We start from the raw sequence: 72,089 nt of genomic DNA on the forward strand, positions 1-72,089 counted from the left end.
TCAAATACTGCCTGCGAATATAGATAAATAATATAATGATAATACATAATAATATGTGAGTAATATAACTTCCATACACGCATCTGTATGTTGGGTGGATTTATAAAACTTATACAGCGAAAAGTTAAATAACTATTATATATAAAAATATAAAAGTTTATAATAGTACAAAAAGATGTTTGCTGTTTTTGATCCTTCAAACAATATTTTATGCAATTCGGGATGTTGGACTAGAGTCCTTTAATCCCTATAATCCATTAATCTTTGCTAATCTGTTTCCAGCTTTTCAAAGCGTTCCCCTTTTAAATATTTAACGGCGCTTTTTGAAAATTCACATCTTACATTATGATGAATATTATTGTTTCATTATACAATTTGGATGTGCACATGCGACTAATCAGCTCATATGAACCACAGCATAGAGTTCAACTTGTTTACTTGACCCAATTCGGCTGTTGATGACGAAGTTGGTATCCTGATTCAATGTCTGTTAACATTGCATTGGCGTGTTTCGTTTCGATTACACGATTTTTGTGCTGGAACGCGTCATGGGGAGTGTCATCGTTTTGTGTGGCGGTGATTGTTGTGAGGATGATAATGATGGTTATATTGATGATGATGATGACGATCGTTATATTAATAATGATGATTATGATGACGATGGTGATGACGATGATGACGATGACGATGATGATGATGATGACGATGACGATGATGATGATGATGATGATGATGGTTCGCTAAAATGGCGATGTCTAAATATAATAACAACGATACGCTGCTAGTAAAGAGGAAAAAGAAAATTATATAGGATGATGACGATGACGATGATGATAAAGGTGATGATGGTGGTGGTGATGAAAATGGTGATGACAATGTTTATGGGGGGAGGAGTACGAGTAATGATGGTTAAACGACAAAATTATTTAGTACCAATGTAGTGATAATGTTAACACTGATGTTTCTGACGACAATTGTGATGTTGACGATATTCGGTTAATCTGACTTAGCAGTTAAGTGTTAAAATTAAAAAAAAATTTGGAATAAGCGATTAAAAAATAATTAACATGTAACAATTATAGATCATTATGGTTGCGTTGTTAGGTAATCATTCATTGAGGGTAATTTTAAAATACATTCAGTGATCGACTGCTTGGAAAGATGTTCTATTAAAATAAAAAATATTCTGAGATAAACAAAAGAAATGTTTTTCAAGATCGCTAAAATCGTAAATCGTTTGAAAGAAATTGAAGGAGCATGTCTGTTGTGGGCTGCACATGAATCAGGCTACAAGGGCTTTCGATGATCACAGGACAATGCAATGAGACTGAAGCTGTTTTGAAGTTATTCACAGCCATGCACTAGATTTTATTCATTTATTATTTTTTATTTGTCTGTTTATTCTTTAAAATTAAATTTTAAAAATGATAAAAATTAATAACTAACAGAGTTAGAAGGGAAATAAAATGAAAAATAAAATTGTGTTCGTTCGTTTCTTTCTTTCAAATTCACCGACAATTGTCATGGTCGTTTTAGATCCCATGGAATGGATGGATGTGTGAGTATCTCTGATGGGCTAACTACTTCCATTTCAGGCTGATTATCGAATGAGGACGCGTTAGTTTAAAAATTTTAAAGTTGACGTAAAATCTTCTGTTTCTCTATGCTAGAATTATGAATTCAAGTAGTTGCACTTTCTGTACAATGTACTCCATACAGTGGCTCAGCTAAAAATGAACTCTGGGGCTGGTTCTCCTGAAAAAAATATTTTTTGAACTACTTGCATGATGACTCAAGCTCCTATTTAAACAACTTGTTTAAAAATGGTTAAGATTTGCAACTGTAATTTTCATATTTGAATGGTTTGTGATCATTGCGTAGCAGCAAAAAGTCACATCACAAATAGCTACCTACCTACTACTAATATGCTGAACGGTGCGCGCAGAGTTATGTTTAGGTCTATAAACAGATTATTGAGATTTCGTAATTGAATTTTTCCTAAGTTGTGTCCAGTAGAGATAACTCTTCTTCTGGTGTTGTTAGACGCTTTTGTTTGTTGCTAGTAAAACTTTTAAACTCTTGTTCGATATCTGTGTCAGCATCTCTTTAGCGAAATTTATTTGGCAATGTATCTTGTATAAAAATTATTTGTTATAATTGAAAATTTTTTACTTTGCAGTTCCATTAATGTAAATAAGACCAGACCGTTCAGCAGACTAACATTTGCATACGTGTGTGTGTGCAGCATGTTTGTTAGTTTATGTGTGCAATGCATATGTAATTGCAGGCACGTAAAACTGAAATTGTCTTTTTTTTAGATCGCCATAAACACAGTTGGCAAGGAAACGTCGACGAACATTCCTTATTTTAAAACTAGTTTCTAGAAATTTTTGAAAAAGACTAATAATGAGATAATTGGTTGCGAGCTTTCGAACACACAGACTCCGAAAAAAATCTTGAGTGCTCCAACGCAGAAGTTAATAAGTTAATTTTAATTTACATTCCTTCATGCACCTACGTATTCATTCTGAATATCTTATCTATGGGGATGTCATTCAGATAGTGAATTTGGGAAGGTTTTTGCGATTTTAGAAACTAAAGTCTTTGTAAGTTTGTTGGTATTTTATATTTTGGAATCTATTTATCAAATTCTTCTGAATTTATTTATTTTATATCATTTTTTTTCCTCCACAGCATAAATGACAAACAGAGAGCAGCGTTTACTTGATTCATACAAAAAAAATTGTCACGGCTAATGATCATAATTTCCAATAACTCATAATTTCATTTTCCCCCAATTATTTTAACGACCACTCCACAAATATCTCTTCATTCTTTTTTTTGCCTTTGAAACGATTCATTCCTAATTTTTCCTTGGAAACGATTAGCAAATTCTGAATAATGAATAAGTATCATTATTAAATTTGCTGCTTTCAACTGAAAATTTAACTGAAATTTAAAACTTTTATGTTGGACATCTGACAACAAAAAGTTTAAACAAGTTACACGTTAGATGCTTAACCACTTACAGTTACAAAGCAATCCCAGTACCTACATTGTATGTTGATCAGGACCACAAATTGAGAAAACAAATGATATCAAGTGATGCGGTTCAATACGCTCTATGCAATTGACACAAATCTTCTTAATGTCTGTGCATTTCAGAATGCGTCTACTGTGACCAAATGCGAAAAAGTTTGAAATATTTCAGTTTAATATCTGGGTTATCGTGATAAAATGATGCAATAGTTTTAAAAGCAATATTTTATTTTGTCTTTGTTCCACGGCTAAAGGTACGCCCATGAAAAGTTTAAACTTTACTCTTGATGACTTTGGAGATAACGGAAGAACATTCTTTAAAGAATATCCCAATAAATTATGAATCCCGACAACGAAACAGGTGCAAACAAAAGAAAAATCTTGATCTGACATTGTATTTATGAAGGAGTACGAAGTGTTTTATGACGTGTGTGTGGTGTGTACGTAGAATACAGATTTTTTTATTTGCAGTAGAGTTAGGTTAATCCATCCATCCAGTTATTCGTTTATTTAATGATTTCTCATACGTTCGCTAAAAAAATTTAATTTGTTAATTCTTCATTATAAGATGTTTTTGTTGTTAAGCAAGAAATGAAGAAATGTAGTTTGTTGAGGGGTGTTCAAAATTAAAAAGATTTTTTTTTTAAATTTTTCAAATTTTCATCACACGACATAACATCCATCTTGTTTGAAGACAGTTAGCTCATAAGCAGCCACTGAATGCAGCTGAAAATTTAAAGACACTAACTTCCCTGGAACTTTTAAGAATTACTAATTATTAATAAATGAATAAAAATAATAAAGAACTATGCAACCAGATAATTCTACTGCATTCTATTCTACAAAACAAACACAAAATTAACTGAAATGTATCACGCATACGTGAATTCATGCATGCCTGAATTAATGCGCTGTTAATTATCTTTTCTTTTATCATCGGGAAGGTGCTAAAATAATGTGATGATGATGGCGATGATGAGGAAGATGATGATTATACGGCTGGAGATATTGTTGAGAATGTTTGCTGATATTAATCATGAGAAAATCATTTTGTTTTTTGTCGAGATGATGATGACGAAGGCGTGAGGTCGTCCTTGAAAAAGTCTTGAATGGCAGTTACATAGGCCACGGTGAAGATGACGATGAAGATGATGAAGATGACGAAGGTAATAAAGATGATGAAGATGACGAAGGTAATAAAGATGATGAAGATGACGAAGGTAATAAAGATGATGAAGATGATGAAGATGATGAAGGTAATGAAGATGACAAAGGTGATGAAGATGATGAAGATGATGAAGTAAATAACGATGCAAGTTGAAAAATGATGAGAAAATGTTGTGACGATGACGACAGTGATGAATAAATTACTATATTGTTGGTGATGATGTTGACGAACATAACTTTTCATTTTGTCTCTCTCTGTGTGTGTGTGTGTGTGTTTGTGTGTGTTTGTGTGTGTTTGTGTGTGTTTGTGTGTGTAATCGATCGAGAGTAAATAAATTGTCAGACAAACGAAACATAAAGCATTCATCATAGAAGGAAATAACAAATAGTGGGAGAGTAATTAATTACGGTAATTTTCATGAGAGTGATGACGATGATGATGACGTAGATGATGACGTTGATGATGATGAAGATGAAATATGATGGAGAGAGTAATGTTTACGTTTGTGACGATGACAATGATGATTAATTGATTAATTGCCTCTATCGTACTAACATAACTCACTCAATCATTCGGATTACCTTCCCCCGCCATGCCTTATCGCCAAAAAAAGTTTATACTTACTCATGTGACTTATGTAGACAGTGACGTATTTTAAAAACGTGCTGAAATATTCGAAGACACACACGCCTTTGATGTTATTCTTTAATTTAAATATTTCATCAAACTAACTTTTATAATTAGTTTAATTTTTTTTTCAATAAATTTTCTATAAAAATTTTCATGTTTTTTGGTACTCCACGTTCATTGTTTTGATGTTTTTGTTTCAAAATTATTCTTGGCAGCGTGCCAGCGACGATAAGAGTCACTGCCACATTCCCTGTTTGACGAACTGCGCTCCATAGGAGCAACAAATTCTAAATATGGAAAAACAAAAAAAAAGAAAAAATTTGTTGGTGGTGATGATAATGATGACGGCAATAAAGGTGCTGTTGATGATGATTGGGATGACGATGATGGAGATGATGATGAAATGATGATAATGATGAATAAGAAGATGATGGTACGACGAAGAATTTAATGTTGGCAATGATGCTAACTACGAATGATAATGTAAATGTTAATGAAATTAATAATGAGAAGAAGATGATGTTAACGGTGCAGGTCTGATGATAATAATGAGTTACTACAAGCGATGTAACGACATGAAGTGATGTACTTGTCATGTTTGCCATTTAAAATTATCAGTACAGCATGTTTGAACTTCTGAAACAGCCTCTATGTAGTTGGGTTTCAGTTCCAAAACCGGAGTATTGTGGTTCCGAAACGCTTCCAAGCTTTATTTTTAATTTTCGTTCTTTTTTTTATGATTTTATGTTTTAATTTTTATTTATTCACAGTCTTTGATAGCATTGCCCAACTGGAAATCCCAAACCTTGTGTAAAAATTCAGTCGTATTTGTTCCTTTTTTTGCTTATTCACTTTTCTGCTTACCTGTTGGCCTCTTCCTTTACGAAGTTTGTTTATTTGCACCAAAGACAGTTCTACGCTTACGTCAAGCTATGTTGAAATTTTACAAGCATTTTTTTTTATAATTTTCCAAAATTTTCCAACAACAATCATCAGAATAAATTGATATTTAGTAGAGTTATTAAAATTTAAAAAATAATGAAAATATATATTGCGTGGATGACGATGGTTGCATCATATCGAATGGGAAGGAGCATGAAGTTTGTTGTGCTTCAGCGTGAAGTGTCTGTCGGTGCGTGGTTGATACGTGTGTGGTTTTTTTTGATTGATAGATGTTTGTTTGTTTGTTTGTGTGTTAGTTTGTTTGTTTGTTCGTTCGTTCATTTGTTAGTTCGTTTGTTTGTTTGTTTGTGATGATGAATAATAAAGATGGAATGATAAATATAATGAAAATTTACAGACTAGTGTTAGGACCCAATGATAATCTTGATGTATATAATCATAATATATTGCAGTGCAAAATATTTTTAATTGTTTCATCCGAATTTCTTTCATCGATATTTGCCGTAAAATTTATCGCTATAAAGCCAATTTCTATCAAATTGGTAATAATAACGAGGCGAAAAATTGTAAATAGCAATTTTAACCTTTTTTACCTTCATCATTATTTTTCCAAGTCACATTCCGATGTGAATAATAATCTTATAGATTCAATCACTGACAGGTCCATTAGGAACACACTGACGGCTGATGTGATAGAAACGATGCTGATCACAGGCAACATCTTCAACTTCCTGGTCATTATCAACTGCTCCATCAACTTCATCCTCTACTCACTCATGAGCACAAAGTTCAGGACGACCTTCAAAAAGATGGTGTCCTGCGAAAAAAAACCTAACTTCAATGAGAAACGAAAATCTGTCCTGACATCCGTTTCCTGATTGGTTGAGTGGTGAAAACTTGAAAGTAGTTGATTGGTTATCATAAAACTCGAATGTGAATCTGATTGGTTAGAAAATTGAATGGTTGGATTGATATGGGGATGGTTGATTGATAGCATAAACTGACTCATTTACATATTGACAAAATGTTTTGTAAGATCAATTTTCAGACTCCAACTGAATGGCATAAATTATATTCTGTCCAACAGTTTATCTACGGTTGATTGATTGGGCAAAGAAACAAATCAATCAAACATGGCGTATAAATCAAACAACGTACATGTATTTGCAACTGAACATACATTACGCAAAATTTTCAAAGAAATGAATGCACACAAACTCTGTTTCCTATTGCAACAATTTTAATCCTTTTGGCGTATGTTTCTTGTAGAGACGCAACGAGTGTCCAACCATAATTTGACGTTTTGCCATTTTAAAAGACTAAAAAGCCGAATAGTGCGATTTCCGTTGTAGTCATCACTTTTTGGGATTCCGTAACGATTCTTGTTGAATATTCACAGCGGGAAATTTATTTTGGCCATCCTGACTGTTAAAACATCTGAATTTAAACAAGAAATGGAATATTATTTCGATGAAAAATTGTTAGATAAACATGAATCGAATCGCTCACCGTTTTCTCAAGAACTTGTTTTTCACCCTAAATTTAATTTTTTTGGTATTCGTCCGAATAATGGTAATCGGCCTTCAGTCAAATTCACTATTCGGTGCGTCTTAATTTTTTGACACTCATGTTTAATGGGTTGAAGTTTACTTAATTAAATATTTTCAATAATAAAAGCTTCATCGAATAAGGTTGTTACATACGCGTACAAAAACTTAATTTTTTGTAACAAGATGAAAAAACAAACACACATACAAATTCGTATACAAACACACATACAACCGCACATACAAACCAACATGTATACAAACAAGCACACTTATAAACAGAAACACACATAAATAATTAATTGAAATCATTACATACAGATCCTTGAACAATAAGATCCTACATTCACACTGCACTGTACTCAATAAATTTCCATCTTATCATCTTTTTAATCATTCTAAGTCATTTCTTAACTCTGATTTTTTTTTGTTTTCGTGTGGTTAATCTTCATAAATATTGTTGCATTCAACAAAAATAATTTCAATATTAATTATTTTTGCAATAAATTGTAAAATTACACACACACTGTCAAATCCCACACCCACACACACACTCACGCACGCACGCACACACAAACACACACACAATCGTACCAGCATTAAATATAAACATTATTGATTATTTGTAAGATCATCAACCGGATGGATGTGCTTCATTAATTAAATCCTTCCTACGATGAAGTTCAATAATGATTATGATGCAGACCAACGCCAATAACCATCCTTATGGTCATGTTGGTGTTGGATTTCATTTGCGATGGTTATGGACTTCGTATGAGATGATGATCTTGTTTAACTAAGACGATAACCTAATTCATGTGCTGTTATTATTGTATGAAACGCCAACATACTGTTAATAACATGACTCCATTAGCTGACTTTGGCTAATTAATTTGCATGCGTTTCAAAGCAAGTCCGGCATTCCTCTTCATGCCTACAAATGTATACAATACAAAAACATGTTTTTTTCATTTTGATACAGGTATTGTATGCGCACACACAAATTATTTGCCGAAGGTACTAAATAGTTTATTGTTGATATATAGTTTGCCAAATAAAATCTTGAATCACTATTGTTTGGGATTGAACTTTATGAAACTTGAATGAAATGGACTGCATTATTTAACACAAACATTGACGTGTAACCGTGAAAACGATCTAATTCTGAGAATAAAAACGTTGAATGAAAATGCTGAAACAAAAAACTATTGTCAGTTGAATGAAAGTTATAATTTCATTTTAAAATTGGTAGCGGATTGAGTGCAGTGGATAAAGCAGAAGATGTTGTTACAAATTTTGAAAAAATTGAAATGAAAAAAAATTTTTGTCTAGTAAAAAAAGCTGCAGGATAAAAAAAAGAAGCTACTTTGTTTTAGATCTTAAATCCCACCACAAAATCCATTACTGCCGGAGGCTAATTTCAAAAAAAAAATCGAATGTTCTCTTGATGATGTGAATGTGAATGATATCCCTCGGTCACATGAGCAAGAAAAAAAATTCTAATTAACACGTCAGCTACTTTTCAATGAGTAAAGAGAGATTGAACTGTTTTTATAGATGATCTAAAAAATCAAAATTCAAATTTGAAAATATGTTTTTAAAAAATTCAACAAAATAACAAGCATTGTTAGCTGATTTGTTATTTGCGTTAATTATGTTCTAGTTGGCTGTTGTTTTGTCACATTATTATTAAATGTTATTTTTTGTGTCAGTTCAACGCAGATAAGGTAAGTAAGAGTTGCCAGAATATGTTATAATTAAAACATTCGTTGTAATAAGATATTAAAAAAACAATTTGTCTAAAATTAAACATTAAAACGAAATTGAAATTGAAATACTGACAATTTTGGAATTCTGACGCAGAACGTAAATGAAACATTGGCAGCAAACCATCAATTAAAATTTCAAACTGCACATGTTTTCATTAAAAGATAATGTGACGATATTTTTGTTCATCCTTAAAAGTTTTTTCTAACTTGAGAGCATTTGATCTTAAATTTCAATAATGCGTTAAAAGTCGTAAATAGCGGTGAAATTTTTTCAATATTTGGAACAATGAAAGAGCGTTCAAAACATTCGGCACCCAGACGATATAGATTAAATTGTATATGAACACGTTTCGCTCTATATCAATAAGTTCTAACTATATATACTATGAAAAAAAATATAAAGGTTATTGCCTTGCTACATTATTGAAGGTTAGTTTCGGAAAGCACATAATTGAAGCGATGTACACCATTTGACGATTATGAAAATGTGGAGATATAAATAGTTGCGAAGAAGCTCGTAACATTGCCTCATAAAACATTGTGTAGAATCATCACGCATATGTGCATGTAAATAAATATGCAACGCTGTTTGGGTGCATTTGTGCGAAAAATTAATCATTCAGCCCTACCTAAACAACTACTTGTTAAAACATCAGGGCCAAACATGAACAATTTTTTTATTGGAGCTAAATTTGTAATCAGAAATATCAAAATGAAATCAAACTAGAACGAAAATTAAGCATTTGAAATCTTTGAAATTAAAACTTTTCAGTCAATTTTGTTATAATTCTCAACACCTCAGCAAATACATCAATTAATTCATCATCATTGGTTGAAGCAGCACAACCAACAATAAAAAATGTAAACGAAAAGTTGTTTGAAAGAGAAAAGAGCAGTAGAAATGAAACGTGATGCTTGTTGCACAAAAACACAGCCCACCCCACACTCTGGCTTTGTTGTTTCGCTTTCTTCCTTTATTAATATTTCTTGTTTACGTATTTCTTTCAACCTCAGTTATTCATTAAAAAAAATTGCGCTGCATTGAAAAATTATTTTTTGGGTTCAGTGGAAGAAAAAAAATTATTCATTGCTTTTCTATTCTTTTTTTCAAAATTCTTTCGAAGAAATGCCAAATTAAAACTTATACAAGTCAAAACATGCATCAATTTGTCATCCTCCACTGAGTTTTATATTTATTCTTTGTATAATTCAAAAACATTTTTTGCGAACGTAATATTCATTTTGTGCCGCTTCAAAGTAAGCTGTCCTTGCCTGTACAAAAGTGATTTTGATTGTGAAATTACGAGTAAGAATTTATACAGGACACCGATTGCGACGTTTCTGCGGAGAGATTGATAAACCAAAAAAATGCTGAAAAACGATGTGGCGAATTATAAAAAAAGAGAGTCTTTTAACAACATTTTTAGCTTTGAACATCATTTCAGCAAAGATCATTGAGACATAACATAAAATTAACTGTAAAAACATTGAAAAAGATAATATCGTCTGTGGGAGAATGTTTCAATAGAAAAGATGCTATTGTTTGTAGCACAATGGAACTGTCCAAAAGGAGACTAGATGATGAAATAGCGAGCTGGAAGGAAGGGATTTATTTAAATACCTTTTTTTAGGTCTGGAGTCATGTTTCTAATCAACGGCATTGCTAACAAAGGAAAAATTGAGATATTAGATATGTAGATGGTAATTTGGGGTAGAAATATCAATTAAAAAGAGGATTCAACTTTAAAGCTAACTCAAAAAAATTATAAAATTTTATTAAAGACTGATTTAGACAAATATCTGAAACAAATTAACAATTTTTTCATCTAATTCATAATATAACAAATTCAGCGATGGAAAACAAGCATTTCATTCATTTTTAACTTAGTGTTTCAAAAATTTTCCAACCAAAAATATATTAATAATAATAATTATTTTTATTATTATAATTATTTTTATTATTATAATTATTATTATTAATTATATTATTATTATTATTAGTTTCAATTTTTACTTGAATAATTCTCAGAGCTCTGAAACAACACTTCCACAAAAATCATCACTGGATATCGTTGCATTCGAAACCAGTCACTGCAACAGTAGAACCAGACGCCTCAACCATTTTGCCCGCCAGAATGTTGAGTCTCTGGAATGTATTTATGTGTTGGAGTATTTTTGCATAGGCCAAAACCAGAGTTTATAAACTATAATAAAAGGATTGCGTTTTACGTAAAATGCCAAGACAGAAGCATTGAAAATGGGATTGGCAGTTGTTCCTCAATGAAACATCTGGAAAGTATTAGTAGCACGACGTCACCGAAGTAACCCACACGTGCTGACGACTTCAACAACAACTCAAAAACATATGCACCGTAACTTGTCTTCCTTCCGCTGAGTGAGTCAACATCAACAACAACATCCACAACAACATCCCCTACAACATTCACAACAACATCAACGACAACATCAACAACAACATCAGCAACATGGACAGAACATCAACATCAACAACAACTACATAAACAACAACATCAACAACAACATCAATAACAACATCAATAACAACGTCAACAACAACAGCAACAACCGCAACGTCATCATCAACAATATCGACAGTAACATCAGCATTATAAGCGAGGTCATCAACAACAACATAAGCGAAGCAACACAACATATACAGCAACATAAAGAATTCAACAAGAGCGTCAACAACAACAACAAAGGCAAAATCACCATTCATGTGTATGCCAATGAGTGATGAGAATTGGGATCATTAACCTTTACATTCCTCCTCATCCAACATCACCACACTCTTCAACAATCAAATCTTTTTCTATTTTAAATCCTTCTTAAATTTAACAAATTAAAAATGTTTGAACAAAAAAACTAAGGTAAATACATTCATTTTACTGAAATAAATAACAATTTCTATTGGCACCAGTCTCAGTTTTTTAAAATTTAAAGTTTATAAAACATTTTTAAAAGAATGTCCGAGTCAAACCACTAAATTGACATCGGCAGAGTTACTTAGAATTGACGATGTTCAAATAAAAAAATAGCAAGACCATGCGCTTTTGAACATTGAGCCATCATGCCGTAAGTTAGTAAGTTGAACAGTTGGATGAGAGAATTAAAATCTTTTGACCAAACGATGTACGAAATTTGGAAAGAAATAAATTTAGGTGAAGATATGTGTGGAGGAAACCGATTAAACTATTTTGACACAATTTGGGGGAATATTTCCTTTTTGAATAAAACGAAGACACATCTTTATATGTTTTGCATCTCCATTACATGTACAAACAAATGACATACACATTACATACAAACGACTCGTAGTATACAAAAAAACGCCTACACAAGTACACATGCACACACACACACACACACACACACCTTAACACGCAGATATAATATATAAACTCAATATTAAGTCTGAAGTAATTGCACAGTTTAAAGGGTATGTAAGGAAATTTGCATGCTCATGTTGACATGAACCTTTTCACATGGTTGTGGCCATGATGTGACCTCCCCTCCACTACACATCTTCATCAAAATAATCACATCATCAACGTTTCCTTTCAGTTCATGAAACGACCACACATGCCTATGTTACTGGGAGGTCAGAAAGTAAGGTCAAGGGTCAAATAGGGTTGAAGATCGGATGATGATCACAAATTTGTAGAAAATATTTCCTGCTATGCGGGCTTTAGCTTGGAAAGTTGTTGATGATTTATTTGTATTTGTTTCAATTTGTTCAAAACAGCTGAACAGGATGTTCAGAGAAATGTAAGTTCATTTATTAATATTGTTATAATACTCGCTGTCGTAACCGGTTTACGATGCGACGGGTTCAAATCTTCGATTGAATAAAATACTCCAAACAGTTATTAAACTTTATTTACAGAAGAAATCAACTATTATTAGTTATTAAACTTTATTTACAGAAGAAATCAACTATTATTAGTTATTAAACTTTATTTACAGAAGAAATCAACTAATCGTTTATTTCCAGTAAATTCGCACTAACGCAACAATTAACTTTTAAATCTTTCAAAATCTATCGCTATGACAACGTCAACAAACAATTCAAATATCGCTTTAAATAATTCACCGAATCGCTATTCACAAAATCACGAATTTCACTAATCACGAATATCACTAATCACGAATATCACTAATCACGAATATCACTAATCACGAATATCTCAATCACGAATATCACCAATCACAAATATCTTGCGACGTGCGCTTATATACTCTTCGCAAGCGTCGTTTCTAGATTCTTCCCGATGGTCCGATTCCAGCATACTCTAGAACGTTCCAGTCACTAGAACATTCTAGAATACGCTAGAATCTAGTGCGTTCGGTAGCACGGTTATAACAATATTAAAATGAAATTAAATTGAACAACATAACAAAGTTAGCAATCCTAATCTCCACCGGGCATAAAACAGAGATATCCTGCCATGTTCTAGCAATGATGTTTAAAAGTGCATGGCAACCCAATCAACGGTTAATGGAATTTGAATCTTTGTCTTCTTTTTTGCGTTCATGTCAGTTTGTCACATGTTCGTTCGTTCGTTTTATTTGTTCATTTTAGTAATTTTAATCATTAATTTATTATTTCCTAAATCATGCAATTTGTTAGTAATTTTTATTCATTTATTTTATTCGTACTTCAGTATGAGTTTGTGAAATATTTTGAAGTTTAACTTAAAATGAATGTCTGAGATCGCCTGAGAGACTGACGTCATTCAATGCTGTGGCATTGAAACAGGCATAATAATGTCATTTTATATCTCGCCATGGCAAGCGACTTAGGCGCATTATTATTACTACTACAATCAACGAATCACACATTTTTGCACGTGATAGTGCCATTCCCATTCCAAACACCCCAAACAACTCATCAACAAAAGAAACACTCATCGCCAACATGACCCTCAGTCAACTCTGGTACAACTCCTCACTACATAAATCAGCAAAACAATAGCAACCTATGAAAAAGGGGCACCAATTCGTTGAACAACTGAACCCACATGAAAACTCCAAGTTCTGGAAACTCTAACAACTAAATGAATTTTTTAAGACTGGCAGGCACCTCACTACCTTTAAATCTATCTGTCGCATTCATCTGGCTTCCCAACATTTCCGAAACCAATCTCTTAAAATTCCAAACCACTCAATGTTTTGTCTTACGTACTATAACTGGATACTACCTTATAACACTCATAGAACACCTACACCCAGAAACTAACATCTTGCCCGTCCTACAACACTCCTTCCTGCTTACAGACCAATGCCCTCGCCCAATGCCACAAAGACGATCATCCATGCCATCATCTAATCGATACCCCATCAGCGCCTCGCAACATCAAACAGACACTCAACACTTTCAGCTCACCCCGACTGAACACCTTCACATCATCACTTCCTGACAATCACACAAACAAACTTTTACTTTGCCACATCCACACGTCCACAGTCCTCAACACCATCAACTCCTCAATTGCCACCCACCTCCTATCAACAAAATTGAAGTCCGCGAATCAAGGACCATTCTGTCACAGCTCACCAGTAGCTACTCTATCCACCCAACTGGTTACCTCAGTCGCATAAATGATACCATACTCGACCAATGCAACCTCTGCCACTCACTCAATCATACTACTCAACATCTTTTCAACTGTTCTGCCAATCCCACCCCCCACACTCGCCGACCTTTAGACGGACCCGGTGACCGTGGCTCGATTTCTGAACATTTCAATTAATTTAAACTAAAAATAAGTTAGGCACTTCCTTAGCGATGCTACAACAGCAACCATTACACCGATTTATTTCGTAGACTTTTTAACAAGATTCAATGCATTTAGACTCTACAGAGCATGTAATGAACCGCAACTCGTGGCAGCTTCTTGTCAAAAAGAGTGAGCTCTTTATAATTTTTATTATCTCAGTCAGTCCGAAAAAATTGTTTATGTCCATGCAGAGTTTTTATGTGTGCAGTTTTTTTATTATACATGATATGCAAGCAGCTCTATATTTAAAGTTAAAAAGCAAATAATCGAACAACTGTCTACCTACTTAGATTTAACCAAGAGTGGCGTAATATGCAAAAAAGCGTTGGATCGAGAATTGGGGAGTTTAAAGATTAGTTTCATGTGCGTTTAATTTCGTTGTTGGAAAATACAAATAAATTAATTGGAAAATTTCATTTTTAGTATAATTTGTTAATATTCTTGCTGTGTTATGCAATATTCAGCTTTTTTGCTTAATGAATAAAAAACATCAACATCAATCAATCAATCAATCAATCAATCAATCAATCAATCAATCAATCAATCAATCAATCAATCAATCAATCAATCAATCAATCAATCAATCAACCAATCAATCAATCAAAGACGAACTTAAGAAAAATCCTCAATTACAAGATGGTTATTAAATTATTATTAATAATAAATAAACTGATAAACTGAAAACAACAAATCTATGAGCAAAGACAATTTTCCTATAAACGATCAAAACATCTGTTGAGGTGACAACGAATGAAAATTAAATAACTTGTAAAAGATTCAAAGAGCGCAAAATAAAATAACATTTTTACCATCTCATTTTTGAAGCGTTTCATTAACAATAAACAGACCATCATACGTGCATGGCGTATGATGGTCTTCGAGTGTCGGACAGACAGTATGTATGGCGAGCCAGTCATCGAGCCAGTCAACGCGAGGCAGGGCATTTCTTCCGACTGAGCTAACCTGCCGACCAAGATGAACATCAGATTTAGATTGCATGCATATAAATAAACATTATGTTTCGGAAACTTAAATAAATATGACACCCAGAATATATTAAAGTTAATTTTTTATATGATTGTCTTTTTTTTACTAAATTTTTCTTGAAGAAATGAAATTATCGACTGTAAACAGCTGTGGGTGACGTCACGTAGGTTTAAAAATAAAATAATCAGCTGAAAGGAAATAAATGATAGTGTACAAATGTTGAATGTCTTTCACAACCCGCCCACATTCATCACGTACTCACTCAGCTGATAAAGCGCGGCAGCAATAAGTTAATGTTCTGCGGCTGGTTCTATTTTCACCCTTTAATGTGTTTCCATTAATCTAGAAGTGAAACATCGCCGTGTTGGATAGTTGATAGCAGTTAATAAACAACAAGAAGTTGTGCAGCCAACTAGTTTAGCTATCTATTATGGCTAGTTCAACCCAAGACAAACTGTGCACACACGAATACCTCAGAGACATGCGTCTGCATTTTTTAGTAAAGAGAGTGACTGATCACTTGGAAAAAGAGTAAAATGACATGCACTTACAATAAAACTAATTTGTTCTTAAAATTGTTTATCACAAAAAAATGTTGGCCGCAGGCGAATTTTATTGAAACATCTTCATCGATTTATTTTTAATGATTTATTCTTATGATTTTTAATGATTTATTCTTATTTATAATATAAACGAAAATTTTAAAAAGACTTTTTCATTTATAAAATTTATTAAAAGTTAAACAAACAAATCATTTCAGAAAATAACATAACAGAAAACCAATGGAGATCACAAAACTAACAAAAACAACAATGAGAGTAGACAAATGAATATATACAATCACCAAACAGATGCATTTATAAAATTTATTAAAAGTTAAACAAACAAATCATTTTAGAAAATAACATAACAGAAAACCAATGGAGATCACAAAACTAACAGAAACAACAATGAGAGTAGACAAATGAATATATACAATCACCAAACAGATGCAAAAAAAAATATCGCAGGTGCCCAGATAGCACACGTCCACAGTTTATACCAATGATTTTAACAATTCATTAAAAATAGACCATCAAATGTTTAAAATATATTTGAAAATTGCTATTTTATTTTATACGTGCACATACACGGTAAAGAATTGATACAAGAGTAAACATAATAACATATGAAGAATAAAATTCGTCAAAACTCTTTCACGTGAAATGGACTGTTCAAGATTGATTGGCAACTATTAATAACCCAAAAGCAATAGTAATTAAAATTAAAAACTGAAAACAAACGTTTGTGGAAACATTCATCTACAACATGCACACGCTGATAATCCGCAGCCGCACTGACGTCTGCCTAATGACCGCAAAAATGGAGTTGCATAGAAGATAATGCCCACGTAAAGTGTTTTAAATACATATTTCATGGGTGCTAATAATTAAATAATTTTTTACTTGGATGGCGGGAGAAATTTAAAGTGGAGATCAATAAAATAATTAACCTGAATGTAAACGAATGAATCAACATGTGAAATCCACACCAATGAATTCATTCATTCACAACACTTCACGATCGACTCTACATAATTTAAACATTTTCCTTCAGTTTGTAATTGAGCCGTCGTACAAAGCCCCTGGCAAAATGACTTCGCAAATTCAACTTCTAATGAGGACATGTAATGGTATTCTTGAATCCGTCATGCGTATGACGTGCGCAAAACTGAGTTGAGTCAAAAGAAACTCAACGCTGTATTCGAAATTATACCTTTCAGAGTGATGCGAGTAACTGTTCGAAAACAATTTTATTTGAACACATTTGGGCATGTCAACGACTTTGCACCCGAGGTCAGAACGACCGCCTTAAATACCTCATTTATTTTACTGGCTAGTGTCAATTTGCGTTCGGTTTGCCAAAAACATCACCAGCATTGGCAAGTCATGTCGTGACGTCATCATCACATCATAACACACACACACAGTAACATTCTTAGAAATGTAGCAGAGAATTAACTGCCTGGTGCTCGTGGTTTCATTGCTCCTCGTTAGAGTTGGGGCTATCCTAAAAAATTTCCATTAGGATGATTCACAGAAACCGTGCACATCATTTCACCTGTGAACACTATTCACAAAACTTCTACAAGTTAAGCAAACATTTCAGATTATTGCGGATAAAAACTAATTTTATAATATCAAAAAATCGACATTAACAGTTGAAACAGATATAAACAAAAAACTAGAAAATATGATTTCAGATGATACTGTCACCGAATTAGCTCACTCAGTAAAAGTGCCATGTCTCGGGCTGCTATTACGCGATGACATGGTTCGAACACAGTCTGTCCGAAATTCAAAGACCATCATACCCGTATAATGTGCATATGCGTCGTGTCCTGTGATACTGTGCAGTTCTTGTGGCGCGAAAGTTTAATTATAAGTAAAGAAAAACATGTAAGCAGTACTGCATTTCAGAGTCGCATTATAAAAAATAAAAAAATATGAATATAGATTGATAACCAGATGATTTTAACATCGAAACTTTCAACAGCAAACATTTCACCGATTTAAATCTACATTGTAAAAGAACATATAGGTGTAAGAGGCTAACACAAGCATGAAAACATATAAGAAAGGCACGTTCATAAATGTTACAACCCCCGTTTTAACTATGGTTACCTTTGAAACATTTTTAAAAAGATGCTTTGATGGGAAAAACTCGTGTATCGTCTTTTAAATGAAGTAAAAATATACTTTGAAAAAAAAAGTGATAAAATATCAAAACAGTTTATACTATATATGCTTATATACAATTTTTATATTATATATTATTATATATATATATTATACAAATAGAGGTAAAAGAGGGAGAAAAAGTGTTTATAACGCCCGCAGAGCATTAAAAAAATAATTAAATTTAAATTTAATTTAATTTGGCAACCATTTTTGGCTTCAATTTCAAAAATATGTTAAACGTTCAAAGGTATCAAACTTTGCTTATTCAAGTATGCATTTCAAATCATATATTACAAATTACAAACAATATATAGCCCCAAAACCACACATATAAACAAATATACATTTATAATATCGTATATTCATAGCTGTGAAACCAATTTTTAAAAAATGTCTTTAAAAAAACCCTAAAATTTTAAAATTGTAAAACCCATTTTTAAAAAACCTGGGCTTTTTAAAAAACTCTAAATTTTTAAAATGTTAAAATTTAGTTTTTAAAAATTTAAAAAACAAAATTTTATAAATAATATTTTTTATCCAATTTTGATTATTGAAATACGAATGTTTGACGATGACAGTTTTTTACAGAACAAATGTTTTTTAATATTTTATATTATTATTATTTTAAATTTTTATATTAGATTTCAGTCAAGCTTGTGAAGAATACATGCTCTGAAACTGAATATGAAGATAAAACTGTGTCAACTGATAATTAAAAAATGGCAATTTTTTCGAAAAATTGTTTTATTAAGAAAATTTGTATAAAGAACTTTTTTATCATTAATTTCGTTAAAATAGAAATACAAAAATTATCAAACAAGTTTTGCGAACCACGGTATGTAAATTTTTTCGATTACTTTATAAAATCTAAAAAACCTATAGAGCCTTCAAATAACCTATAAAAACCTTAAAAACCTCAAAATCTAAGAAAAAAAATTAAAAACCTAGGCTTTTAACAACTCTGCTTATAATACGAATAAGCACAAGCACACACGCGCGCACACACAAATATATATATTTATATGGCCACTGCAAGACATGTAGTCTTATTCGGTCTCCGTATACTCAAACTTCATAACTTTTATTCACTTATTTGATATGTTGCTGCCCTGAATAAATTTTGAAAATGTTTCTATTATAAATGAAATGAATATGAATGCAAAACAGGACAAACAAACAAAATAATAACTTGGCAACAAATAAAAACCTGGAAAAATTGAAAAGCAGTTTTAAAAATCTGCATTTTGCAGTTTGACATCAATGAGAAATAGTCAACATTGACGTTTAAACAAAAATGAATGAAGATAATAAAATAGGTGAGTGCATCTCAAGCTGATACGTTCGTTAAGTGTCATCCTGTCCTGGGCATGACATAAAACTGCATCCACGCTGCCTTGCGTGCTTATGAGCAAAAGGCTAGGCCCTCCGCTTATAACTGGTGGTTGTCGTCAGGATGGGTGTCCGGATGTAAAAAATTTCCCCAAAATTATTCTATGCCATCACAAACAAATTGATGGCAAAGAAAACAACGTCCTACCTCGGGGGAACTGGGTCTCTGGACGCTAAACGAAGAAGTGTCATCCACAAAGAAATAAAATGAGAGAGTGAAAAATTGTATCCTCTAGCATTAATTTTGGTCGTACAATCGTGTGCGCTGGTACTTGTGCGTTAAACGTGAAACAGACGCAGCTATTTACAATATTTAAGAAAATATATCGCCTGATGTTCAGTTCAAAATTTAAAAATTAAATGATACCCATAATATCCTGATGAATTAAAAAAACATTAAATAATGCCATCAAACTCTCGTCTTAAAACTTAAATCGTCACCAAGAAACATTCATACATACAAATGCTAATCGAAAACAAAAAACACACAACAAATACATAAGTGCGGTGTTAACGTTTTGTGTCTGGGGTAACTAATGCAAATAAACAACCCAAATTACTGAAAAATAAACAGAAAAATAATAATTGCAGTGACATGCCATGTGCATACCACCAACCAACAAAAAGCACAGGAGAAAGAGATGGAATCATATGAATTTGAGGACATGTTCAAATTCCCACTTCTGACTGCCAGCAGCTGAGCAGTCATTCAACTTAATGTTGTCATTCATCTTCATTCCACCCACGTCCAAACACCAGCCACTGGCATGCTTCAACTGCTTCGTGTCCTACATTTTCAAAAGTAACAAGTTCTTCTAAATAACTTTTCAAATAAAATTTCATCTTCCAAAACTATTCTAAGATCAAAAAAGCTGACAAAGCTTGTTTGAGCATAACTCCATGGTTAGAAACAGGAAAAATTTAATTAAAATAAAAAACGACTGAAATGAAAATCTAAGGTACTCTGTTATAGTTCCAGAGCTGGTTGCCCCTCAGTTCGTGACAGTCCATCAACTTGACTCTAGCCCCTCGTTCGCCCACTACATCGGCACACACTTCCTCCATCCGCAGTTCATTGATCTGACTAAGTGCGAACATCTGCATGGTTATGGTTATGCGTGGTTTTCTGTATGCAAAGGCATTTTCGTCAACACATGGTTCTCTCTATCTAATGAAATTTTGACTATTATTATCGTAATGTAATGTTTTTGATTAAATTTCCATTATGGTTTATTTTCTTTTTTAGTCATTGCGGAAGCAGGTCGGAACTTCTAACCCCTTTGTAAACCTAAGAACTTGTGGATTCAATTACATTCAAATGTCTCAAAATCTCGTCTCTTTAAACAACGTTGTAAAACTTATTTATTGTCTGATAATCGTCGATTTATGCAACTATAGATGTTTTTTAACTCTGTTTAAATTTTATTTGCATTATATTTTTGTATCTTTACTGAAATGCAATAGAATCTGCAATTCAAATTTTTAATTTTAGTTAATTTTAGACAACCGGTGGTCTCTCATAGGATTTACTACTCCGTTTGATCTCCGGATCATTTTCATTTCATTCTTGCAATTTAATTCTGCCTGAATGGATTTGTTTTTGATAAAGGATTAATTAATATGTATATGTACGTGTATAAATGTGTGTATATGTATGCGTGTATATATCTTGATATCATTAAATTTATTTCTGTTTATACTCTGGCAATAACTAATATTCATTGGTTTGTCTGATGAACTATTGAACTAAGTGTCAATGTTTTTTATGCTGTTTCTATTCATTATATTTGTATCAATTTTTGTTGCATACCCGCAAGTTTAAGTTTAAAATTCTGTTGATATTTAAGGACTATTTCTTTTTTCTTTATTTTAATGTAATTGGTCTGTTTAACGGAGGTCCATCATAAGATCTTTTTTCTTTTTTGATCTCAGTATCATTTTCATTTCTTACATTTGTTTGATTTGGTTTGAAGAATAAATTGAATAAATAAATAAATGTGGTCATTTTTCAAACTGTTTAAAAACTTCAAAAGTTTCGAATATTAAATCCGCCTTAATAAATTTTTAAATTCTAATAATGTAATTTGTTTAAATCAGTATGGATTTTGTGATAGATTTATCAACTGAATTTGCTGTCGTGGATGTTATTAACTATATATCACGAGCTCTTGAATCTAAAAAATATTCATAAGGCATCTTTTTGATCTATGTAAGGCTTTTGATTCTTTGGATCAAAATATTCTAATGTATAAATTATATTCATATGGTAATCGTGGTTTGGCTTACAATTGGTTTTCGTTTTACCTATCTGACCATTTTCAATATGTTTCTATTAATGACTCAAGTCAGATTGCTATGGTATTTCTTTAAACAATTTTATCAACAATTCTTGAGCTCTGACTTTAAAATCAATTGATCATAAATACAACCTAATATGAAATACAACTTAAAAGCAAAAAATCAAACATAACCTATCAAAACAGTTAGTAACATTTTGAAACATATAAAAAAACCACTGATTAATATTCACACTCACTTGATTGTGGCTAAGACCTCCTGAACAAGGAAATACTCCGATATAAGGATCGACCTTGTGATTTCTGGATAATGTATCAAGACAAAGATTTGATTCTGGGTTTCTTACCTTTAATAAAAAGTTTAAATTGAAATAAAAAATAATTGGAAAAGCGAATTTTCGGCCCAAGTTTGATTCGTTCAATTTGTACACCACTCAACTGAAAATAATCTAACCATTCCATAAGCTTGTGAGTTCTCATCAATAATGAACTGCTCAGGGAACACATTATCAAGATACCATTTAAATGACTTGCAATTCAGTTTTTTTCTCAGCTCAATTCTGTCAGTGAAGTTTCCAGCGTCAGAATTCTAAAACAATAAACAAAACATTTTTGGATTGAGCCAGCATTGTAGCATAACAACGTCTTGATTAGATTCATATAAAATATGAAAAATTTGCTTAATATTATGTTAAGAAAAGAGTTCAACTGATACAGGTATACTTATCACGAAAATTAAAAACGTTATTATCGAAAAATCAACAATCAGAAAAATAATATAGTTGCTAACGAATAATATAATATTGAGAATTTCGCTCTTATATGTATATATATTCATCATCAAAAAGATGAGATCTGTGTTAGCAACATAAATATACATTAAATGAGATTATTTGGTGCAATGAGAATTGCCAGTGTCTTATAAAATACATCTATATTTACCAAAGCATGTTAGTATGGTGTAATGGTTAGGGTGCCTGGCATTGCTGTTGCAGTCACCGGATTCAAATGTAAAAAGATCCTCGCCTTTCACGTGCAAGTGCGAGATGTGTTGATTCACGTGTGTTTACAAACACTGTGTGATTGTTGTAACAATAATAATGCGCCCTAGTCGCTTGCTATGGCGCTACATAAAATGAAAATATTTATTATTTAATAATAATGAACAATGCCATGTGTAAAATGGAGACAAGCAACGTCTATTAAGGATAAATTTTATAAGAACTATTCCCGGAAGTGAAAAAAGTTTCATCAGAAACATGGGAGCAGGTTTATTGCACTTGAAAAGCTATTTAAAATATCGATGGGAAAACAAACCCTCAGATCAGAACGATGATTATAAAAGAGTCTTTTGTATTCATCCATCCACACCTCCGCTAGTCTTTTTGAGTTGTACCCATGGCTGTCGGAATCTGGATGAATGTTTCACATAATTATTCCTTCATGGATGTTTATTGTGTATTTTCTATTTCTAACACAGTTAACGTTATAATAACTGAGAACAAATGTAAAGCTATCTAGAAAAAAAAGGTTTGTTAGTTACCAACATTTCATGACAATACATAAATGTTATTTTTGAAATCAAGACTAAACAATTAGGAGCAAGGTACTTTTGGCAACTAAAATATTGGTGAGTAAGGGAAGTCCGTATTTTTGTTGCCCGAATATTTTGAAAAAGTGCAATTTTCGACAAATGTTTCTTGAAATTTTTCTGCAACAGTTAATTAACTTTAAACGTTTTTAGCTATTTTACCTAATTTTACATTAAAACAAAAAACTAGAGATGAAAGAGATAGAAAGAAAATCCACTTATATATATATTTATGCATGTAAAATTCACTTATATATATATTTCTTATGTAAAATCGGAAAATCGAGGTAAGACCGATGAAACATAAACTTGGAAGAACATGCTGGAACTCCAATGCACCCGCGCACATTTTCAGTGTGCTTTAGAATTTTGTGTCATTTAGTTTCTATGAAATTTTTAACAAACGTTTAAATTTTCAAATTCTTATTCGTATCTTAATAAATTTCATTTATTTTTTAAAGATTTCATCTATTTTTATTCTGTAATGTTTTTTATTTCACGGATTTGCATGATATTTCGACCTATTTAGTTTTTTGTCTAGTGTCTTATGAATCTTAACGATCTGTGACCATTATCATTACAGGTCTCTACTACTGGATTTAAACAGATTTTATACTGTGAAAAAATATTTAAAACATCGTATGCGCTTACAAAATATGATGGAAATTTATATTTTAAAAATATAATAACATATCAGTAACTTCAACGACACAACATTAAACTAACGATCAAATTTATAGGGATGAGCAGCTCTAAAAATATGTCCAACCCTCGAACATGGAAGAAACTCCAATTCACCTCCACACATCCACGTCTTTCAATGGTAATTTAAGAGTTTCATAGTAAAATGTTCAAATAAGGTAATTAACAGAAATATTTTTATCAGTTGTAATAAAATTTTGAAAAAAAAAATCGGTTTTCACTGGAGCAATATTGTTCAAATTAGCAAAATACCCTGAATGACAATTCCAGATTTTCACCTCCCCATGTGAACATACCAGGGTCATATGCTCCTATGTGGAAAAAGAAATCCCTACCTGTCAATGATGAACACGTTCAGATTTATTTTGCCAACCTTTTTTTCATATTTTGAGATTAAAAATATCAAACTTAAAAAGTACATCTAAAAGAAATAGACAAGAAAGCGAACTATACTTGTGTATAAATGCATTTCAATAACAACAAAAAACATCAACAGCCACAATTGTATGCCAAACAAAAAGCGGCCATTCGTTTTTTAGAATAAGTTCAATAATACAAACTGGATCAAATGTAAATAATGATGGAAGAGAACAAAATAATGTTTAAACAAAAACTGATTGAGCAGGAAACCAAACTGATTCAACTGCAAGAAACGCGCTGGATTCTCTGTCATACCATCATTTAGAAAACCACATAATAGAAAGATTGACAAATACAAAACAGCAAGCAGTCTTTAAACTTTAAATTGGAACACTTGATGCATTTATTGCAATGAGAAGAAATAATTGAAATTAGTAAGACTTGCATCATCGTACATATAAAAAATATTTTTAAATCGAAAAAATAATTCAAATTAGATATTCATTATCAAATGAACTGACCAACTGCAAGCAATCCGCCAGCCATTGTAGGAGACCTGCAGAATATAATTAATTGTTTATTTATTCATTCGCTCATTCATGCACTCATTCAATTATTTTTTTATTAATTAAGTATTTCTATTATTTATTAATGTATGTGATGCACTAGCCCTGTCTATAGCTGGCGCTATTGCATACATACATGTAAACGTGTAAAGCCAGGAGGGGTGCCTTCACTATTTCCAAATGCACCAAAATGATTATCCACATCAGTTTCAAAACTATCAACCACGCATGCAGAATCAGAACAACGTAACATCTCTGAAAACCATCGAATTACACAAATGTTTGAAAAACCATAAATGGAAGAAAACATAATCATTTCTTCACCGCAAGAGATTGTCGAAAAACTACTCAGAGAATGTTTACCATCGGGGTTTTTAATAAATATCATTGACGATGTCCTGGTTGTTTACAAAATGAAAGTTGAAAGTGAACCAACCATTGATGCTGCCATTAAAATTTTTCAAGACAAAACTTTTAAAAATGTCAAGGGTCAACAGATTTCTGATTTAAAATTCGTGCATTATCATTACTTAAGCATTCCAAATTTTCAATGAAAGAGGTTGAACAATTTGTCCTGGATAATGATGAAAACAGTTTCAATGATTTGAATGAAATTGCCGATGAAATGTCTGAATGTGTAGAAATTAATAAATTAAATGAGGATGAATATTCCACATTGCCATACGTTTGTGGTGCTGTCATCAAGTCTGCCAGTAATGTAATTCCTCCAAATGCTTGTCATGCCACAAATACTTGATCTCAAACGACCAAACAAATGATGAACCAGATTTTTCACTAAAATATTTTGAACAAGTCAATCGAGGTGGTTTGCTCATTCCAACCGAATATGCCTGGAAGACATATGTAAGGATGTTTGGTTTATTTAAAAACATTAGAGTCTAACGACTTTTTTTCTTGTTTTTTTTTTGTTGTATGTATGAATGCGTGTATTGTATGTTTAATCTCTTTTGACTTTAATATTCTATCGGTTATTATTTGTCGTAAATATGTTTCAACTTTATTATCATATGGCGACGCACCATTATCCAACAACACCATGGCCTGCCGTTCACTTGTAAACGTTCTACTCAAGGCTCATATTATTCATCATAGTGACAGAGAGCAAGAACTTGGCTGTTTGAGACGCAGGGAAAAGTTGCAATGAGCAGCAATTAAGAGGTCTATGTATTCTAATAAAACTATCTAATAATTTTCTTTATAATTTTAATAAATTTTACATTTCCATTTTTTTTCAATCAATCAGTTGAACTAAATTTTATTTAAAAGTTTAAGGGAAAAGTTAGATTATTATAGAATATTAGATACTATTGCGATACGTGTGCAAAATCCTCCATAAAACAAGCTATGAAAAGAATTGAAAAAATGGAAGGAAACAACGATGAAATTATAAAAAAATTGAAAAAATAGAGGAAAATAATGATGAAATTATTAAAAAAATTGAGGATCTGCATAAGAGCACCACTGCCGGCATCGACACCATTAAGTTGATTATAGCTGAAAATGAATCAAAACAGACCTTGTTGGATAACTCAGAGAAAAAACTTTGCGCTGAAATTAACAACCTCAAGAGCGAATTGAATAACACATTTGCAAGTGTTGTTGGTTCGGAGGTCAAAAAAGTGTTGATAGCATCAACTTGGAGGTAAAGAATGTCAGCATAACTATAAACAGTGTTGTTGAATCAAAGGAGAGAAAAACGAACACATGATTGTTTTCCGATTGAATGAGGGGGATGCTGATAAGACCAGTATAGAAAAAATAGTGAAACACTTGACAAATGGGACATGTGACCAGAAAAACATCGTCAAAATCTATCGACTTGGCAAAAAAAGTGACATCATTACTCGTCCGATTTTGATCAAATTTGACGATGTAAAAAACAAGGAATTGGTCCTAAGAAACAGTCACAGATTAAAATCCATTGATGACGATTTGACGGGTATTGGTCTGAGCCACGATCTTACAAGTGAACAAAGGACTGAACTAAAACAGCTTGTCAGTAGTGCGAAGAAACAGGAATCTGAGGATAAAGAGGGTTTTTTATACCGGGTGAGGGGGAACGTCGGGAAATGGAAAGTGGTATGTTTACCTGCAAGAAAACAATAAGTTTGATTAATGGACGTGTTGACACTTGGTATTGCTTGGAACAGTTGGTAAAGGTACAATATGTTAATTTTTGCAGATTCGGACCTGGAAACAAGAAATATAATACTAATAAGAAGTAATAAAAAAAATAGATGTCCCTCATGGCGGCAATTTGTAATGAACCCTGCGATCCAACTCACTGGAACAGGCTCCATTGTTTTTTAACGTATATCCTCAAAAAGCCTGAATGAGAGGGTCGAAGATTCAATCAGGGCAACCATGTTAATAAACGATTGGCGGATTACTCTACATTGGAGGTTGAGTCAATTGCGGCTGGCTTTGAAATCGACAATACAATAAAGCCTCGAAAAAACAATCCAAACAGTATGGATTCAAACCGCGATCGCCCGCATAGAACAGGGCAATCTTTCGGCGGCTGTCAGGCTTGTCTGCTCTCCCGAGGGTCTGGCAGGGGACTCGCCTGAGACAATCGTTAGACTCAACGCCATTCACCCCCGGTCACCATCGGACAGGCGAGTCTTTCCTGCACCGGAAACCGTAAATGTTTGCGTTTCACCCACCCAGGTGTTGTCAGCCCTGAAGTCATTTAAGAATGATTCGTCTGGAGACTTTGATTGCCTAAGGCCCCAGCACATTAAAGATTTAATTTCAGGCCCATTGCCCATCGACAAGTTTTTAAGCTCCCTAACCCAGTTTATAAATATAAATTTATCTGGCGCGAGCCCATCCGCCGCCAGCCGTTTTTTTTTTGGGGGGGTGGGTCGGTTGATAGCGTTGACTAAAAAAGATGGAAGAGTTAGACCTATTGTGGTCGGTAACTTTTGGAAAAGGTTGGCCAGCAAATGTGCTCTGACTTTGGTGTTGGAAGAAACCAAGGCGAAACTTTACATAATTCAACTGGGCGTTGGGGTGAAAGAAGGGGCTGAGGCGGCCGTACATGCGGCTCGTAAATTGGTTCTGAACCTAGTGAGGTTCAGGAATTTCAGGAATGCCTTTAATACCCTAAGGAGAGATTCGATGCTGAACGGCTCTGTCCCCAAATTTACAATTACTGCCATTCTGCATATGGCCGAATCTCTTCTCTTGGTTATAACACCTGGGTGATGGAATTGGCCGAAGGGGTGCAACAGGGTGACCCTTTGGGGCCGATGTTGTTTGCCCTGACCCTACACTGCAAAGGTTCTTGCGAGTCCGTGTTACCGAAAATGTTCAATTAACGCCGACGTAGCGAATACGAGATATCAATTGTTAACCNGATTTTATTCAGATGTTTGACTGTTTAGTGTAAATCATTGCTGATTTGGTTTTAACATACATACATACATACATACATACATACATACATACATACATACATACATACATACATACATACATACATACATACATACATACATACATACATACATACATACATACATACATACATACATACATACATACATACATACATACATACATACATACATACATACATACATACATACATACATACATACATACATACATACATACATACATACATACATACAAGTCTGCAACAAATGTCAAAATGTTTAGCACTGGAGTGAAAGCAGCGAAGGTAATTGAGAAAAAAGTCACCTATTATGTAGGCAATATTAGTTCATGCAACAAAGAGGTTATCGAGAACCATTTGAAAATGAATGATATAACATTCACTAATTGTTATCCGGTTTTGCGTAAAAAAAAACTCAGATGATTCCGCCAACCGAAATTCAATAATCGAGTCAACAGCGTTTAAAATTATCTTACCAACCAAATAGCTGTCGAAACTTAAAAACCCGGATATATGGCCTGAATACGTGTTCCTACGATAGTGGGATTATTCTCGGATAAAAAGTGTTAAAGCCACAGACGACAACGCGCAACAACCCATCAACACCAATCATGGTAGTACCAGCTAATTTCAATATCCATCCAAATGATAACCAAACGCCTTATTTTGATGAAAGTAACTTTGCTTGTCTATTTGATAATTTGCAAATTAATTTATATTATTTTAATCTATCAATTTTACACATAAATGCTCGAAGTTTATGTGGCAAAATTACGTCGCTACAAATACTTGTTGATTGTAATTAAAAATGGTGAACGGTCTCAGGATTTTGATGTTGCAAACGGAACAAAGCAAGGATGTGTTATTGTTCAAAATCTACTGCATGTACATAGGTACGTACGAACGTACGTACATGTATGCATGTATGTATATCGACAGCAAATATTTTTAAACACCTCATCCACCTTTCCACTAAGAAAAGCGTGTTTCCAAAGTGCTTGAAAATCTCAAAAGTTATACCAATAGAAAATGAAGGCAGTGAAGTATCGAATTCTCGACCTATTTCACTTTTGTCAGCTTTCTCAAAAATAATGGAACAAATGCATAAAAAAATCATATAATTTCAGCACAAAAATAATGTTCTTTCTCGTCATCAGTTCGGTTTTCGTGAAAAATACTCATGGCTACCAAACAGTTTGTTGTAAATGAACGGCTATATTTTTTTTATCAAATAAAAAAAATTTTCTGGAAAATGAAATATCTTTTTCAAATGCAGTTGAATTTTATAATAACGAAGAAATTACTGTTGCTCTGAAAAATGATTTTTATAATGAAAACATGCATATGAATTTTAAAAAGGTTAAAAAAGTTTCTATTGAATAATATTAATTTTGTAACGAACTGTTAACGTATATTATATACTTATGTTTGTAAACTTGAAACATTATTGTCGATTAACTTTAGGTGGTCATACTCGATGAATTTATTTACAAGTTCTATTATGGTCATCCCGTCTTCTTATGATTAATTTTTTTTTAAGCAAATAAAATTTAGTTTGGTTTCGTGTTGTATGTATGCATGCATGTATCTGGTTAGGTATGTATGTGTGTAAGTATAAATGTGTATATATGTGTATAAATGTTTTGTATTCTATGTGCTTTAACCAAGCTTTAGGGGGGGCGTCTTGAGGCGGCCGCTCCAGGCCCCGCGCTTTGGGAGGTCCCGCGCTTTGAGAAGCTCCGCGCTTTGAGAAGTCCCGCGCTTTGGAAGGCCCCGCGCTTTGAGAAGCCCCGCGCTTTGGAAGGCCCCGCGCTTTGAGAAGCCCTGCGCTTTCAAAATTATTTTTTGACTGTCCAAATTTTTTTGATAAATTTATATTATTAAATTCGATAAAAACCTCCAAAGACAATATCATATATTATACATAATCGAAGTTAAAATATTTCATTTTATACATTCCGATGGGATGCCCATCAACGTTATTATCAAATTATAAATGAAACTCAAAATTCTCCAGAAGCAAAAAAAATACGAAAAAGTAATAGAATTTATATAAAATGAGTGAAAATTATCGATTTGCTAATAAGCAAGCTTTCGAATCTCTAAAAAAATCGTTTCCATCAGTTGGGAGAATATTCCAGCAACTTTGGACTTTTGTTTAACATTCAACTACCTCGTGAAATGACTGTAGAAAATCTGAAAACACAATGCATGTGTCTGGAATTGGTTTTGACAATCGTTGATGATTCGAGAAATTTGGATGGCTCGGATTATTTGACGAACTGAAAGTGTTAAGAGAATTGATTCCTAAAGAAACATATAGTGGTTTACGTTGCCTGGAATCTTTTGCACATCTAGCAGATTCTTTTCCAAATGCTGCTATAGCTTACAGAATTCTTTTAACAGTACCAGTCGCTGTAGCTACAGCTGAGCGAAGTTTTTCAAAACTCAAATTGATAAAAAATTATCTCCGATCAACAATGCATCAGGAAAGATTGTGTAGTCTAGCTATGTTGTCCATAGAAGAAAAAATTGCTTCTACATTAGACGACAAAGAATTGACTCAAGAATTTGCCAACAAAAAGGCAAGGAAAAAGGATTTTCGGCTGTGATTATCTCATGAACATTAATGCAGTTAAATTTCATATATGTATATAATTTAGCTGAACAAATCAAATGTTTTAAATAATTTTTTTCTACCTTTATATATTACCAATTTGTCCATAAATAAACCTGCATTGATAAAATGTAATAATTTATTTCGTTATACCCCAGTAATTTTATATAAATTAATGAATTCCTCGTTCGTTTGTTATAGCTCGCTTCGCACTCCCAACTTGTACTACTAGACCCCGCACCCCATAACTCGCTCTAGGCCCCGCACTTCACTAGGGCTACCTCTGAACCATGGTACGGCATTTAAAAATGAAGTAAACATTATGTCTGACGCTAGTGAAACCACAAAGAGGTTGTGGGGGTGCTCTTATATGTGTGTAACATGTTCATACACTCGGCTATGCCCGGAAATAAATGTGCATATTTATATGAATGTGTAAGTGAGCACATGTTTGTGTGTGGTGTGTGGTTTGTAACTTGAGTCATAACGAATTTTAGTTTAATTTTAAAAGTTAGGCAATAAAACTTTTTTTTAAATTTATGTTTTTTGTTAATTTTCAATTAAATATTAATATAAAAATGTTGTCCAGTTCAATGAAAAATTATTCGGTTGTTAAAGCTGTTAGATACTATAAGTTTTTAAATAAGTAGCTGGTGACCGTTAGAAGAACAATTCTTTTCTGTTTCCAGATCATTTCATTTCATTGATTATATTTTCTTTGATTTGATTTGATAAAATAAAATGTTTAAATATGCGTTTATATTTATCTGAGTATGTTTTTTGTATATTTATATAGACACATGTACAAGTTGAGCATTATTTATTTGTTCACATGTGAAAATGCAAGTGTATATTAACCAAGAAACGTATTGAATATATGCGAAACGATTTCAAGGGTGAAGAAATATATATACTCTATATATATAATTATTGATGAAAATCACAGCATATTCGGCGGTAGTTAACTTCCAATTTAACTTTTCGATTTTTTTAACGGTTGATCGTAAAAAATCGATTTTAGAAAAATCGAAAAGTTAAATTGGAAATTAACTAACGCCGATTTTCATCAATAATTGCATTTCTGACAGTCTTAATCCAATATACATTTATATAGTGTACTTATTATTTTAAATTTCAAACATTTATTTTGATTCATCATTGTTTTGAGTTTGGTGTATGTTTTGTATGTGAGTAATTGTGAATAAATGTGTATGTATATTCGTCTGTATGTTTATCTGTTTCTAAGTAGAATACAATAGAATACCATGTAGAATTCAGAAAAAAAAATTATCTTCCTGTTAACACTTGGTTCAAATTGGGAATCTTTTTTTTGTGTTTATTCATTTATTTATAAATTCACACATATGTAAATTTATGGTTGTATGTGTGTGTGTGTGTGTGTGTGTGTGTGTGTGTGTGTGTGTGTGTGTGTGTGTGTGTGTGTGTGTGTGTGTGTGTGTGTACACATGTAGATTTTGTGTAAGGGCGATGTCACTTTCACGGAGTTTTGGTGATACAGAGTATAAAAAAATGATGAAACAGATTCATTGTCATGTTTGTCATCAATCAAGTTCATTGAATCTCTCATAGATAGGAAATTTATTGCTAAAAACTTTACAGAATTTTTGATGGATGAAGAAATGAATGAAAATTATGATGGCTACGACAATGACATTTTTGGTATTGGTGCCTATTTTATGACTGCTGATATTGAAAAATAAGTAGAAGAATGCATTTATTCAAAAATCTGTTGGACTTATGAAAGTGCAGATGGTACCATGTAGAATACAAAGCCTTTTTTGATATTGTACACAACCCTTTATCAGTCAAAATAGATGTTTCTGCTTAAAATCCATACATTCTTTTGCAAGAAATTACAGGACAACAGTAAAAAAAGACAATTTTTGAAAAGATTTTTCGTAATATCTGGACGTAACTTGCTATGATTGAATTTTAATGATGAATCTTCAAGGGGAGAGGACAGATAAACATGAAAGAAATGAGTAAATCCCATTTTTTAAATCCAAATTAAATTAACTGTAGATGATGTATTCTAAAAATATGGATAATAAAACTTAAATGACATTACCAAACGACTGACAGATAATATTAAAAACACCAAAAAATCAAAACACTGATACAAGATATCACCAATGCAACGGTTCAGGCAGTGATAGTGTAATGGATAAGGCAGCTGTTCCTGCTGTGGTAGTGACAAGGTTCGAATTCCAAGATATCCCAGCATATCACATGTGGTGTGTGTGTGTGTGTGTGTGTGTGTGTGTGTGTGTGTGTGTGTGTGTGTGTGTGTGTGTGTTGATTATTAATGCCTACTATTGATGCCTCTAAGAATAGTTAAATTATTATAAATAATAATAATAATAATAATAACAAAACAATAATAATAATAATAACAATGATAATAACAATACCATAAACCTGACAGGGTCTGCATCACTTTTTCTAATTTTTTTCTCCTTCTCAGGAACAGACCTCCACGTGAAATGGAGGCTCCAAGTGAAGCCCCCGACGCTGATACCCCCATTCCTCGAGTACTCCATGTTCTTGTCGTCTATCAAGTCCACTGCGGGGCAGAGCACTACGTTCGGCTTCTCTTGTATGCGAGCTAAAATTGGTTCTAACCTATGATACAGTTGAATGATGAGTGGGCTTTAAATCAAATTGCATAACAACAACAACACACGTTTAGACGACATTTTCCCCGAGATCGGGGGTTGCCGTTTGGCTACCTATGATGAAACCGAAATACCCCTCGACGCCATCCACATCTGTCACTCGCCTCAGTATCACGCAACCCCGCTTTCACCCTGTCCTTCTCCACCTGCTCTCTCCATCCCAATCGCGGACGACCCCTTCCTACCACTCCTTCAACCTCGAACTCCAACGCTCGCCTAATCCCGACCCTTTCATACCTTCTCAACACATGTCCATACCACCGCAATCTCGATCTCCTTATCAATGTCACAATGTCCTCATTCAGTCCCATCATCGACATCAGCTCTGTACTACTCCTCCTATCCTTCACTTTAACCCCACACATCATCCTCACCATAGTTGTGACGTTCGAACTTTTTGAACTTTATTATTGTCTTGAACTTTTTGAACTTTATTCTTCGGCCATAAAGTTCAAAAAGTTCAAGTTTAAACATAGATATTATAATTATAATATCTATGAAATGATCGCTGCAAAAATTCGCCTCCAAAGTCAAATTATTTAAACATTTAAATAGCAATAAACTTTGTTTTAATAACGTCGTTATTATCATGTTATTGCCTTTCTTGATGTTTAAAAATATTGAATCAAGTTTATTAAGATGCAAATTAACTCCACCGTTGATGACATAATATCTATGCTCTCCTAAGCGACATTAAAAACTAGGTCATTCTCACTGTATAATTCTTTTTATTCTATTTTATCTAGTGCCTGACTATCTAATGTTTTTGTGAGCGATAGATTGTTTGTTATATTCGTATCCTGTTTGTACGCGTACGTAAGTTATTTATAATTAAAGGCTGAAAATCGTTGATAAACTTTTCAAATTTGATCATGCCAAAGGAAAAAGGGCCTGAATGGCAACATGTAATTTGCGTTAGTGATGACAGTGATGACAAACCGGATAACTTGCCAACCATTCAATGTATATATTGTGACAGAAAATTTGTTGGAGGTGCATTACGAATTCGTGGTCATCTGATTGGAGATAAAAAAATTGGTCTGAAGAAATGTAGTAAGGTTCCTGACATTGTTGCCTCCAAATTTTTGGAAATTGAAAGCAAGCGCCAAGAAGATCAGAAGAAAAAACAGCAGCTGGTCAGATTAAATCAAATAACATCATCTACTTTTACTACATCATCAACTTCTTCAAAATCAAATAATATCAGCTTTGGTAAGCAATCAATGTTGCCAGACATGATGAAGAAGTGTGCAAAAAATGTTGCAGATAGAGCAGTTGCTAGAATGTTTTACGCTAATGGATTACCTTTTAATCTTGCAGACAGTAAATACTTTAAAGATGCTTGCACATCTGTAGCACAGTGCGGTGCTAGTTACGTTCCTCCGAGCAGAAAGGCCATATCAACAAATTTGCTAGATGAGGAAGTCCAATCTGTTGCTCTTCGTGTTAATAGTCATTTGTCAGACACTGTGAACACAGGACTCACTATGGTAAGTGATGGTTGGTCTAATGTCCAAAACAGGCCAATAATCAACTTTCTATCTGTAACACCAGAAGGGGTTGTGTTTTTGGGAGCATGTGATACCTCAGGTGAAATCAAAGATGCTTCATACATCACTAGCAAGTTTTGTGAGCAGATAGAAAAGGTAGGAGCTGACAACATTGTTCAGATTATTACAGACAGTGCCAGCAACTGTGTCGCAGCCAGAAAACTCATTGCTGAAAAATATATGCACATAACTTGTGCTCCTTGTGCAGCGCATTGTCTAGACCTGCTACTTGAGGATATTGGCAAATTGTCGTGGATTGCTTCAGTAATTGATAATGGTCATGAAGTTGTTAAGTTTGTAACGGTACATCATGCATCTTTGGCATATTTCAGATCTCATTCGGAATTGGAGTTGCTTAAACCTGGAGAAACACGTTTTGCGACTCAGTTCATAATGTGCAAAGACTGTATGAGTGCAAAGACGCATTACAAGAAACTGTTGTATCTCGTGATTACAAACAATGGCTATTAAAAAAAACATATAAAGTCCAAGGAGAAGAGATAGCTAATATTGTATTATGACAAAAGTTTTGGGATGATGTTCAGCAAGTTGTTGGTATTTGTGCACCATTTGTAGTTGTTTTACGAATGTGTGACGGTGCTGTTCCATCTACAGGAAAATTGTACTGGAAAATTTTTTCAGCTGATCTAGAAATACAGAACAGTACACTTTCAACGATAAAAAAACAAAACATTCGTCAACTTATCAGTAACAGATGGAAAATGCTCCACACAGATCTCCATTCAGCTGGGTTTGTTTTAGATCCTGAATATCAAGCATATCAACAACATGAAAATGAAGAAGTTATGACAGGATTTCACAACATTGTTGAAAAGATGTACAGAGATGATGTGCAATCACAGGTGAGTTAATGTTTATGTGCATCTAGAAACTACTATTATTAACCTAGTGTTAAGTTTCACAGATAAATTTTTGTAATTTAAGCGGGTCTTTATTTTTAAGTCATACACCTTTAGTATTACTGTAATACTTAACTATTATTAAATTGATTGTACACTTGACAGGTAAAAGTGGTACAACAACATTCGGTTTATAGAGCTCGTCAAGGTGTATTTGGCCGACCTATGGCTATCGCTGCAGCAAAGACGATGCCTGGCCACAAGTGGTGGATGTCATTCGGTGCACAAACACCTGAATTACAAAAAATTGCTGTCAGAGTATTGTCACAGGTCACATCAGCTGGGTCTTGTGAACGTAACTGGTCAACATTTGACTTTATTCACACAAAAAAACGCAACAGACTTGCATGCAAGACGGTTGAGAAGATTGTTAATGTACATTGCAACTTACAGCTAGTAACAAAAATTGAAGATATTAACTATATTGACGAGTATATCGATTGGTCATCTGATGCTGACAGTGATGACAATGTGGACTGATTACTGACATATTAATAACTGTAAGTCTATAATGTTTTCTAAGTGCTATGAAAAATCTTCAAGAAAATACTTGATAGATGTTTATGTATATATGTACATGTGTATTTGTTTTTATATAAAAAAGTTTCAAGAAAAAAAACTCAAATTTTTTATTAAGTTGTTATTATTATAATTTTTTGTTAAGATGGTAACTGTGTCTCAATTATTTCTGGAACATCATTTGATTTAATTTATATTTTCTAAACATTGTTGCCTTAGTACCATAAAATATTATATAAAATAATTTTTTGCGGTCCTTTGTAATATTTTTGTTTAGTCATTTGCTTTTAAATATGATTTGTATTCTTTTTTTAACTTTATTTGTTTTTCTCCTTTACAATTCACTTGAACGACAAAATGTTTTTCATCTTCTCTGTCATTACATGGTACAACCAAGTCATCTCCCTCAAAATTTCAGCTTTTTTACATGTTTTCATTTATTCAAATTTTAATTTTGTAGTTCACCATTTCATTTTGTCTTCCATGTTGTAATATTCTCTGTGTGTGACGGATTGATTTAGAAAATAAAATAATTTAATGTTGAGCTGAGGCAGTCGCATTTCGAACTTTTATGAACTTTTTTGAACTTTATTTATCTTTGAACTTTATCGAACTTTTACGAACTTTTAAATTTTTCTTTCGAACTTCACAACTATGATCCTCACCATAGCTCTATCAGCCCTCTGCAGTACACTTTCTTCCTCTCTCCTCAACACCCAAGTTTCACCACCATATACCATCGCTGCTCTCACACATGCTTTATATACCCTCCCTTTCATCTTCAATGACCATTTCTTTCCACACAATACCCCACCCAGTTCCCTAAATTTCATCCATCCCACACGAACTCTAGCCGTAACTGCGCTCAAACATCCTCCATCCGCGTTCAGCTTATCCCCTAATTAAACAAAGCTTTCCACTCTTTCAATACCACCACTCAACCCCGTCCTAGCGTCAGTCCTATTAATCACACCATGAACACATTTCTTACATTTGAACGTGCCTTCCACCTTTTTCAGTGCCCCCCTCACACCACTACATCTCTTATGCACACATTTCTGACATTCTAGCCTTCACTCTCCTGTCACATACCCCACAGGGGTCTATTTTACTTATCACTAGCTCCCCACCTTCCCCACTCGCCATTATCTTCGTTTTACCAATATTAACTTTTAACCCTTTCTTTTCAATAACACTTTTCCATCTGTCAAATGTTAACTGCAATTCTTCCATGCTATCAGCCATCAAGACTAAATCATCTGCATACAAAATCTCAAATAACAACCCCTCCATTATGTTTCCACACACAACATCCATCACAATTGCAAACAGAAACGGTGATAACACTGATCCTTGATGCACTCCTACCTTAACACTAAAAGCGTCCGACATCCCCCTTCCAACCCTCACCTTTGTCTTTGCCCCTTCATACAGCTGCATCACAGCTTTAACAAGTCTCTCATTCACTCCTTTCTTCCTCAACGCCCATTCAATGACCTTCCTCGGTACTCGATCAAAAGCTTTTTCTAGATCCACAAAACACATGTACAATCTTCGTTTCTTCTTTCTATAATTCTCCAGCAACATTCTCACCATGAACAACGCATCCACCGTTCCCCTACCAGGCATAAACCCACACTGCATTTCATTAACTGTCACCATATTTCTCAACCTCCTCTCAAGCACCCTCTCCACTACCTTCATTCCATGCTCTAGCAATTTCACACCCCTATATGACCCACAATCTCTCACATCTCCTTTGCCCTTATACAACGGCACCAACACACTGTGTCGCCAATCCTCAGGTATACCTTCATCATCAAACATACTGTTAGCAATTCTCATCATAACTTCAATTCCTATCACCCCACTCGCTTTTATATGTTCTGCCGCCACTTCTGAAACCCCTGTCGCCTTACCTAGTTTCATTTCTCTAACTGCATTCTCTACTTCCTCCATTGTCACCTTCTCTATAGGTCCGTGTGTAACCGCGGATTCCACATCTCCATCCCACTCATTCTCTTCATTCATCAACCTTTCCATATGAGCTTTCCACACCTGAGCTTTTTCCTCCTCATCTATGCACAACTTTAAATCAAATTGCATAAGGAATTTGAATTTGAGTTAGTTAATTAATTTGAAAGCAGAAAAGAATAAAAATATGAAAACTTTTATAAACCAAAATGAATGTAAACAACTAGCTGAATTATTAATCAACTAATATGCTACATATCCCAACTACATCAATAAGAGATTAGTGTTTCATTTGTACACAAATAACTTTCTAGAAAGACAAAATAGAAATGAAAAATAACAACTGGATCATTAATGATAATACTAAAGAAGCATGAACAAGCTGCACGTAAAACTGAAAACAGCCTGTCTGAAACAACACAAAACTGACAATGAAACAACAACAACAAATAACCAACTACAACCAATCAAGCAGACGACCATTTAATTAATAAAAATAAAATATGAAAGCAACACAAAATAAACAAGCAAAATACACTAACTACCAATAAACAATCAAAAGCACAAACAGACCAATAATCATTAGCTTCACAGTGTGCATCCAAGAACACGAGGACTTCTCCAGTTGATTCTTTCGCTCCAAGAATCTTTGCCCTGATCAGACCCAATCTCTTCGGAGACCTCACCAACTTCACAATGCCATCAGGCCACGATGTCGATATGTTCTTCTCTAGGGGCTCCTGCAGTTCAGCTATAAATTAAATTCTTTTTAATCAGGATGGTTTGAAGTGAGGGATGATTAAATGAAATTATTAAACCCATATTGGACAGAAATTAATGTGAATTTGCTTGTTTCTTAACAAACCTTATCAAATTACAAAATAGAAAATTTTAATTTCAATAATCAACATTCAAAATGTCATTCAAGCTTATAACTAATTAACACATTCACAATAAATTAATGCAAAAAAAATGATTTGCATTTACAAAAACTAAATGTAGAAAGTGAATTATAAGAATAATGGTAAGCACTGACGTCTATCACTGTTATCATCAACCAGCACAACTTCATGCAAGTATTCAGGAGGTGATCTGTTTACCACACTGTGCACTGTTCGTAGCAATCCAGAGGGAGCCTCATTGCAAAATATTATAATCACACTTGCTTTTGGCAATTTTTTTGGGTAAATCTTCGTTTTGCAACTGAAAATGATATTTGTAAAAAAAAATTGAACAGTCATTTATAAAAACAAATTTTAAACAAAAGGTAATTTGCTATTTTCATGCTTGCAACATTATCATTGTGGAAATTAGAAAATTGAAAAACATAGCCCTTATTATTGTGAAATAAATTCTGAAATTTGGTGACTGAATAAAATGAGCCATTTATATATTTATTTAAAGAACTGGAAGACCAAAAGTTATTACTAACTTGCACAGACTCCGTAAGTACATAAAATGACATTTACATATAAGAAATATGCATACATACATTTGCATATGATTATGGGGGATAAACAGCTCATAAAAAACAGAATAAAGAGATGTGTATCAGTGACGTGATAAAATGAATTAAATTAACAAAGAAGGCAGCGAATATGAGCCATGGAATACACATTATATTAATAAATTGGCCGTAGAAAAATAGAGTAAAATACTGAAAGTAAACAACAACAAAAATGGTAAACAGAAAACCAGTGTTAACAAAATATGAAATTAAGTTGGAGATAATTCAATTGTAACAATAACAGCAATAGGAATAATGAAAATAGGTTTTCTATAATAAAATTAATTTATTAAACACTTATAAATTTATTAATTAAATTTACATTTTAAAAAGAATACAATATTATCTAAGCTAAGATAATAATAATTGAGAAACTAATAATAGAAATAAAAGAACTAACTCTGGATGTCTGATATCAACCAATCTTCTGTCCATGGCAACTTTCTCACTGGCAATCACGTTGTAAGTTTCTTTAGCAAACAACTTGTCCGCTTCCTTCTGCTCTTCCTCATTCAACACCACTTTCAATCCATCTTCTCCTGGTCCCTGAATGCTCAGTGGCCTATTTTGAGCCTTTAAAAATCTTAAACGTCTGAATTCTTCAATATTGCTGATATCTAGTTTGACGTCTGAACCTGATAAATCTTTTTCGTAGTTGGACGATTGAAATGACGACCCTTCAAAAAAATAATGAAACACTAAAAAGAGGTAGAGAGAGAAGCACAACAACAAAACTAATGAAGTCCTTCTAATTTTGAATCTTCGACTTAACGACATTGTTTGCTGTTTGGCGTTGTATTCAGTCTGGTTCAATTAAAATCTGGTACTTGGAATCTCAGATGAGAAAAGTTTCTTAACAACAAATCTCATAAAAACATAAAATAACAAGAGAATAAAAATCCGACATCACTAGAAATGCACAGAGACGCCAACACAAAACAACCTCACGCAAAAAAAACAAATGAGAAAATTTAAAAAGGAAATGATGCGAAAGAAGTTGCTTAAAAGTTAACAAAACTTATTATCCAATATTTTAATACTTTTAATTTAATATGCATTTACGATTAATATAGCACTGAATAAGAAATATAGCATAAACTTTAACGCAGCGTCACACGAACCATTACTAACGTGCACACGTCTAAAAAATGAGCCTTCAGTCTGATTTTGAAAAGACTGAGAGCAGAGAGGGAAATTGTCTCACCTGGATATGTGGTAGACCATTCAATCCACGACCAGCGAGGTGGGATTTAGAGATAGGGATTAGGGATGTTTATGAAGTTTGTCGAGAATTCGTGAAACGATCTAGTATTTTCATAGCGGGTTATAGAAAAAATACCACTCGTCAGGTCAGTTCATTTCGTCGTCACCAACCTACACAACTTTGTTCCTGTCTTCAACACCTCAACAAGACTGATTTTAACAACATTTTCAACCTCAGTCAGTAACATTACCATCAACAATAGCAGCAATAATAAATATTTGATTATTGATTAACGAAGAAGAAAATTAAAATTGTAAACACAAAAACCATAAACATATGTTCTCATTTGCAAACATTATACGCACAAGAAAATTTTACAAATTATGAATAACCCATCATCAAACGCCTCGAAATCAATGCACCGATCAAGTAGAGAGCGCAAGAACTCGCGGACCACCGAGCTCCCGCAAGCAAGAAAGATCATTTCAGAACCACTGATCGATACAGAGTTTCTCGTAAATCTATTTTTAATATTGTAAAGGGTTCTTATACGTGTCAGTATAGCTCAAATTATGGATCTCATCTCTATTGTACCTCACTAGTTTGTTATGATTGATGACATGATAAAAATAATTTTGTAATTACAAAATGTCAAAATAAGGAAGATCAGTAAATAATGTTTTAGAAATAGTAAATTTAACTCTTATTATTGATTAAACGCTTAACTTCAATTTATCATCATTAACACTCACGCAAAAACACACACACACAGAGAGAGAGAGAGAGAGAGAGAGAGAGAGAGAGAGAGAGAGAGAAAGAGAGAGAGAGAGAGAGAGAGAATGCGATTGTACAGTGTACAGATGAAAATAAAAATTGAAATCCATCATCATCGAATCTATAGTAAAATAATTAAAGCACGTTGGTTGGCTCTGTCTGTCCGTATGGTAAAGTAGGAATCAAAAGGATTACCTGCGTGAACTTCTGCGTGAACTGCGTCTGCGTGAACATACTTCTGTTAACTCTTGTTACGCGTGGAAAACTGTTGGCGTTTTTTTCGTTATACACTAACAATTGCCACCTCCAGCCTTTCATTCTCGCTTCTGGCCGGGACTCACCTCTTCACAATGGTTGTCTCTTGTCTCTTGATCTGAAAATACAGGCCAGGCGGAAGAACTATCGCGCCTTGCAAGTCGCACATTTTTTCCATGCAACCCATTTAATTTCAACGTTCACTATTTAGCAATGTCAGAAAGATAAAGAAAATTGAATGAAACCTACCTATGTGAATGAAACCGACTTAATTTTAGATAAACTCACAATTTGACTGGATCACGAGTGCACGAGCCAAAAATAGCAAAACAATTGTAAACAAAACCTGAACAATGCAACTCTGTTAACGGGAGCGTACAACTCAAACAACTTCGCATTGTAATTTTATGTTAAATATCTGTGTGTGTTGTATTTGTTGGCATTCTGTACTAAAACTAAACTAAGAATATTGGGGCTTTATATGATGTTAATTTTTAATATTACAAAATATAATTTATTATTTTATTATGTAATTTATGTATTTTTGGAATAAATTTTTAAGTTGAGTTTCAAATTATATTCAAGAAGTTTCTTACTGAAAGGCGTAGACACAGTATAGCAACAAGAATGAAAGTTTGAAAATATCCATGGTGAAAATTGCAGTATTTTAGACGTAATATCGATTAAATGCCAAGCATTAGCATTTCAAAGAAACAAGTGTGTTAAATACTTTTTTTATTCTCTTAATTTTTTCTATATTTATATATATATTTTTCAATTAATCGTTCATTAAAATTCACTCTTTTTGTGCTAATGTCATGTGTTCCTGTGTTAGTGTTAAAAGTTAAATATTACGGCACCGAAAACCATAATGAGAAATTTCTCGTCATCTCGTAAAAGCTGTTTAGTCGAAAAGATGATGATTATCATACAAAAAATTCAATCAGTCAGTAGCGCTCAATGGAGGCTGAAAAAAGATGGATCTTTAGATCCGATCTTATCTTGATAAGTGCTGGGGAAGAAGTAAGAGAAGGAGATAGTGAGTTCCCTAGAAAAGGACCAGAAAAAGAAAATGCAGATTTAGTGTAAGAGTGTTTAACAGGAATTAAAAAAAAGCGAGAACGAATATATTATCATAGATCGGGGCCTTTAGGTTTATTGTAATGTCTAATAAATATTTGCAAAATATATTAGGTTGAGATTCGTACATTATTGGGCAAATTTTAAAAACTAGTCTATATTTTATTGGAAGAAGAAATCAAAATATATAGAGAGAGATATGAGGAAGGATAGTTAGGAGCGCGAGCAACTAAACGAATTAAAACTTTAGTTAGAGAATCAAGAAAACCATTGTTGAGTGAATTATTAAAATTCAACAAATGGTTTTTAAATTTATTGTGATATAGAATTTTTTTCTCATCAAGCGTCAATTCATTTTTGCATTTATAATAATTCTGATTGAATTAGAAATTATCGGATAAACTTAAGACTTTTTTAAGAGATTGTTCTTGAAAATTTAAGTTAATTATATTATTTATTACCAAAATTTATTTTTATAAGCTTTTCTAACCAAAATCGACAGAAAACGTGGTGCCTTCAAGTTCTTGCGGCATTCAACATTGTATTCTGCTTGTACAACGTCCTAACACACGACCATGCCAACAGCAGTCTATCTGTCAACTCAAGCTATAGGTAGATTCTTAAAGAATTTTTTTAAAAACATTAATAAATATTGTTTTCATCAAAAAACATCATCTCCTAAGTTGAAAAATAAGTTTATGAATATGTCAACTGGAAGTTTTCTAAAATTAATTTTTTGTGTTCAATTTGAATTAAAAATATTTTTAAATGTGAGAATATAACGAAAAATAAAAACGGCTATAAACAAAAATCGTTTCAACAAATTCATTAACAATGATTTTTGAAATGTACCATAAAAGAGATTTAGAGCCGGCCTCTGACGATAAGTACGAGGTTCCGAACATTGTGCACTTCATCTGGTATGCCACGGAGTCACTGCCTCTTAACTTCAACCACATGCTTTCCATCCTCAGTGCTCACAAAATCTTGCAACCTAGTCACATATTCTTCCACACCAACAATCCCCCAGTTGGCAAATATTGGGAGGCCGTCTTGAAATTGGACAACTTTGTGGTGAGTGGACGGATGCAATTTTGTTTGATAACTTTCAAAGTTTAGTTTGAAAACTGTGAGTAAAACTCAAAATGCAAGCACGCATGGTTGTTGGTAACACCAGGTGAACATGCGGCAGCCACCGACGACGTTGTTCAACGAAACTGTGAAGCCCCCTCAGTTCTACACGTCGCATTCCAACGTGGATCGAGTGAAGGTGCTGATGGAGGTCGGAGGAATTTATTTGGATCTTGATGTCATCGTCACCAGGCCTTTTGATGACCTGAGGAAATATCCTTGCACCATTGGTGAGTATATAAAGTTGTTCATTAGCTACAAAGTTTTAAATTTAGTTGCTGGTAGATTTCTAGAACATAAAAATTTAATTATTTGGGTTGTTGTTTTATGTAAATTAGGTTTTCATTTAATAAAGTATTTTTTATGATTGATTATTGAGGTTTTCACCTCAACTGATGGTATTGAATTTGTAGGGAAGGAGCAAGATGACCAGGCCTGTGGAAGTGTCATCGTGTGTTCCAAACATTCGACATTCCTCCTCCTCTGGATCAACTCCTTCCTCGACGATTACAGAATTGATGTCTGGGCCTACAACAGCGGGAAGGTATTTGGGAAGATGAATTCAATCCCACAACATGATGCAATTTGTTTAAATCAGTTTAATAACCTCAGATAGCACAACATTTCAATTTTTTCTCTTTCACTATTGATCACCAAAAAAAATTGTATTTGAATATCGGCTTTCAAAATTGATGAAGAATAGCGCATTTAATTACAAAACGTAGATAAAACTCTTTAGACAAAATTTGCAGAAAAATTCTCTGACGATCGGCAGGTGGCACGCTCCGTTAATATTCACCACGTGTACATTCGTGTAGGGTTTTAAGCAAAGTTGAAATAAGTTAAAATAAGTTTATGATCAGTGTAGAAAAAATATTCAATCTTAAATATCTTAAAATTTAATTTTAATAATTTCTTTCATTCGATTTATTTCGATTTTCGAAAAAAGCAACAAACAGAAAGTTATTCATTACTTGTTACTTCATCAAGTTGCCTTAGTTTATTAAGCAAATAAAAAATTTTAAATATTTTTTATAAGTTAAAAAATATTTCAGTAGAATCATGTGATGTGCATATACACAAGTTGTATATTGTCCGTTTTAAGCTTGTTGTTACATATGTGTAGCCATTTTATTTTTCATTGAACCACAACATCAACAACAGTTTTGTAACTCACGTGTCTTTTATGTTTCAATTTTTTAGAGATTGTCTTAAACAAGAAATAGATTAGAGTACACTAAAATGTTACAAATTATTCCAGGTTCCTTATAATTTAGCCAGACGTTTTCCTCATTTAGTTCATTTGGACGAAAATAAACTAAATCGACCAAATTTTGATGAACTTGATGTCATCTGGGGTGAAGGTCGTTTTGATTGGAGGTCAAATTACGCCGTACACACGTGGTACAGGTTAGTTAGTACACTCTTGCTAGGTTGTGCGTGTGTGATAGCGACAAATGATATTTATTTGCTTTTACAGTTTTTTTTTAAACTACCAGTTAACAATTTCTAATTCCACTCATCGGTTTCCCATAAATGGCAGATTGTGGAAAAGTCAAAGTCCTTTCTATCACGGCGTGGAACCAAACGAAGTGAACATCAAAACGTGGAACTCCAGCTTCGGAGAGATGGCGAGGAGTGTTTTGTACGGTGGCAGCAAGATGATGGATTCGGATCTTGTCGTTCTATGAAATGCTTTGCTGATAAAGAATGCACACTTTGTGCAGAAGTGGTTTTGAAAGGTAACATGTATCTTCAGCTACGTTGGTCACATGGTTCGTTTGAAACGAAATAGCAGTACAAATTTTTACAAATTAAAATATTTGTTATTTTGATCGTTTATAAGATACAAAAGTTTACGTTTATTTAATTTATGTAAATAAATTTATGGAATGAATTTTTGAATGTTAAATTAAATCCTACAAACAAACCAGCCACAGACTTTTAGATATAATTAAGAATTTGAAAAAAAACTTTCAAACGTGAAATTCAAAGTACAAATTGAAACCAAGTTAAATCCTGAACGTCATACAAGCACCAGTTGTGGTGTGTGGTGTCAGACATTAAACAGTTTCTTATGGCTGCCTGTTATAATCTGAACACATCCTTGGGACCTCACCTCACCCAACTCTGCAAACTTATCTATTTACATTGATTTTTTATCGAAGCATCAAAAATTGATCGGGTGGGCTTCTTTCTATGCAGTAGAACCCAAATATACAGAACACTTTTCACTTGCACCAACCACACCTGACCTTATAACTTTATTGAAACTGTTTTATTCGCACGACAGAGATGCAGTCAAAATGAGTTCAAGACATTAAATATTTCGCTAATAATAACTTTTAAAATATTTAAGTAGCTTTAACCTCCCAAATAATGATTTTGAAATTTTTGTATATTTCAAAATGGTCTAAAGTATAATAATATAATATATATATCTAAATATATAATATATATATATATCTATATATCTATATATATCTATATAATATATATATATATATATCTATAATATGTTAAAACCTTGAAACTTTCGATAAACTGAAATAGTTACCCGCTTTTCGAAACCTTCAAAATTTTCGAAGCCAATTTTCTGTTACACCGCTGTGTATCTGTGCATGTCTGTCTGTTTTTATGTATGCCAACCTATGTATGCATGCGTTTGTCTGTCCGCTAACGCTTAAGTATGCTTCTGTAAGTTTTTGTGCATCTGTTTATGCTATCCTTTGTGTGTGAGTGTGTGTGTGGAAAGACAGGAACTGTGTTTGCATACTTTTGATATTTCAATTTGGTACAGGTTTCCAGCAATTCAAACTAAAAAATTTCATATAAAGAATCAAAAAAAAAAAATGTGGAATTTAATGAAAAGTAACAAGGAAAAGTAACAAATCTACGTAACTTGGTTGCAGCGGCATAGACTGCGAATAAAACAGACGGTTGAACGCAAAGTATGCAACCTAAAGCCTTGAATAACGAAGCGTGAGTGGTTTTTTAATGGCGGTCGACTAATTCTCTAACATAGGCAAAAGTTTGAAACGTTGAGAACATTACCTGACACCACAGAAGGTGCACTACCTCATTGTGTTGTGTCGGCAATTATCATTGCAAATGCACGCACTGACCTCCAGCCTAATGTAATTTTTAAGTCGTCTCACAACGCTTTCAATGTCGCCGTAATAAAAACATTTTTAACTGAAACAAAATTAATTAAATCTAATTGAAATTAATTCTTGCAAATATCTGTATAATATTTATATCACGCTTTATCGTATGAAACGCCGATCGTATATAGGGAATGTAAGTTCTTTTTATGGATACATCGGCACATCATCACGTCGTCACCACAATCAGCTCCAGGTTAAAAACACCACCCATCTCTCTGACGTCATAAAATGTGTCCTGGAAAAGAGCGTTTCGTCATAAAAACTTATTGCTTTTCAGTGCACGTGATACGATTCTACTGCTGCTTCTGTTGTTTGTTGTTGCCGATGTTGTAGTTGATGTTGTTGACGTTATTTATTGTTGTTAATGGTGTTGATGTTGTTGACGATAATGGCTGTTGTTGATGTTGTTGAAGTTGTATATGTTGTTAATGTTGTTGATGTTTTTTGCTGTCGATGTTGTTGTTGTTGTTGAAGTTGCTGGTGTTGTGACGTTGTTTTTTGTTGACGGTGTTTATTCTTGTTGTTGATAATGTTGTTGTTTATAGTTAAATTGAACTTCGGCGTTGATGTTCTTGTCGCCATCGCTATCACATTTTGTTGTTGTTATTAATGTCGTTATTAATGTTATAATCAATGTTTATTGATTGTAGATGACATTGTCTTTAAACCTTACTGTATGATTATGTTTATTTACTACACGCTAATATGTTGTTTTAGTTGTTTGATCTTTGTTTATAATTAGTTGTCATTCCATTCCATCAATATTTTATATTTTATTAGTGTGAGGTACAGTTTGAATTTGGCTCATGTATTCGGAATTATTTTGTTTCAAAGCGAATAATTCTAACGAACCTATTACAAACTGTTACAAACCTGTTACGAAACTGTTATGAACCTGTTAAGAAACTGTTACGAACCTATTACAAAACTGTTACAAACATATTGCGAAACTATTACGGACCTAAAACGAAACTGTTAGAACCTAAAACGAAACTCTGTTACGAACCTATTACGGAACTGTTACAAACCTATTGCGAAACTGTTACGAACCTCTTCCGAAACTCTGTCACGAACCTATTACGAAACTGTTACAAACCTGTAACGAAACTGTTACAAACCTATTATGAAACTGTTACAAACCTGTAACGAAACTGTTACGAACTTATAACGAAACTGTTACGAACCTGTTACAAACCTGTTAGGAACTCTGTCGCATCATCCCCGTTTGTCATTTTGCATTTTATTTTGCTACCCAACTCTTATTAACTCGTTTGTATTTTATCACTCAATTTCTATTTTAATGTTTCTTTTTACGAGCGTTTTGTTTCAAAACCAAATAATATCCAGCCACAGTTTGTTTGCATGTATTTGTTTGTTTTTTATTGGTTTGTTTATTTGTTTGTTTATTTTTTATTTGTATGTTTGTTTTTAATTTGTTTATTTATTTTTTATTCGTATGTTTGTTTTTAATTTGTTTGTTTGTTTGTTTGTTTGCAAGCATGTTTCTCTTGCGGTATTGAAACTTTTACAACTTACTCAAATAGTTAATTTTTCCCTGACATAGTGACAGTTGAGCAACCGATTGTATTTCTCATCTAGTAAATGAGTGACAAGGGGCCATGCTTACATTGTATGCGCGAGAAGGCACACCATAAAAACGTTCATTCAAATATTTTCATGCACACCGAGTGAACTTTCGTAAGAGCACCTTCAATGTAGCCAAGTTGTCTTTCATTCATTCATTCATCCATTCGTTCGTTCATTCGTTCGTTCGTTTGTTCGCTCGTTTGCTCGTTCGTTCATTCGTTCATTCGTTCATTCGTTCATTCATTCATTCATTCATTCATTCATTCATTCATTCATTCATTCATTCATTCATTCACTCATTCATTCATTTATTCATTCAGTCACTCACCCACTCACTCACTCAAATTTAATTAATTGATCGAATTAATCAATTAAATTTAATTAATTAATGGAATTAATTAATTAAATTGATTGTATTGACTGACGGAACACACCACCAAAAAACAATTTGATGAGGTGAATTAATTTTAAATGATGCAACCAGCAAACAGTTTTTAAAATTTTTTTTGTTTCAATTTCAATTAATTTGAACATTTTTATCAAAAATAATTTATATGTAAGATATTATAAATATAGTTTTTGAAAAATGATAGTCAATTTAATTATTTTTAATAAAGAAGATTTTTCTAAAAAAAACTATGATGAGTGGTTCAGAATTTAGAAAATAACAAACTCAAACCTGAAAAATATCAAAAATTTCAAAAAAAAAATTTCATATAATTAATAACAAAAAAACAATCGTATAAAAAAAAGTTTCGACACTCATTAGATGAAGCAACAAAAACTTAAAAAAAAAATCCTACTCTACTGGAGTGGTAGTCATCAAATTGGGACAGTCTCATTAATTATGGGCAAGTAAAAAACTTGAATTACGCTATTTATGAATCCTGTTTGAATTGTCTCTCTCTTTCTCTCTCTCTCTCTCGCACATACACCACCAGTGTTGTGCAGTATTTAAATACCCAAAGTATTTAAATAGTATTTAAATACCGACTTCGGTATTTAAGAAAGTATTTAAATACCAATTCAATCGAGTATTTAGTATTTAAATTTTTTAAAATACTAAATACTAAATACCAATTCAATCGAGTATTTAGTATTTAAATTTTTTTAAATACTAAATACTAAATACTAAATACCAATTCAATCGAGTATTTAGTATTTAAATTTTTTTAAATACTAAATACCAATTCAATCGAGTATTTAGTATTTAAATTTTTTTAAATACTAAATACTAAATACCAATTCAATCGAGTATTTAGTATTTAAATTTTTTTAAATACTAAATACTAAATACCAATTCAATCGAGTATTTAGTATTTAAATTTTTTTAAATACTAAATACTAAATACCAATTCAATCGAGTATTTAGTATTTAAATTTTTTTAAATACTAAATACTAAATACTAAATACCAATTCAATCGAGTATTTAGTATTTAAATTTTTTTAAATACTAAATACTAAATACCAATTCAATCGAGTATTTAGTATTTAAATTTTTTTAAATACTAAATACTAAATACTAAATACCAATTCAATCGAGTATTTAGAATTAAAATTTTTTTAAATACTAAATACTTGTCACTTAATATTTTTTATCTGCGTATGAAAATCTGAAAAAAATTTTTAATCGAGTTGTGTTATAAGTTACAGCTAGTTCCGATCGCTAGTTTTTTTTATATAATTTTTTTCTGTTTGTCGTGTATAAGCGTAAGTGTATAGTATTAGTATAGTAATCAACGTATGACTTAAATATTTATATTATTTTTATGCATTATAGTATATTATATTAATACATTTTCTAAATAATGTTTGCAATTATATTGAATTTTGGAATGATTATATTTTACGATTTTTGTGGCAAATTATTTTCGTGGCTATCTTCACGCACCTTCCTAATTTCTAAAAAATTTGTTTCCTGTCTTGCGTTTTTTTTTATTTAAAAATTCGTAATTATGGCAGCAAGAAGCGAGGCAAATGATAATGAGACTGAAAATAATTGGTTTACCAAAGGAGTATTCAGATTATTTGAATTCGGTGAAAGAGATATTGATGTCGCAAATAGCAACAGTGATGCAAAATTAACCGGAAAGTGTAGATTATGCAAAAAGATAAATATCAGTATTAGTGGACGCAAGAATGTTTCATCAAATTTCCTAAAACATATTAAGGTAAAAGTGAACGATGTTTTATATATTCATCATAGCATTATTTAAAAGATGACAAAATAAGTACAATGTTAAAATTTAAAAATATTTCAATGTTTTGATGTTTTTACAGAATTACTTATAGTCTAATTATTTATTTCGATGCTTAAGTAATACAATGACAACAATATTAGAATTCTCAGCACTTGCAAACTTGGTAATATTATTGCTAAAAGTATACATGAATTAAAACAAAATTAAATTCAGTTTATACTGTTTAAATAAAATAATTGTGTAGATTTGATTTTATGTATTTTCTTATGTATTTTCTTTTTTGGTTCTATTTTAATTGCCCGTGCAAATTGTGTCTCAATTAAATCATCTTTTAAGAGCAGTATTTAAAAGTATTTAAATACTGATGTTCAGTATTTAGTATTTATATAGTATTTAAATACTCAAAAAATTGCAAAGTATTGGAAAGTGGAAAGTATTTAAATACCTCATGACTGAGTATTTGTCACAACACTGTACACCACACACACACACACACACACACACACCACATACACACTCAAACATTTATGCACATATATACACATACACTGATACACACACACACATTCATAACATAAATACGAGAGCAATCACATACACGCACACTACATTATTAAAAAACACGTACATATCTAAATACAGAAACATATGTCCAGGATGAGCGTGTGTGTTTGTATTTGTGTGTGTGTGTGTGTTTGTATGTGTGTGCGTGTGTGTTTGTATTTGTGTGTGTGTGTGTGTTTGTATGTGTGTGCGTGTGTGTATGTGTGTCAGTGTGTGTGTAGGCGCGCGAGTGCGTGCTTATGTAATATAAAGTCGCACAAACTGTACACACGCATTAATATGATGCTTCAAATAAATGCACTTCCATATAAGAATATGTTTAAGTATATATTTGTATATATATATATATATATATATATGCATATAAGAAATATATAAGAAAAATAGTTTATACAATGATATAGCAGCATAATATGAGGCTAGCGAGATGAGTGCAGATTTTAGAGCCAGCATCCATTTAAAGGGAGGCATGCATGAAAAAACATAAAATGCGCATACAACGCCATAAAAAATAAACTCTATTACAGAGATGCGTTGACGTGTGCCTATCTGTCTGTCAGTCTGTCTGTCTGCCTGTCTGTCTGTCTGCCTCTCTGTCTGTCTGCCTGTCTGTCTGTCTGTCTGTCTCTCTGCCTATGTTCAAGTTTTTGTACATGTGTGTTTATGTGGGCGTATGTTCATATTTTTGCACGTGTGTGTTTGATTGAACGTTTGCTTGTGAACCTATTCAAACACGTTCAAGCTGGCATACATCACTTATTGGAATGAAAGAAAGGAAAAGGAGGAAAGTAAAGAAAAAGAAAAAACGAAGCAGAGAGGGGAAGAATGAGAGAGAGAGAATAATGCATATATATATATATATATATATATATATATATATATATATATATATATATATATATATACATATAATATATATATATATATACATGAATCTTTTGTATACAAAACATAGTTTATGCTGTCACATTAAATAAAATAATAAGCATTTTATCTCGGACCGCTCAATGTTGCGCACATATATTTATGTTGTTGTACTTAAACTTCAATGTACTTTTAATGCCCTCGTTGTACTAACTGACCGATGAATTATTTCGAGTACAATTTAGTTCATCGCTGATACTTAATGATGATGTGTTAGGTGATTTGTACTTGCGCGTGATGTTTGTGTGTTTGTTTGTTTGTTTGTTTGTTTCTTTGTTTGTTGGACGTTGAAGGAGTTTAATGTTGGCGTCGTGTCAGTTTTAATTGTTCATTTCGTGGATCACTAGTTAATTTGTTGTTCACATTTCCACATATTTGTTTCCAGTTTTTTACAGCTAGTTCTCTAAATTTCTGTTCGGACGGTTGCTTTCGGTTTCGAGAATCAAGGCTTCTATTGATAATAATTGCTTTGAAGTTTCTGCATGTTTTGATTTTTCTCATTTAATAAGGAATAAAATGAAATTCTGTAATTTTAATATATCAATTAAAACGTAATTTAAAATTCTTTCCATCATTTAAACATCCGAAGAGGAAACTATTAACAAATTTTAACTCAGCCACAAAAAGCATTAAATGGAAACTCCGAGTGACAAATGTTGGAATGGAATGTGATGATGGTCTGTGGAATGACTGATGGTGGTAGTTACGGATGAATAATGGGAGATTTAATGATGGTGACGGTTCAATCAATTTGATCTTGGGGTAGATGAATAAATCGATCCTCTCAAATAATTACGACGTGAACCATTAGAAAGTGCATTTATATTTTCAACATTCTCTCAACCACATATTCAAAAGAATAAATTTTTAAAATAAATCTTAATAGCCCGACTACACATCATTGTTTGGTTATGTATAGTAGACCTCTGAAAGTTTGAGGTGTTTTTTTTTTGTTTTTTGAATCATTAGCAACTAGCGAACAAATAAAAAAACATTATTGTTGTAATTAATTTACATACGTGAAACTGCTTTTTAAAAAATCTTATTTTTAACCTAAACAGTATTTAACCGGAGTCAGCTAGCCACGAAGAAGAACTTGAACGGGGAAGTGAAAAGAATAAACGCATAATAAAACGAACCAACGAACAAAACGCGAAAATGAGTGAACAAAAACATTGAAAGTTTCATTTAGAAAAAAATGAAAATAATGAATAAACGAATGTCATAAAAATGAATGGGAAATTAATTTTTTAAGTAAATAAAAATTGCAGAATTAATTGAATTATTTTCGGCTGCTGATAAATTTTTGATCAATAGGTGGAGAATGGAACGATGCTCCATCTGCCTCGCCCAAAACAATGGAATAGTTTGAACGAGTGAAATGTTCGTTAAATTAACTGAAGAATTAATGATAAAATCATTGAATAAATAGTCAAAATGATATTAAAATTATGGACAAAACCAAAAAACTAAATAGACGAACTTACGGTGCTGTTTGATGAATTGAACGGATACGGATTGAAAACGTGATTGTCGACTGACGACTGACGAAAGTTTTTATTGCATTTTATTTGATGTTGTGCAGAAAAAATTAACATTTGTTCAACGCATCACAAAATTACACTACACACGTTTTCGTTAAGAAATACGTTTGATAAGTTGGAAATATAAACACTTGAACGAATGAGAAAAAATGGTTGAAATAAGATTGAAATGAAAAACAGCTTGATGAACGGGAGCGAAAGATGGACGGAGGAGTGAATGAATGGACGAATGGACGAATGAAAGAATGAGTGGATGAATGGAGAGTGACTTTTTAAGATCTCACTTCCGGTTTGTTATGTGATCACGTGATGTGGCTCTATATGTATGACGTTATACGGGCGATAATAAAAGAAATTAAAAAGTATACGAGCGTTTCCAAAGAATATAAATCGGTGGGTCGAGCGGTGCAAAGAATAAAAAGCCGATGCATAGAATAAAAAATTAATGCATAGAATAAAAAATTAATGGGCGCGTTAAAATTGAACGCGTAACCAAAAGAGCTCCTCAATACGAGGGCTTGTATTTATGGCTCAGTTTGTTCTCGCGTGCGTGTTCACTTGCTTGCGCGTACGTGTGAATTTGCATCGGTGTGTACGTGCGTGTGTGTGTTTGTGTTTATGTGCGTGTTCGCGTGTTTACTTTCCATTGTATTGCAAGTTGTTTAGTATTTCTTAGCTCTGATTTATAAATATATATAACTACAGGTTTGCGTATATTATAACTTGTTTAATTTGTGTTGCATGTATGTGAGTTTCGCATTTTATTCTGCAGTCTCTGTAAGACTTCATATGCATGAACGTACGTGTCTGCTTGAGCATCTGTGCATGGACATTAATATGGTGCAGGTTGCTGTCTTTGTGTTCTAGTGAGTCTGTGCGTACGTGAACGCATTTGTACGTGTGCGTGTGAGTCTGTGTGCATGTGAACGCTTTTGTACGTGAAGTTCTGTGTGCACTTGAATGCATTTGTACGTGTGCGTCTAAGTGGACGAGTGATGTTTTGGTGCACAAAATATGTTCAAGATCGTTTTGTATGTTGCGAGTATTAATTCTGCGCACAAATGTTTATGCGGGATTTGATGTCTTTGTGTGTATGTTTGTGTGTTTGTTTGTGTGTTTGTCTGAATGTGAATGTGTGGTTTTAATGTGTGTGCTTTACATTGTTTGTGTTTCTTAATATAAATAAAATGTTCAGGTCTCCCAGTTTTTTAAATAGATGAATATTATTATAATAATATATATTAACATGTGTGAGTGTGTGTGTGTGTGTGTGTGTGTGTGTGTGTGTGTGTACATATTTTGCTGAAGTCGATTGAAGCCCAGGTTGTTTCTCCATTTTTTTTCCAAGTTTCTAATCTTCTAATTAGTTTCTTGTTATCGCAATCAAAATCATGGACTAGATTTCCAAGAGTCACTCTTAAAAGATTTTATCTTTCCACGTTTCGATGTCAGCGCATCATCTTCAGGGATGGATCATAGAAATTCAGCTTCCTATTTAAAGATCTAGAATAAAGTGTTACAATAAAGTTGATAGAAGTAAAGTTAGTTTAATGAAGAGTTTTAGACATAAGGAGTTTTTTTTACAATGGTTAATAATAAAACCACAGTTGAAAAAGAAAAGAAACAACTCGTTAATTCGATCTAGTTCAACAAAATATGTATTCAAGAAAATATACTGCAGAAGTGCACGGATATATGTATTTTTACAATATTCTATTAAAATTTTGAATTTTAATAAACTAAACGTTCACCAAAAAACTTTAGTGAAAAAAATCGAAAAAACGAACTACAAACATATTAACGCCAAACATTCGGTAGAATTTATAGAATATTGTAAAAATTATGGTCTATTACCAACATTTACTCGAGGATATATGTATATAAATATACTTACAGTTGTTTTATTTATATGTATTTATATGTTAAACAGGACAATTTCAAAGTAATGTTGAAAAACTTGTTGAATGTCTGATAAAAGTAGAAATGTGGGTGTCAAGCAACGACCTTAAATTAAATCAAGACAAATCGCAGTTTCTACCTATAGGTATCTGGCAACAACTGTCAACAATTAAAATTAATTCCATCGAAAGTGGAAACAGTAAAAAATAGTTTTGTCGAAAACTAGTTTGAGGTTTATTTTCGATTGTAATTTGACATTCAATAATCATATAAAATGTTGTCAAAATCATGTTCTTTTCAGCTTTGCCAGTTATATCGCATTCTAAAGTCTCTGCATCAATCTAGGACACAGACGTTAATACACGCATTCAAACATTCAAGATAAGATTACGGTAAACTATTGCCTCATGGATCGCCTGATCGGCCTATTGCTGGTCTTCAGTCGATTCAAAACAGGGCTGCAAAAATTGTTGCCGATTGTGGAAAATTCGACCAATGGATCTGCATTGGCTCACTGTAAAAAAAAATCATCTATATAATTTGTATATTAATATACAAGACTGTAAATGGGCTTTTGCTGAAATTTTTGACAAATAAAATAACAAATAAACCAGCTCTTTCAATCGAACTTAAGTTGAGATCCGATGACAGCAACTTGCTTTTGGTGCTATTTACCGATCTGCGGATTGCATCAAGAGATATTGCTTTTTCGGGACCAGTTGCTTGGAATGGTCTGCCAAATTGAAAAAAAAAATTGAAAACACATTTATTTTCTTTATAGTAATATCTGTTATTTTAAAATGATTAGAAATATCATTTATTTAATTATGGATAATTGGTTAGTGCTTATCAGAAACTTTTGTTTTCTAAGCGCTTATAAATTTTTTATAATAATGATGATGATGATAATAATAATAATAATAATAATAATAACTGTTCAGTGGCAAATTTAGACAACCTTGGTGTGAGGACCAAAATTTGTAAAATGTTCATTAATTTTGAAATTTGACGGGGGTCCCCTTACATCCGCCATGTACACATTTACTGTATAAATTTGTATACACATATACTGAAATGTTTTACGTTTGAAAAACATAATTGTAGCTCTTTAATTTCAGAGCAAATGTAAATGTACGAACTTTTATTCACTCTTTTCAAACCCATGTAGAGTACGTAAACATTTTCGCAAATATCCAACCATCAACGTGGTTTTGCGCTTCCATAATATTTGCGTAGAAACGTACAAGTTCATTTATACACGGATTATTTAAATTCGGTTTGTTTAAAGAATGCGCTGTGTGATTGCGTGTGTGTTTAGAGGATGAGGTGAGAATGTTCCTGGTCTGCCTACGCGTGTTTGTCAGCTATTTGAGTTGTTCTCTATGCAAACCTGAATCGCACTTAAGTTCCTCTAATGAAAAATCTACGTTGGTCATCGTTGAATGTCAATTTAGTAGGTTTATCAGGTATGAGCCGAAATGATACCAGTCACAGAAGAATCTTGTCCATTAAAATATATCTCCATTGTGTCTGTTTCGTACGAGTATTCAATTTTTCATACATTTTATTAACTCACGTGAAGAGGGAAGCTGTAGGGTCCGATAATATTTGGTCTCGTAAATAGTGCAAAATTAAATCATTTGGAATTATTTTCATTCGACTTTGTAAATTATTTAACTAGTTATTATTGTTGTTGTCGGCATATGTTAGATCAATTTTAATAACTCAATCCATTCATCCTTATAAGAAATTATCGAGCTTCAAAAAATAATTGAAGAAGCAAATTAAATTTAATTAAAAAAACTACGTTTTGCAAAGATGGAAGAACGCATAGCATTCACATTTGCATGAAGGCTAACAAATTTTATAATTAAATATATCATTGAAAATATCTTTGACCTGAAAATAATTTCTCTCAACCAATAGGAACAGCGCGTGCAAACAAGATGAACGAACGAAAACCTTCAGAAAGCATAAAATCATCCATCTGTTGGATGGTTTCATTGCAAATAATCATGAAACAGCTTTGACTGACGACCATCAAATACTTCGCTACATTTCATGGCAGATTTTTTCACGATTTGTCATCAAAAGTTTTAGAATTAAAATAACAACAACACCAATAACAACAACATCATCATCATTAACAACAACAACAACATCATCATTAACAACAACAACAACAACATCATCATCATCATTAACAACACCAACAACAACATCATCATCATCATTAACAACACCAACAACAACAACAACATCATTAACAACAACAACAACATCAACAACAACAACATCGTCATCATTAACAACACCACCAACAACAACAACATCATCATTAACAACAACAACAATAATAATAGTAATAATAATAAAATAATTGCACTAAAAGTAATAAATAGTAGTAATAATCTTTACAAAAATATTAAAATTATCTATCCGATATATGATTAACATTACGTTCCAACTTTCCAAAACAAAGTTTGATCAAGCGATATTTGCTGTTTGTGAACGTTACTCTAATCAGTTCTATTCATATTATTATTCATGCGTCTAACAATTTATTGCTGATAGGAACACGCAGTTTCTTTTGTGTACTCCATCATTTTCTATACTTATTTATGTGTCTGTATATTTGTGCTTCATACAAATGCGCACACACACCCATACACACACACGCACATACACAAACACGCACACACACACGCACATAAACACACACAAACACACACACACACGCATACCCAAGAATAAACATTTGGACGTAGTGTTGCAGGTTGATAGAATCTTATACACACATACAATGCGCTTGTTTATGTTTATGTCTTGTTTATTACGAACGTGATTGAATGCTCAAGTTGAAAGTGTTATAAAAGTAAATGTTCTCACACAATGTGTGCAATGTGCATGTGTGTGTTTGTGTGTGTGTGTCAGTGTGTGTGTGTGTGTGGGTGTGTGCAAATGTATGCTTGGATGTGTTTGCAAATAAGTGTGTGCGTACGGGTTGTGCTGTGCCTTTTGATCAGGTGGTCTTCATATCTGCCTGCATTACCTATCTGGCGTTTTCGTATGCAGGTTTATTGGTTTTGGTTCTCAAGGCTTTTAATAAAAATTTTTTTGAGAAGTTAATAAGGAAAATAATTAAAAATGCACATTGCATCCACACTCATTCAAATGTTCACACCTGCTTACATCTAGAGCCAAGGCTCTAGGTGTTTACTCAAAATTTTACAAAGTTTAAGTTTACAATTTTCTTACACGCTAAATTATTTAGCAATTTTAATAACCTGAAAAAAATCTACAAAACACATTTAAGAGAAACATCTGCCAAAATAAATTAGTGCCTAACAAATGCACAAGGAAGGAGCAGCACTGCACGACTCGCAGCCGATCGGTCGAACAGAACCGACAATTAATTAACACCTCAGTGCATCTCCTACCATGCATGCCCAACAAACGCCATTTACTAATCGTTATGATGAAATTAATAGTAATAATAATAATAGCATTATTATTAATAATATTATTGAAATTAAAAATAATATTTTTAGCAAATTATTCTACCTTATATCTAAATCTCATTTCGACATTTTTCCCCATTTTTTCCACCTGAGTTCGATACCGACATTACAAAACTCGTTCTTTCTTAACCTAACAAAACATTCCTGCTTGATTCTTTGCTGACTCCCTTATTTAAACAAGTTGCTCATATTTTCGCCGAGCTTGCTAATTCTACTTTTAGCAACAGTACATTTCACATGTGTTCCAAAATGCTTAAATCCTAATACTGGCTTATACTCTTCATTTTCGCTTTCTGATTTTAATATTGTGACTTCTATAATTAATTATAAATTATGCATAAAAAAGATCACATTGGTTATATATCTAATAAATTATCAATGAATTTGGAAAGAATTTATCGGTTAAGGTTTAAATTTCCAAACTTTATTTTACTAACTTTATGCAATTCTCATGTCTCGCCTTATTTATCCTATTGTTAACTGTTTATCCATCTGTTACCATAATCTCATTTCATCTCAAGTCTCATTTAAATATTTTAATTTTAAACCAGAATTTTTTTTGCGTATTCTATTTCATCTTTTAAAATCTGATCATATAAGTAATTTCTACAATTTGGCTATCACCCTGAATATAAAGCAATTACATATTTTATCTTCATTGGTTTTTTAATTTTAAGTCATTTAAATTAAACTACTGTTATTCACTATATATTCAGCTATCAGCTTACCATGATCCTCGTTTTAAAATTTTACGCAATAACTAGGATTTTTCTTTGATTAAACCAAGAACTAATTTCCTAATAAATTCAACTTTATCGGTTTCCATTCTTTTTTGGATAGTTTACCAACCACTTAAAAATTCATCTTCACTGGGTATTTTTAAAAACCCTATATTTAAACTTATCTTTGATCGACATTTACCTTAGTATCTTTAGTTTATGTACGTCAAAACTTTCACTTCATATTTCGTTGCATTTATGTATGTATATGTATGTGCGTGCATATATGAATGTAGGTATATATATATATATATATGCATGTACAGGCGGGCGTTGTTTATTTTAGTATCTAAATTTCATTGCAGTTGTTTCAATTTCTGTTTTTCCCTCTTTTTTGTATATTAATACCGTAATTAATTTTGTTTTAGGTGGCCCAACAAGCTGAGCTTTGGTTCTCCTGCTTCTGTTTCCCGAAAATAAAAACCTTTTTGAATTGAATTTGAATTGAAAATGTAGAAAATTTGATTTTATTATATTTTCAAAATGTCGTCCAAACATTTCGAACGAGTGGCAATGAACCAATGCTTTCGACGTTCTAATTTCTGCGTGGTCTAACCTAGTATGGGTAGTTTGAAATGTTCAACCTCTGCATGGCTTTAACAGGTCTGGATTTATTTAGCAGATCCTTATGCAACTTGGTTTGCACTTTGTAAGAACCCTCGCAGGCTAACATGTACTGAGAACTGAATGAGCTTGAAACTGCATGATCTGGTTTTTTATATTGGGTTTTATATATTGAGTTAACCCAAATTGACAAATGGTTTGATATGGTCTAAACTCTAAATTAACTTTGCTAGAAATAATCAAATTAAAAAAAGAGTTATTAAATAAAATTTTAGTGACTCTGAAAAAGATTTTTTTATTATATTGTTTATACCGAAAAGTGAATAGGGAATAAAGCCAAAACAGTGAATGCATGAATCAAATTAATTTGTTTTATCAAACAAACATTTAATATATATATATATATATATATATAATATATATATATATATTTATATATATATATATATATATATATACAATACATTCAATTAAAAATGTTTAACAAATATTTTATTGATCTGCCAAATTTCAGAGTTAAAAGTTAATTTTAAAGTTAAACCTTGAAAATAAATCGTAAATTTTAATAAAGTTTAAAAAATTTTTCTGCAAGGAATTTGAGTTATTTTTATATTTCCAGCAAAAAATTAGACCGACTCAATTAACTGCATAATTTTTAATTAGTTTGTGAATTATGCTCATACCATAGAGCGTACGCGCCAACCAACAACTAGCCAACACCATTGAGAGTGCACTCCATCAAGCTGCAACATGTTGCCGGTCTCCAATAAATTTTTAAATTGTTCGGTGTAAATAATTAATAAAAACAAAATTTGCGCTCCACTTTATGTTTCCAATTTTAAAAGGTTCAGGTCGAGGTCGATCGTGCCCTAATGTGCTCAAAAACATTCACACATACTCACTCACAGACCTGTTCTAGAGAGTTCATAATTTCTTATATATATATCAAATCCATTCCGCTAGATGGTCAAAAAAGCAAGCATTTAGGTGCTGGCATACAAATATGAATGAACATGATGTTTCTTTTTTAAAAATTCATTAAATAATTAGATTAAACTTTATTTAAAAATTTGGCAACTTTCATTTAACCTCAAAATTTTTAAATTCCGAAAAAAGGAAAAATTTTTATGCGATGTAATAATTTCAAAAAGTTTACATATTTGATAACAAAATTTTCAAGTTTTTCCATTAGTACGAAACAACATATATACAACAACATACAAGGCATACACACACATAGTAAAAAAGCACACACACACAGACCGTAGTAGCGACTGGCATTATTGTTACATTAAATAAAATAAATGGAAACATCGAACTTGATTCTAATGTGCGTGTTGTCGATTGTGCATGAATGTGTTTTATATTGCCCATATCAAACTAAATTAGATTTTGAGATTTTATACAGGTTTGCCTGTTAGAGTTTGTGCGTGGGGGAAATATATGTGCTTATGTCTATGAACATATGTGTCTGTATGTGTATGTATCTGCTTTTAAAGTTCAACAAAAGATAGAAAGAAGGAAAGGAAAGAAAAAAGAGAGGCAAAGAGAGAAAGAGAGAGAGGGGGGGATAAAAAAAGAGATTCCGTGTGTTTAACTCTCCATGTGCGTGCATGTTTAACGTGATTGAGAGAAAAACATGTCTGAATTGCAATACACGTGACTATGATTGATGGCAGTTTTATACGTACATAAATTTACTAATATTTGCATGTAAATAAACTTACCGTTATACCATTATATATATATATATGTATATATATATATATATATATATATATATATATATATATGTATATATATATATAATGGTATATAATGGCATATAATGATATATATATATATATATATATATATATATATATATAATGGTATATAATGGTATATTATGATATATAATGATATATATATATATATATATATATATATATCATTATATATATATATATATATATATATAAGATATCCAATAGAAAGTAGGATTTAGGAGTAATTGTGACTGAAAAAAGCGTTTCAATAAAGTTTTAGGATTGAAAGTTTCAAATTGAATCTTCTCTTGCGATTTAGTTAAACACGCGCCCACGACAAAATTTTAAAATTAATATGTTTTACATGAGAATTTTATATTTGAATTAAGGTCTCAGCACAGTTAAACTTCATACGAATTCAAAATTTTCAATATCCTTATATTATAATCAATTAAAGTTTTTATATGGTGACGTCAAATAGTACAATCTGTACGCGAAAATGATTTAAAAAAATTTATCTAACAACTTGATGCAAATTTGACATAATGGTTCATTCATTCATATCTCGATATACATACATAGATAAAGATTTAGCAAGAATACTTCGTCAATCACATAATTACTCTTACATTGCTAAATCGAATAGTTACAAATAAGGCGTCGCGATTGATTAATAATAAAAAAAACATTATTATTAATACAATGATGGTTCAAAATGGTATATGATAAATTAAAACTTGAAAATTGGAAAGTATTAAGAAAACCGAATGCAACGAAAGCTGTAGAACGATTGGGATAATCCGTGAAATGTAAACAACAAAAATAATTTAGACTCCGAAGAACAAACAGTAATAACAACCACGATGTTAAAATGGCGATTTATATAGTTGGTTTGTATATTTATGGCCAGAATTTCAAAAAATTAAGTTTCATATTATAGATGAGATTTGTATTGCAAAAGAATTTGGATTTTCCAATGATAATGTTTTATTACCAAAACTTTTTTACTTTGTTTAAATATTCATATTTATTAGCAACTAATTGTTGAAAGAGGTGAGAATTTATTATTTTATTTCTGGAAATAATTATTTTTGACACTTTTTTTGTTGGCTCAGGGTCTTCATATTTACAAATTTGGGAGCAAACAAATACGTACATCTATCTAATCAATTACAAATTCAGTTACCATTCGAAACCAAATTCATTTATGCTACGCTATTAATTAATTAACTTACTAATTAATTGATTAATTAATTCAACAAAACACAAATTTATGGAATCGGGAGAGATAATTTCAAATCTACAAACATACAAAAAAGGATTGATTGATTCCGGCTGGTTTCTGTTTGTATGTATGAGTCAAACGTATGAAATGATTGCATCAAAATGTTTGAAAGCTGATTCAATTGGATATTAAGCTCTTAGAGCAAAAATAGCACAAAAACTAAAATCAAACTAAAATATTTTATCCGATAGATTTGAAATATTTTTTGTTTTTTCAACATTTTTAACATTTTTTAAACATTTTTGTAATATTTAATATTTTATCCGATAGATTTGAAATATTTTTTGTTTTTTCAACATTTTTAACATTTTTTAAACATTTTTGTAATATTTAATATTTTATCCGATATATTTGAAATATTTTTTGTCTTTTTAACATTTTTTTTCACCGATAATTCAATCGTTTCCTCAACTATCGCCGTTTGTGCTTCTGCTTGACTGCTTCAGTAGTTATTTTTCTCATCACTGGCACATTTGTCATCATCATTTACCTCACTTTCATCATCATTCCATCATCACCCTTGTCTTTCATATCACCATCATCGCCACCATCATCGCCACCATCATCGCCACCATCGTCATCCTCGTTGATTTCGTCCTTATCATCCTAACCATTTTCGTCCGATGAGAATTCATATTTGAAAAAAAATTCTAAAAATTGCGCGCTATGCTTAATTCGAGTCATAAAAAAGCGCATTACATCGTAAATATTTTACGATTCATAACGACATAAACATGCGACATGTTTGCCTCTGTGTGTGTATGTGATGTGCGTGTGTGTGATTTTTTGGTTGTGTATGTCTGTGTGATTTTGTGGTTGTTTATATGTGATTTTTTAGTTGTGTGTGTGTGTGACGTGTGTTTATGAGTTTGTGTTTTAGACAAGTGTTTATGTGCGTGCCAATTTCTTTGGGTATATAGAGTATGTGTTTGTGTGTACAGTATAGAATTTGTATGTGTGTTCATATGTGTTCCTGTTTGTGTTTTTTTTGCGAGTACATTGTTTTTTGTGGTTGTGTGTTTGTGATGTGTATGTATTTTGTCTGTGTGCGTGTATGTGTTTACTTGTGTTTGTAGGTTCACAGATGTTTTTATGCTTTGTGAATGTTTATGTTCTGTGTTTATAATCTCGCTTCTTTGCCAGCCTACTTCTTTGTGTTAGTGTGTTGGTGTGTTTTGTCATAATTTTTTATTAATGTTCATGCAGATCACGAATTATATATATATATATATATATATATGTGTGTGTGTGTGTGTGTGTGTGTGTGTGTGTGTGTGTATGTGTGCGTGTGTAAGTATAACTGTGTTGGCAATGTTTTTGTTTCTCAGTTCAGTTCATGATGCTTAGTTCAATGAAAGAATTAAAAGTTCATTATAAGTATGTTTCTTGGCAAATGTATGGGCGGTTGGCGTCAAAGCAGGCATTCGATCTAAAGTTCGTTATCTGTAGTTTTTTTTTCAACTTAATCTTCAAATAAAAACTGATACATGAGAAAAAATTGATTAACTTAAATAAAATTAAAAATAATTCATTAAATTGTGCGACATCACAAGTTTTTGGATGACATTATTTAAAAAAAATTGTCAAATGATAACATAAACGTTTGAATGATGTGAAGTCATTGGTGCATATTGTATTGTAATTACTAAACATATGCATGTGCATACACGTAAGTCTGTGAATATAAATAAGTTTATGCGCATGTAAGTATAAGCATATAAAATACAGGATCCAATCAAATCCATAGACTTATATATTTTACGACCAATATATAGAATCATATAAATGCATAATTTATTTTTATATAATGTTGGTTTTTGTCTGATTGCAAACGTGTTTTTAGCGCCGACTTCCTGGAAGTATTTGAATATTTTGCATTATTCATCTCATTAGCGATCGTTTATGCTGGGTCTACCTACCTTAGTATGCCTACATTTGTCTCTACCTCTCTCTTTCTCATTCTTCTCTCTCTCTCTCTCTCTCTCTCTCTATCTCTCTTTCTTATCAACTTCTTTCTTCTTCTATCTTTCTCTAAGGTTCTCCTTGCCATTTTAAAATCTGTGCACCTGTCCTGGTTGATGCCTTTTCTACTTCGATACAACAATTGAAATTGTTTTTGCAGTTTGATAGTATATATATGAAAAGTTTTTTCATCAAAGTCTGCATCATGTAAACATTTGTGGGATAAAATTTTAGTTAAGGCACTGTCAGTCAACCATGGCACATGCTTATACTTTTTTAAACAATAAACAAACTTGAACTCCTAGTGTAACTCCATATAAATGACACCTCTCCCTATAAATGAAATCAAACCTGATTAAACAGCGTTTTATTTTTACGAAATTACGATGTCTCTTGCTAGTTGCTAACCAAGCAACAAAACTTTTTCATTCGCTAGAGTAAATTTTACGTATGCCGCCATGTTTTCGTTGAATGAACCTTTGCTATGGAGGTAAACTTCATTAATTCAATTTATTTATATATTTACTCATAGATTTTAATTATATATCTGCAACAAATTGTTGACAACAATGAAAACGTATGTTCACCTTATTCCATAAGATTGTTAATTTTACTTCGTAGCAAATAAGTCTCATTATATTTAACAACAAGATCTTTTGATACTTAGCCAACGTTTTGAGGTGAATGTCGACTCACTGAATAGAGGTTTATGATTTGTGTGTGTGTGTGTGTGTGTGTATGTGCGTGTGTGTGAGTGTGTGTGTGGCAGCACAAACACACAAACCAAGTTGGCATCATTTTTCTGCCGTTGAAATGATATTAAGCATTATTTTTGTGCTAAAACAATGTAAAATTAAGACCCTTTAACATTTCAGAATATTATTTTCACAACAAAGCATGTGTTGTTAACAATATGCAAAACTAACGAAACGCATCTAGCGGACACACATAACAACTTAAACATCAAACATCCCAGGCTTTGTGTAACCAGCATCTAGTTAAAAAGAAATATTCCGTCCCTACAAACCCGCGGACGCACAGAAACCAAAACACACGAAAACAAAATAACACAGACGCGCGCACAAAAAAAAACATAAAGAAACGCACACCCACACATACATACACACATACACATATGCACACATTCACAAAAATAATCACTGACACAATCTCACTGATACAAACGCAGACACACACATACACACACACATACACACAAACGCATACACACAAACACATATGCACACACACACACATACACAGAGGTAGAAACATAGCGGCACACAGAGCAGGCGTAGTTATTATTTTGTTGAAGTTGACATGCGAAGCTGCACTAGCGGAAAGAACAAAGAACAATAAAAAACGTCCTCACAGCATCGTTTGCACGAACGCACGTGAACTCCTCCTCGTTGTTTGCATCCTCCTCTCTCGCTTCCTTTTTGTCTTCCATTTTAATATTTACCTTCAATTGTTTTTATACTTTTACGTCCCATGCAATTTAGGGACATTTTTTAACAGCATTTTGCGACTTCTTTCAACGTTTCTTACATTGTTTTTCGATCCCGATCTGATTGTTGTTTCCGACTGAGCTGGTTTTGTGCAGTGTTGCATTCAAGTTGTCGTGTTCCATGCAGAGTTGTTCAATACTGAGACTTCTCCAAGCATGAACAAGTGGAGATAGAAATATTTCAGCATAATTTTGTTAACATATGAACTAAATTTTAATTAATTTATGAACCAATAAATTAAAATCTCCTCGTGTAGGGGCACATCTCAAAAAAATATTACGAATCAAAAAACAGATTTCACAGTTCTGCACTGAAATGCAAATCACGGCTCACGATGAAATATTTAATAAATTTTCAATGAATTGTGGATTATTAACGTCAATGAATTTGCATCTGATGCAAGCAACAAACATTGCTGCTACTGCTGCTACTGCTACTGCTGCTACTACTACTGCTGCAATATATATATATTTATATATACTCATATCAAAGTTCATTTTACAGAGTTGCACATGATATGATGATGATATGACAAGATAGTGAAGTAAGGGCGTGAAAAGTGACAATGCGATGACGTCATAAACCTGTGTTTCACGCAGAGTTTGGTGCCATGGCATCCAAACTCTGCGTGAAATTTCCCCCATATTGACATTTATTTTCAAAAACAAAACGATTTCAATAAATTTGGTGACTATTTGTTTTTAATTATTCTATAATTTTTTGTTTAATGAGTCTTCCATTGAAACCGGTGTTTTTAACAAATGACATGTATGTCGGTGGAAGTTTTTTGAAAAAAGTTGAATAATTTGAATAATTTGAATAATTTGAATAATTTTTCAGTCAATGATGATTAGATGGCTCTCCCTTGTTACCCCCCTCATGTAAAATACATTGGACCAAGATCTCAACATCATGTTGCTTGATGTTCTGTGAAGATTGGTGCAAGTTGGGACTGAATTGTCGATCCTGAGTTTGATTGGCTCGGCTGAAATGTTCACTTTTCACGAACATCAAATCTCGAGACCGCCAGCACAAAGGACAGGTGCAAGCAAACATCAACTAATTAACACATATCAATTAATATAACATGCACGCACGCACACCCACGCACACACACGCACACACACACACACAAACACTCAGGTCGTCACTAAATATTCAATAATTATTTACGTAAAGTTGAATTCCAGATTATCCAAAAACATTCCAAAGTGTACAAACACAAAATTCACAAAACTTTTCATGTATACACTTTACCAAATGATGTTTGAAGAAAGAACAAACGAGTTTAAAAAATGGCAACCGATTATCTCACAGACACACACAACCGCACGCACGCACACAAAATAACGTCAACATGATACACACACACCACACACACACACATAAATACATACACACGCACGCAGACTCACACACATACATACACACACGCACATACATACACACACAACACAACAACACACTCATTCAGTAAAACACACATCCACATTGTTCAATAGCCACACATGTTAACATATTAAACGTTAAAATAACAATTAAAATGAATGTATGCTCTACAAACATTAAACTGGCCTACTTAACTTAAAACATTAATCCACTCGTCTGTCTGTCTGTTTGTCTGTCTGTCTGCCTGCCTGTGCTATTTCTTAAATTTAAATGCAATTAATTAACATACTATTCAATGGGTGAATAAGAAATATTTCAATATATAAAACGAAAGAGTAACATAAATATAACCAATCACACATACACACACCAAGTAGATACAATCACACATGCACATACCAAGTAGATGCAATCACACACACACACCAAGTAGATACATTCACACATACACACACCAAGTAGATACAATCACACATACACACAACACACACCAAATAGATACAATCACGCATAAACACACCAAGTAGATATAATCACACACACACACACACACACACACATACACACACCAAGTAGACACAATCACACAAACACACATATCAAGTAGATATAATCACACATACACACATAAATACAACCAGGCATTTTCGTATTAATAAAACATCACCAGCACATCATCACTTTTATTTAAACGAGGTACACATTTGAAATGCACAGTACAGATGAACCACTAAATGACACATAAAATTCACAAGTGGACAAACAGAAATGTTCTATGAGAAGAATATATTTTATATCTTTTGATGGCGTTCAACTCCGCAGCAGCTAACAGCAAGCACATGTGAAACAAACCCCACGCACACATATACAAAACAAATAAAACACACACAGCAACACGCACACATAGTTATTCAAGTAATACACAAAAACTGCACTAGCAAAGTACATGTAATTCACATAAAACAAACACATGTATATGGTTTGATGCAGAAACATTTCACGCACATATATACATACATACGTATACATACGTATACATACATACATACATACATACATACATACATACATACATACATACACACATACATACATACATACATGCATACATACATACATACATACATGCATGCATACATACATACATACATGCATGCATACATACATACATACATACATACATACATACATACATACATACATACATACATACATACATACATACATACATACATACATACATACATACATACATGCATACATACATACATACATACATACATACATACATACATGCATACATACATACATACATACATGCATACATACATACATACATACATACATACATACATACATACATACATACATACATACATACATACATACGTTCGAAAATTGGTTACAGACCTCCCCAATCAATGGGGATTCCTAAAAATCGATTTTAAAAATGCCTTCAACGCTATGAGAAGAGATTCAATGCTGGAGGCCGTCAAATGTTTCTGCCCCAGAATATATAATTTCTGCCATTCTGCTTGCGGCCTCGCTTCTTCGCTTGGCTATCACACCTGGGTGGTTGAATCGTCCGAGGGCGTGCAACAGGGTGATCCACTGGGACCTCTTCTATTTGCATTGACCCTGCATCCCTTGTTGGAAAAACTGTCGTCCGTTTTCATTTGTGGCTACCTGGACGACATTAGCATTGCTTCAAAAAGCTAAACACTGGCCGAAAACTAAAAATTTTTGAAAAACGAAGCCAACACCATTGGGCTAGAGTTAAACACCAATAAATGTGAACTCTATTTTAAAGATTCACTACATTTGCCACCGGTGTTGGCGGACGTACCCATTGTTCAAAAATCAAATTTAAGTCTTTTGGGCACACCCTTGTTCGAGGGCGACTCCCAAATTAAATTTTTTTATTAAAAGTTTTCAGAACTCAAGTTCGCCCTCGACCGAGTGTCTCATCTTTCCGCCCACGACGCCCTGACTATTGTCCGAAGCGCCCTCAGTTTGCCCAAAATGATGTATTTTCTTCGTACATCCAGCTACATTAACCCATCGTTGTTGGGCAGATTTGATGATGCTTTGCGTACCGCCTTGTCAGCCATTTGCAATGTTCATTTGACTGACAGTGGCTGGTTCCAGGCTCAGCTGCCGGTGCGGTATGGTGGTCTGGGGTTACTCAGTGTGGTTCAGTTGGCACCAATCGTCTATAAATCTTCTGCCGCTGCCACTCTTGACCTCCAGTCCGCCTTGCTTTGCCGATTTTGTTGTTGCTGTGACATCCCACCTCTGCCGACCACACCTGAAAGCCCTTCACAAG

The 72,089-nt window shown here is 32.6% G+C and overlaps 7 protein-coding genes across 7 annotated transcripts in view; 6 read left to right on the forward strand and 1 right to left on the reverse strand.

Annotated features, from left to right (window-relative positions):
* Window positions 1-3,326: 3,326 nt before the first annotated feature.
* On the forward strand, window positions 3,327-5,112 carry HELRODRAFT_181977 (hypothetical protein; the record flags this gene model as incomplete). The annotated part of the gene is made up of 3 exons (XM_009031747.1): window positions 3,327-3,400; window positions 4,120-4,339; window positions 5,053-5,112. 3 exons carry the CDS (start codon window positions 3,327-3,329, stop codon window positions 5,110-5,112), a joined length of 354 nt encoding a protein of 117 aa, XP_009029995.1.
* A 5,585-nt stretch (window positions 5,113-10,697) lies between these two features.
* Window positions 10,698-12,849, forward strand: HELRODRAFT_181978 (hypothetical protein; the record flags this gene model as incomplete). The annotated part of the gene is made up of 5 exons (XM_009031748.1): window positions 10,698-10,750; window positions 11,086-11,209; window positions 11,539-11,796; window positions 12,642-12,686; window positions 12,823-12,849. The coding sequence occupies 5 exons, from the start codon at window positions 10,698-10,700 to the stop codon at window positions 12,847-12,849; spliced, it is 507 nt and encodes a 168-aa protein (XP_009029996.1).
* Window positions 12,850-13,995: 1,146 nt separating this feature from the next.
* Window positions 13,996-15,819, forward strand: HELRODRAFT_181979 (hypothetical protein; the record flags this gene model as incomplete). The annotated part of the gene is made up of 3 exons (XM_009031749.1): window positions 13,996-14,015; window positions 14,545-14,795; window positions 15,704-15,819. The coding sequence occupies 3 exons, from the start codon at window positions 13,996-13,998 to the stop codon at window positions 15,817-15,819; spliced, it is 387 nt and encodes a 128-aa protein (XP_009029997.1).
* Window positions 15,820-20,083: 4,264 nt separating this feature from the next.
* Window positions 20,084-41,225, reverse strand: HELRODRAFT_104138 (hypothetical protein). The gene is made up of 12 exons (XM_009031750.1): window positions 41,077-41,225; window positions 40,206-40,372; window positions 39,743-39,920; window positions 33,950-34,153; window positions 25,425-25,459; window positions 24,796-24,878; window positions 24,568-24,655; window positions 23,568-23,662; window positions 22,690-22,839; window positions 22,490-22,597; window positions 20,918-21,051; window positions 20,084-20,742 (listed from the first exon to the last, which is right to left on the reverse strand). The coding sequence occupies exons 1-12, from the start codon at window positions 41,109-41,111 to the stop codon at window positions 20,601-20,603; spliced, it is 1,419 nt and encodes a 472-aa protein (XP_009029998.1). The 5' UTR covers window positions 41,112-41,225; the 3' UTR covers window positions 20,084-20,600.
* A 2,106-nt stretch (window positions 41,226-43,331) lies between these two features.
* HELRODRAFT_194482 (hypothetical protein) lies at window positions 43,332-47,004 on the forward strand. Its single transcript, XM_009031751.1, has 7 exons — window positions 43,332-43,626; window positions 44,492-44,601; window positions 44,850-45,063; window positions 45,167-45,350; window positions 45,534-45,664; window positions 46,382-46,530; window positions 46,664-47,004. The coding sequence occupies exons 1-7, from the start codon at window positions 43,597-43,599 to the stop codon at window positions 46,809-46,811; spliced, it is 966 nt and encodes a 321-aa protein (XP_009029999.1). The 5' UTR covers window positions 43,332-43,596; the 3' UTR covers window positions 46,812-47,004.
* A 5,751-nt stretch (window positions 47,005-52,755) lies between these two features.
* Window positions 52,756-60,136, forward strand: HELRODRAFT_90230 (hypothetical protein; the record flags this gene model as incomplete). The annotated part of the gene is made up of 3 exons (XM_009031716.1): window positions 52,756-52,857; window positions 56,364-56,396; window positions 59,873-60,136. Coding segments are annotated over 3 exons (399 nt in total), but the record flags the coding sequence as incomplete, so codon positions are not given.
* Window positions 60,137-70,152: 10,016 nt separating this feature from the next.
* HELRODRAFT_181987 (hypothetical protein) overlaps window positions 70,153-72,089 on the forward strand; it is a gene marked incomplete at both ends in the record, with an annotated part of 2,716 nt that continues 779 nt past the window's right edge. The window contains 2 exons of the mRNA XM_009031752.1: window positions 70,153-70,165; window positions 71,700-71,881. Of these exons, the coding sequence (XP_009030000.1) occupies window positions 70,153-70,165; window positions 71,700-71,881 (195 nt within the window). The remainder of the gene's footprint in view (window positions 70,166-71,699; window positions 71,882-72,089) is intronic.

Source organism: Helobdella robusta, assembly GCF_000326865.2.
Source record: "Helobdella robusta unplaced genomic scaffold HELROscaffold_78, whole genome shotgun sequence".
In the NCBI taxonomy this organism is placed as follows: domain Eukaryota; kingdom Metazoa; phylum Annelida; class Clitellata; order Rhynchobdellida; family Glossiphoniidae; genus Helobdella; species Helobdella robusta.

Coding starts and splice junctions, on each gene's coding strand:
- HELRODRAFT_194482 (XM_009031751.1), top strand. CDS start 43,597: ATGCCAAGCATTAGCATTTCAAAGAAACAA. Junction 45,064..45,166: donor TGAAATTGGACAACTTTGTG/GTGAGTGGACGG, acceptor TGGTAACACCAG/GTGAACATGCGGCAGCCACC. Junction 45,351..45,533: donor GAAATATCCTTGCACCATTG/GTGAGTATATAA, acceptor TTGAATTTGTAG/GGAAGGAGCAAGATGACCAG.
- HELRODRAFT_104138 (XM_009031750.1), bottom strand. CDS start 41,111: ATGGACAGAAGATTGGTTGATATCAGACATCCAGA. Junction 34,154..39,742: donor TGTGAAGCTAATGATTATTG/GTCTGTTTGTGC, acceptor ACTGTATCATAG/GTTAGAACCAATTTTAGCTC. Junction 24,879..25,424: donor TGGCGGATTGCTTGCAGTTG/GTCAGTTCATTT, acceptor CATCATTGACAG/GTAGGGATTTCTTTTTCCAC.